Source organism: Dermacentor albipictus, chromosome 5, assembly GCF_038994185.2.
Source record: "Dermacentor albipictus isolate Rhodes 1998 colony chromosome 5, USDA_Dalb.pri_finalv2, whole genome shotgun sequence".
NCBI classification, from domain to species: domain Eukaryota; kingdom Metazoa; phylum Arthropoda; class Arachnida; order Ixodida; family Ixodidae; genus Dermacentor; species Dermacentor albipictus.
The window spans coordinates 147,793,011-147,853,958 of record NC_091825.1 but is presented as its reverse complement, the minus strand read 5'-3'; the positions used below and the strand labels follow the sequence as shown (position 1 = coordinate 147,853,958).

Sequence of the window (60,948 nt, the reverse complement as noted above, 5' to 3'; positions counted from 1 at the left end):
GTTCTAAATTGTTAGTACAGAAATTAATTAATCAGAAACTAGTTTGCAGAGCTATCAAAAATAACACGTTAGGACATTCTGAGGTTAAGGTCAAATAGGCGTCTACTTGGATTTTTAAAATAATTTAAGCCTAGCTTTTCCGCAATGCAGTTGGACAAACTAATGGCAGCATAACTGTTTTTACAAACAGTGGGAACAAGTAGTCTGCTTGCCCTATGACATGGAGAATCTAGACATGGCTCATGATAGAACCATGTGCAAAGGGCAAGCACCAGCATGTACACTTCAGTCTTCTTTAACCTTTAACCAGTTTCTTTGTGTATGACACAAAGAAACCGCACAAGGTAAACAGGAACTTAACCTTTAATCACTACTTTTAACCTTGTCTATCATAAAGAAACCACACAAAGTAAAGAGGAAGACAACATTTACTAGAATGAATTCTGATGTTTCACTTCAAAAGAAATGGGATGCGTGAAATAATAATAATAAAAGAAAGTGGGTTGAGTGGGAGGAGGCTGTTATAGAGCAGCTTGACAGCATGTTGGTTTTGTCATAACAATTTTATACAGTCCAAGCACCAGAGAAAATAAGAAATAAGTTACTACGACTACAATGTGCATGATAAATTAGGAAGCGAAACAGTCTCAGCGAAGATAGGCATACAGTGTCTGTCCATGCAGTGCCTTCACATCATCTGGGGTTATGTGCGCCAGCTTTGCAGATTTGTCTCGAGATCTGTAGATTTCCAACGACTTTCCTGAAGTGTTGAAAACTACTGAAACCTGAAAGTAAAAACAACAAAATGCTAGAATTAAGTACTGTATATTTAAAGTGCACAGTGCAGTACAGTACAGTACACTACAGTACAATAAAGTGAGTGAGGAGTGATGCAAGTGAGGACCCCTGTGAGAAAGGTCCCCAGTAAAACTAGGTGCCCAGTGGCACTAACCTTCCGTTGGGTACCTCTTTGAATGCACAGTCAACTACAAATGTTTACGGACCATGGAATCGCAGAAAATGTCGAATTTCCGAGCAACCTGTAATGGTGGCCAGTAAAACAGTACGTCACAATGTTGCGCATATATTAGTAGAAGAGGTTGAAAATGCAAATATAAGGCTGCATCGTGCAACTGTGGAGATATTCAGCCTTTTCTCAGATCCTGTGGTCCACAACATCTTGTGTTCGGCTGTACCTGTTAAGCAGTTTTACTTGTGACAAGCAAAAGAGGCTCTTATTTGACTTTTAAAATGACAAAGCAGGATGATTGGTAATTGACAGATTATTTAGCAACATGGATAAAACACTGAAGGAACACAAGTAGAGGGACCAAGGTTAGGTCCACAACAACAATGTGCGAGTCAGCGAGCTAAAAGCCTGAGAACCATTCGGACTGATGGCAGGAGCCGAAGAAGCTCCTTTTTTTCTTCTTGTCATCTCGCAGCACGAGGCACAAGACACATGCGCCGAAGTGCACCATACATAAAATTTAGCCGAGGAGGATGCTTAGAGGATAAGGAGGATGTGCCTGAGAAACAGCCTTTGATGCCGTGCGATCGGATAGATCCGTCGTTTCAGCGGAACAGTAGGTGGTGCGAAAAATTCACTGGGCAACCGCAGCATTGTGCCATAGACCAACTCCACGGCTGTGCAGTTGAGGTCTTCCTCAGCTGCACTTCAGCTGGGGGCATGTGCTACTCTTTCAAGAGGAATACACGCCTAGCAGGATGAGAAAGGTTTTCAGCTCAAGAAAAGTGAGCCTGGCGAGCTTTAAGTTGACGGTGAAAGCATTCAACCATTTCATTTGTTGGTGGGCGATACACAAAGTATGGATATGGCGGATGCCAAGCAGGCATGCGAGTTCGCAAAAGAGATCACATTTGAATTGTAAGCTGTGATTGGTCGTACTCGTACCAACACTGGAGCATCTGGAGCAAGAGATCCAGCTAGTGACAAACACAGAAGCCACTGTACAGTGCCGTTATGTCAGTGAGACAAAATGCTTCCGGTTAGCACATAGAACGGTCTACACAATTGAGTATGTAGTGAGCACCTTGGGATGGTGGCAGCGGGCCAACGATGTCTATGTGAATGTGAAGGTGGACGAAAGGAGTTAATTGGCGACTTAATGTGTCGTGTCGTCTTGGAGTGTTGACAGTGAAGGCATTCATGAGCCCAGCGGCGCACGTCAGAGTTCGCACTCGGCCACACAAAGCGGGAAGTAATTTAGACACGGTGACAGAAACTCCGGGATGACTTGCACCATGTAGCTTGTCAAATACTTGAAGGCGCAGTTGGAATAAAACGCATGGGCATGTTCAACCACTTGACACGTTGCAAGTGATAGTGCCTGAAGAAAATGGAAGGGGCACGTCAGACAGAGCTAATGTAGCAGAATGTGGTAGCCAAGGTGACCACCATATTGTGGGGCAGGCACCAAAAGAGCAGTTCACACAGCGGCAGTTTGTCTGTGTCCAGCCAACAGTCAATGAGGAGCCGCCGCATACAACACAGAAGTTCAAAAGTTCCAATGACGACAGTCGCCGAGCTCCTTTTCATTGAGAAGCTGCTGAAGGCATCTGCACATAGACACAGACTTGTAATGCAGCAGTGTCGTTTTGAAGTGGTCATACGGGGTGGTGTCATAGGATGCATCCACCAAGTCTCGAAACTCTTCAACCTCGTGCGCTGCGAAGTAATGCGCTGAAGGTCCAAGATGGCCTCCATCTATGTAAACCAGGCTGCAGGATTTTGTGGCCAAAAGGGTGGCCGGTTGAATCTGTACCGTGGCGAGGCCCTCTGCGCTGGTCATTGGTCTCTAGTTCGTGGCCTCACCCATGACATCGTGCTCGCCGTACAATCCCATCTGGGTCACCATATTGTAGCGACTGAGGTTAGGTCCACTACAACAATGTGTGAGTAAGCGAACAAAAGGCCTGAATACCATTCAGACCGATGGCAGGAGCTGAAGAAGCTTTTTTTTTCTTCTGACCTCGCAGCACAAGACACGTGCTGGAGCGTGCCATATATATATATAAGGCGTGCCAGGAGGATGGCGATGGCTGCTAGACAACAAACATTTCATAAATACTGCAGTCACTGTACAAACATGTCAATTCAAGTCTGGCAGACTAATGACAATGTGTGTCAGAAAAAGATGAGCAATCACTTTGCCAATTATGTTCAAGAGGGGGGGAACTTTGGGCCAGTTGGTCCGACATGTTTAAAAAGGAAAAGAACCACATATTCAGACGGGACGTAAGACGAAGGAGTGGACAGGATGAGCAGTAACTAGCAACTGGGGTTTATTACAATGAAACACCCATTACGCTCATTACTGCTCGTCCTGCCCACTCCTCCATCTTACGTCTCGTCTGAAGTCATGCTTCTTTTCCTCTTTAAAGTTGTCAATTATGCTAAAGGAGTTGAGCACTTTATTCGTGTCTCTTGAGGAAGAAAGGTACTGTATTTACTTGCATAATGAAGGCACTTCCCGAAAAATTTACACACGCATTAGGGGGTGCGTTCCTTATGCTGGGCAAAATTTTGAGTGTTTTATTTTTCCACAGCCATCTCTAATAAATAAGAGACATGGTATGATTCGGCATCTGATACGGCACCCGACGTGCCGGAATGACAGCCAGATGCATAGTGTTTAGCCATGCCATACTGCCAAATTGGACGCCTGGCGTGCACGCCTCGGATCCGGCTGCTATTCCGGCACAGACACTGAATCATACTGCATGCCTTCTACTTTTGTCGCACGGCAGGCCTCTGATCTGGTACTATGACACAGTAAAACGCCTCGTATCCAGCTGCTGCTTCAGTGCGATACGTGGTATCAGATGCCAAATCATACCGTGTGTCTCCTACTTCAGGGAAGCAAGTTCGGAGTGCAATCATGCGCAGAAAAGAACAATTATACTTTTTGATTGGAAAAAAGGGGGGGGGGGGAGGTGTTTATTATGCAACTAAATACAGCACTCGCAAGAGAGAACAGAGCACTGGACACAGGGCATAACCAATGTGCGGAAGGGCATCAGTGGTGGTCACTTGGGTAATCACTGTCCTACTCCAGCTGCGCATCGCAATTTACTAGTAGCACAGTTCTAAGCTGGTGTTCTCAGAAGCTCGTACGTAGGGCTACCGAGGATGCAGAGATAGCTAGGCGTAACAACCAGTGTCAATTTTCACTGGAAAAGAGATAATTATAGCTTAGATTGTGTCCTGGATAGAGTGGTTAGCACTCTAACATGACAGGATTAGAAAGCCATGTGCTCATGTTTGCCTGTGTTGTAATAGTTGTTTCTCATGAAAATCATGATTAACTTACTATACAAGCCTTACTTCTGCAATCAATTTTATTGAAACTTAGTGCTCTTGCTTGCTTTCTTCCTTCTGTGCATTTTGCCTGTGCTGTTGAACAATCACTCATGCAGATGTGCATGTGGCAACTGATTAAGCATGAACACAGGGTGAGAGCAGATGCATTTTCAGTGGGAACTCAGCATTGCGAGCAAGCCATCACCGTTCCTCCCTTTAGACCTTTGTTAAAATGACGGGCTTATCCCTCTTGCTGTAAGAATTGCAAATCTGTCATAAAGGAATTCTAGTTAAGTGAGACAATAAAAAGTATACGTGCAATCGAACCTCATTAGAACAAACTCACACAGGGCACGAAAGTACTACCTTTGTTACATGTAATATTTGTTATGCTCTGTCACCCAGAAAATAATTATATTTTCTTCATTATATCTGACAATTCTTTATCTCAAGGTTAGTAGTAGCAGGCTGCAATTCAAGCAAGTGTTAATTGTGCTTACCAGCTGTTCAAGTCTAGGCACATCAACCAAATTATGGCCAATGGGATTTTCCAACAACACTGTTGCCTTGAGTCCATTGGTCTGGCTGGCAGCACCACACAGTTCAACATTCACGTATCTGGAACATTATCAGAGTGTGCTTCCTTGCAAACTTTATATGTGCCAGACACTACTAATCCTTCAAAGCTCATTACACAGGAACTATTTCCCACTGTCATCCACAAATTTTACAGCATTATCGGCCATCGATAGGTGTATAGGTGTCACCGAAAACAGACAGAAGGCTAAGTTTGTTTCAAAATCTAACAAAAATCTTATAAAGTGCAACCTGTTATGCTTGAACCATTTAAGGTATTACTCTGGTTTTAAGGTTAATATTGATGCCATTTTTTTTAAATGCGTTGTGCTAAACAATAATACCAGACAAATTTGCTTTGATAAATGATAGAGATCCAGGCATGCTGTCATGGGGGAAGAAACGTGTCCCCTCAGAGCAATCATTGAATCGATAAATGTGGTCACAGCTATATATGTTGCCCAACTGTGGAGGAATTTTTCTGAAGAGTCTTCAGCACAACTGTTATTAACATCTAGTTTCCAGGTTCTAAACTTTCTAGGCCTCTGAATTTGGCAGTGCTAAGTAACAAATGCAAATGGCATCAGTTTTTTCAGAGTGATGTATCAATTTTCTACATCCATGCAGTTCACAGATGGCCTTATACATACTAACATCTTTCTATTAGTAGCAAAGCAATATTTTTGAAAGAGTAAGGCTTTATTGTAAGTCTACTAACCCTTTTAGGAGCATTTGTTTAGCTCAGCCCTAAATGGAGCCATAAGAGTATCCCCTATACATATAACATCCAAATTTTATATGACCCTTAGTCAAATGAGAAATGGTAAGGCAGCTGTTAGGGCATTAAAGTGATGTGCTTTGAGTACTTTGTTGAACTAACAGCAATGAATGTTGCGACACTGTTTGGTGAGGGATACCTTCAAAAAGAGCTAACTTCCTAAGGAGTTTCAATGTAGTGGATGCTGATTATACGAGGGTGAATGAGAAAGTCTTTGCCCCTATATTTTTTTAGCCAAGCTGCGGCTGTAAATGGGAAGCCAACATATCTATCTTTAGCAGTGGACCTTTCTTGAACCGGCCTAGCCTTATCTGCCGGTAGCTTCACAGCATGGCAGCTGTCAGTTGTTGATGATGAGTATGCTTCACATGTCCACGGAGTACAAGCAACGAAGTGTGGTTCATTTTCTATGGAGCAAGGGAAGAACACCTATCAAAATCCACACGGAAATGCAGCACACGCATGGGGAAAGGTGTCTTGCTTTCAGCAGTGTGAGGTGGTGGTGCTGTGGGTTCGCAAAAGGCCGTGAAGACTAGCATGACAGTGAGCATTCGGGGAGGCTGCATGCGTCGCTGACTGACGACAGGGGCATATCAAATTTAGTGCTGCAATAGGACAAATGTCTGAACCGGTGTGGGGACTACGTGGAAAATTAGTGCAAGGTACATAGAATAGTATGTATATTTGTAGTTACCTGTAAGTATCTCATTTTGGCTAATAAAAAATAAGGACAAAGACCTTCTGATTCGACCTAGTAACGCATATCATGAACGCTTTGCCTTTTTGTCACTGAGCTCAACTGACATACCGTATTTATATTCGAATCTAGACCGATAGTTTCTTTTCCAATAATCATATACCAAACTCTAGGGCCGGTTTAAATGTAAAGTTTTTAATTGAAATTGACAAAGATGGTGCGTAGCTAGAGCTATCTAGAAAAGTCAGTATGGTAGCTGCTACTCATCGCGCCAGTACACAACTGAAGTACACGAGCGACGTCGCCATTTTGACCTGTGTCGTATTGGAGCCTCCGAGCGGATTCTTTATTCTATGGTATCGGTGTGCGGCGTGGTGTTATCATAATGGCACCGAACAGGCGATGCCACTATAGTGCCACTTTCAAACGAAAAAGTTGTGCTAGCTGCAGAGACACCGTTAAATTTCAAACGTTCAAGTCAAACATTCAAGCTGGGTGGGACTTCCGCATCAATCAGAAAAACGTCCGTCATTGGAAGGGGCAATGGGAGATTATTTCTTCGTGAACCACAACGAGGATGGCTTTTACCGTTGGAAGATAGTGCACTATTTGAAGACGACAGCGATAAAGAAGATAGTGACGAAGCAAGCAGCGATGATGACGTAGAATGAGCTCGGCAAGTTCATTATTCAATAAATGTTTTCATTTTGTCGACGCTGTCCTCACTTTTTTCGTTCAGCCTACATTCGAGGAAAGTTTTTCTTCTTCTCTGGCTTCGGACTTTCAGGGGTCAGCTTATAATCGGGGCCAGTCTAGATTCAAGTAAATATGGTAGTATTAGCAAAAGTGCACTTTTATTTTGAAAATTGCATGAGCGTTCCTCCAACATGTGCCTCATGCAGCTCAGCCCTTTCTGCATGCAATGACTCAGCAAGCATGCATGAAAGCAGAGCTAGCACACAAAAACAAGACTGCATTTAGAATGTTTTAAACTATTGTCAGGGCTGACATCATCCCCCATGTCAGTCATATGATGGTGACAGCACACATTTCTCTGTAGGTTGACGAAGACAAACAGCTGCTTTCATTATGAAAGTTCACTCAAACCTTTCCAGTTTCTGATCATAAAAGGAAGGTGAAGGTTATCGTTATTTTATGAAGCTGGGGTGCATGCTAGATTTTTCATGCACATTATTTCTTTCGTTTGAACAGTCAGAATTCGAGCGCATGGTAGATCTGGAGGCATGCAGATTTGAAGGCACGTAAGAATCAGGTAAATATGGCACATCATTATCAGCCATACCACTTAACAACAATTGCTCCGATGCAAACTACAACATATAAGTAACAGGTGTAGTCTACAGGAAATTTACCTTAGTTTGTTCTCATGAACACTGAATCGTTAACCGTTTAACACATGTTGGCTTTATATGGTATAGCAGGAACACAAGAAAAGTGCTTACCTGCAGTAAGGAGTTTCACTCGAACCTGATGCTTTGTTGACATGTGCATCCACTTGCTTGCCTGTGGCTCTAGGCAGGGCATCTTTGCTCGCAGGTGATGTGCTGCCACTTGGCTTAGTGATCACTATCTTCATTTGGGAGCCCTTGAGCTAGATGAACAAGACAAAATAAGGGATGGGGACAATGCAATCATTGCAATCGTTACTGCTTTTGCATACTGGTTTGCATGACAGCTGAGCACCTGCATAGCTCTCTAAAGGCCTGTTGGTCAAACAAAGATGCCACTGATAACCACAACTGTGGATCAAACTTGCAGCAACTGTGCATCATGACGCCTCATTTAAGATGTTTTTCTTAAAAAACAATTCTGTAAGCATTTCTAACAATCACAACGAACAAGAGTCACTAGTAATATTTTTAGCGGAAAGTTTAACAGCATCGTAGCTTTCGCACCACTGCAAGCACATTTAGCACAGCCATGAACATACCACTAAAATCTGAATTTTGCACGTTTACCTAAAAACAAGCTGAATGTATAATTCATCGCTGCCACAAGGCTACATTTACAGACCATAGTGAGATATCAACAAAATATTTCTCCTTGGCAGAGATAGCCAGACCTGGACTTCATGCAAGCAGTAAAGTGCCACCAACCTCATGGTCTTCCTCAATGATGACTTGTTCACCGGCAGATGTGCTGCCCATCTTGAGGGGAACCTTTAATGTACCCTCTATTAGAGAATGGTGAGAGGTAATCACTGTGGCAATGGGGTGATGCACAGGTGATACTTCCAAGTACACAGCCACTTCATCAGTTGGCACCAGGTGGGCCTGGTAGTCACCACAGCGTGCATAGAATGAAAATAGACATCAGCACAAGCACATGCGACATTGCTGTATCCTTATCCTATGTCAAACTAGGTGTGACAGCATCATCTATTTACTTTCTGTATGGAGTGATGATCAACACTTTGCTTCAGTTAATAATTTAGTAGATTAGTGAAACTCATCTCTGATATTTTTACTTGGAAATGACACCTGCAGACAAGTAATGATGAACTGAAGAAACTCTTTGTTGGGCAAAGTTGTAACTGCCTGAGAAAAACAACCTCGGGACAGTGATGGCAACAGCACTGCCTTACAAGGTAAATTTACAGATATGTGTTATAATCAGCCCATTTACAATGCATGAGAAGGCATTCTAGGTCAGTCATGGCAGTTGTGATCACAATTCTGGAACTTGCTGCTCGCATCACTTAACAGTCTCATTAAGTAGCACTGTCTTTTCGGAAAGAGCTTGCTAATGCTTTCAACATAAAAAAAGAAAAACATGAACATACCTTGCACAAGAAAAAAAAAAAAAACCATAACACTGGATGACACTCAATAGACAAAAGTGCAAAGAATGGTAACAAGTGGTGGCAATGTTGGTGCCCTAAGACCGTTGCAATTAGTTTGGAGATGATGAGCTAGCTCCCTCAGGGCCTCATCAAAATATTGTCACGGCTAAAGGATAGCAAGAGAACAGAAGAAAAAGAATTGAGGGACACGAGCAGCAACCATGCTCCCTTTGAAGGAAGACAAAGTTGGCACATTTGTTCTTGTGGTCTGTGAGTACAGAGCTGGTTTTTGTTTCTAGCATCCTGGTCCTGTGTCCTGTTTTTTTGATGTCGTGACACTGGTGGAGGTGCTGCGTAGTAGGGCGGCGTTTTCACGGGCTCACAGAGCGGTTAACAACTTGTTCTAAGGACGAGGCAGGGATGACGAGCTGTGTGGCGCTGGGGTTGGATGATGGACGGCTGACGCGTGGTTTATAGACCGCTGGTCTGGTAGTGATTCGGGCATAGAAAACGCTTGCCTGATTTCCTGCCGTGCAACCTCTACGACAGAAGGCACCACAGGTTCTTGCAGAGTCACCACAAGACAGCCCAGTATCCAGCACCAGTATCCAGATTGCACATGACCCATCATAGGGGCACAGTGATATTTTAAACTAAGAACGCTATGCTTCTTGCACTCTCCATCACACCGTGCTACATTGTCACCACAAGACAGTGCCATGTATCCAAAACAAGATGATCTAAAGCAGAGTTCACATTTAATACATTTTTCTTCTCAGTGGTTCTTCAGTTACAAGCTCATACTAATGCAGCAAACAGGTGGAAAGCTGGGCTGTTGGAATTGATGCATTCTTTGTATCAGCGAGGGAAATGACGGCAACACAAAAAGGGAACAAAACACGATGAGTGCTGTCTAACAACTGAAGTTTATTAAGAAAAATGCAAAAAAAGGAAGACACCATCTGCGAGCGCATGTTATGAGGTCACATGGAATCAATCACCAAGAATTAGCGTCTAACAATCTAACAAAGAGATAGACGGCTCCGTCTATTTATAGGCTTTATAATGGTTGTGGTGAACAACAACTTATAAAAAAAAAGAAACAAGGCACCGTTCGATGCCTTTTGTCTGCACTTGTGGGCATGCAAGAAATTGCGAGCGGCAATGACAGTAGCACCCCGTTTACATCGATACGTTAAAAGTGTGCCCTATTCATACGCCGACACTTGCAACACAGCTAAGACATTCACCCACCCTTAGCAGAAATGTGCTGTATTAGGATTGCAGTGAAGACAAATGCCGTAGTTTTTGCATCATGCCCACCATGTGTTTCTATGTCACCGGTAGCTCAGTGCACCCATATCTGTTTTCGTCCCCTCAAAGTGGACATGGCTACATTATTGCTGCAAATTTGCTGATATTAACAATATTGTTCATTACTGACACGGAAGAAACTGTTTCAATGCACGTAATGTACTCACGAGAAGAAAAAGAAATTGCATTTGGCACGTTCGGCTTGCTCCACCAGCCGCTATTTTTGTTTTGATATCCCGCATTGTTACAGTGCTGTTTGCATACCTGTTGTCATCCCGCAGCAAACGCGAGGGAAAAAAAAATTTTTTTCTTTTCGTGGGAATTTTACTCCGCGAAATGATTATAACCCTAAACTTGCATCAATTTTTTTTAAAAAGAAAAAAGTGCATTCATTACACGAGTAAATTATGTAGGCACCTTCCTCTCAATCGCTGTGCAAGCCTTTTTAACATTTAACATGGCAGAAAAAAACATTTACATTAAAACTTTAGGCACTATATTTCTAAAGCCATGAGATCGTCTGTGGACATATGGCATGACTGCAGCTTTACTGCGCTTATTATTTTAGCCAATTATGTCAGTTTCTCTTGAGAGGAAAGTACGCAGGTTAACTACTGCTGGTTGCTCTATAAAGCATAGGAACCTTGTGCCACTGGTGTCGTGTTCAACAGTCCACTGTCTTGTGGTAAAGCCTACAGTGGGCAGACTGGCAATTGCATGAATGAGTACCCGCGTCGGCACAAAAATACTTATAAGGAAATGACTCCTCCTGTTTCTGCACTCTGTAAAGCAGGCGGTTGTAAGCCTTTCTTCGATAGAACTAAGATCATTGTCAGGCACAAAGACAAAAAATGCTTTAGAACTTGCAGAACGCTTTCACATACAAAAGATGCATGATGATTGTGTTTTGAAGCTGTCTATCTTTTTGTTAGATAGTGAGACACAAATGCTTGGCGATTCATTCCGCATGACCTAATGACATGCTTACGTGGATGGATTCTTTTTTTTTGTGTTTTTCTTAGTAAACTTCAATTGCTAGACAGCGCGCATCCTGTTCCCCCCCCCCCCCCCCTTTTTACATTGTTGTCATTTTCCGCACTAATGGTGCAGCAAAAAGTAAAAGAAGTGCTTACTGCCTCAGAAGTGAAGCATTTACAAGTTGTGGCCTTATTCTAGAGTTTTACTACAAGCATTAGCACATGAGAACACTTTATGGCAACATATGAGACATCAAATGCTGTGCTGCACAAAGGCAGGAAGCAGCTGACCTTTTTCCGCAGCTTCTGGACCCGATTTATGACCTCCCTGGCAAAGCCCTCATCCATCATCGACTGATCTGGTGAGATGTCCAACAAAATGAGAACCTAGAAGAAAAAAAATAGAAACCCAACAGCTTTTTTATTTAATATCAGGCTGCTCTAATTGGTTAAACTATTGGCTTCAAATAACAGTTCCTTACTTGTAGTTATGCAACATGCAAAGTGTAGCTTGAAGAAAATACTGCCCATGGTAATATGCAGCTCGCGCACACTTGCAAAAACTTTTAACTATGATCAGTGTGACCTCCTATGAAGTATACATGCTTGCTCAACTACAACTCCTTTACTTGCCATGTACAGTTTGTTAAATGCTACACTAGCAAACTGTGAGCAGTTAAAATCTGAGCAAAACAGATGTATCGCAGAAAGATGAAGATGAAGTAACTGGCAGAGAATGAATAAAGTAAGCCTCACCTAATGTTGAAACACTGGTTCCAAGCTAATCAATACAGTACAACTTTGTTCATTTGGATTTAATGACACACACACAAAAAAAAAGAAATATGGCCAATTTAACTGAATAAAGAATCATTGACGGTACGAAGACAATAAATAAGTGCTTGCTATGCCAATCTGGCTTTATTTACTGAATAAACTGGAAATCCTTGCTTCCATTTCTCACAATGTCAGTGCAGAAGCAGCAATTCTCGTCATCGCGTGACTGATTAGCGCTTGCAACGGCGGGCGACTTACGACTTCCTTTGTAGTGTAGCCTGTTTGGCCATGGCACTAGCCCTGTGCCTACATTTGAGCAGACAGACGTGTCACTACCAGTAAGCTCGTCGTAAGCTGGTCTACGTGTCAGTAAGCTGGTCAGCAACAGATCGTCTGTCCATCACGATATTGTAACGGGCTTGATGCCAGTGTGTGGGCAGCGGTAGAATCGGTCTTCATTCATTATGAACAACCCCACAGTGTTTCTGACATTGTGCACACATTGCACGGAGTCAAAATGGAACTACTACTCACCACAACCGCTGTATCGAAACTACGCTCGTTATTGACATGATCATGAATGGTGAGCGTGAAGTTCTGAACGGACATGCACCGAGTCAAAACAAAACTACTGTTTGCCGCAACCGCTGTGAAAAAAACCGTGATCGCTATCAATGTGATCATGGATGGTGACTGCAGTTCTGAAAGCACATGCGGCCACCGCATCGTCAGATGCTGCAATAAACGCACAAATGCACAATAGATACAAAGCGTTCGGCATTTCTGTCGTCCCTATGCAGTTTCTGCTGATGACTATGGCGATGTAGACTCTGCTGCTTCATTTCAATTGGCCGCTAGCACTGCTGTTGCTCTTTTGCGTTGCACATTTTAGCATTCTACACTCGCCATGCTTCAAGGGTTGTCAGAGTTAACTGGTGTACAGCTAAGCATGTCCAAATTAACAAGAATTTGATGCCATTAAATAATGCATACGCCTGCCGGGACCAAAGACATGTCCGAATTATCCGATTTTCTGAATTGATGAGGGTTGTACCAATGAGATTTTGTTGTATGAGCTCTTCTGAAGCACGCAGCATGCATTCATTGCTGAGCAGACTCCTGTACTTTCCAATGTCATTTGTTATTTGTGCACAGGGCTTCAAATGCAGAAGAGTGATGAAAGAAAATACAGAGTTGAGATAACAAAATTGACAACTTAATCAACATGCAAGAGTGCAAAAGGGAGAAGGGGAAATAGGAAGGGCCGAGACAAGATGCACTCACATCACCCTCAGCATGGGCTTCATACTGCTGAGACAGATCCTCAGCATGAGCTCCGGAGAAGCTGTACTGGACACGGATGTCACCAGCTTCTAGCCGGTGCCCACAGACGGTGGGCATTTCACCCTTGAGATATGCCTGGATGGTAGCATCCTTCAGAGCCTGTCATAAAGAAGACAAGGTGAGTCATTGAAATGTGCCCCATGCCAACAATTTCTCGTTGATGCTTTCACGCCCAGCATAATATACTGAAAACAATGCAGCAAAAGTTGCAGAAAAGTCCATGAGTGTTTTATAACCGTTGTCTGAGAGAAGTCTCTCATCAATCACTACAGTTCACAATTTTAAGTTGATGCTGGGGGAAGTACAGTTGAGTACTGCAATAATGAAATGTTACATCACTATGTGCATTCACACCCGTCTAGATGTTGTAAAATGTTTAACCTGACTTCATCGCAATCTGCCCCCTATATCTGAAGCATGTTTTGTTAACTATTGCCTTTAAGGCCGGGATACATGGAGCGTTTGTCTCGACGAATTTCGCACAGCAGAAAACGTTGCCGTGGCGTGACGCCCAACTTCCACGGGCTGGTGATACATGGAGCGAATAAGCGGCGGGTGCCGCCTCAATGTGGCCAGACAAGGCAAGTTGGCATAAGGTTGCATGACTTCTGGAAGCTCGTGCAACCATCATCTGCGGGAGGGCATTCCGCGCATCACTGCCTCACTCTGTGATGTCTCCAAGCGTAGCTTTCTTTAGACAACTCGTTCGATGGCCATATGGCTAGCTACCTTGCACTGAGCTTTTTCTTAAAAAAAAATAGATTGGTCTTGTTTTCATTTTGATAGAATTAGTTATGATCGTAACATGCCTGCAAATTTGAATGCGCCTTTTATTCAGGAAAGGTGCGCATAAGAATTGTGCAGATACCATATACAGTTGCTGACAGATTTTTTGGACTCTGAAAATTTGGACTTGATGGATATTCCCGACTTATAAATGCACCGTCAGAGTTCCCACTGAGATAATGCATTTGTGCGACCGATTTTTTGGACGAAATTAGGCCCTAAAGTTAGCACTGTCAGGATTCCTATAGAGAGAATGCATTTGTGCGACCAATCTTTTGGATGAAATTAGGCCCTAAAGTTACATTTTCCGGACTAAATTGCTCGTTCTGAACCACACTATCTGATGTTGGAGGCCACTATGTTGGATATTCTACTGGCTTTGCCGGGCTTGGCTTCCAGTGGCCCGCTTTATAGCCTCAGAGATTGGGAGGCATACATGTTATCTTCCAGTCTCAGAGGACATGCCTGCTCTTCCTTGGCTGACAAAATGCTCTTGAAGACGCCTTTTTCTTTCTTTCTTTTTTTTCTGTCAGCACTATCGTAATAATCACTTGGCGTGGAATATCTTTAGCTTTGGTCGCCATATTGCATGTGGTGTGTCCACAGAGCAAGTGTGCCTCGGAGACTTGGTCGCATCTTTGTGGCTCGTTTCTGCTATCTCCATGCCAACCTCCATTGGCGAAGATTGCCAACATAGTGGCTATATTGGCAACTGTATCCGAAGACCACGGAGACAACGTCACTGTAGTGAAAATCCAAGCAAATCTGATCGCCACGAAGCGTAGTACAAGGCAAGACATTATAAATTTTTTTTAGGCACTCTAAACCTAATACATTTTATTTTTTTAGCTGAACGACCTTTTCTAGCTATTTTCCTGTCCCCGCGAGGTCCGGAAGGTCGGTCGATGACGGTACAGCACATAGATGCCCTCTTAAAATAAATCATGTAATGACGCCATGCAACAGTGCAGCAGGCAGCATACCCGAATCTCTTGAGACACGGCCTTAGACTCGCCCCTGAGGCGCAATCCAAGAGCCTTGATGTCTGGCTCTGCTTTCATCAGGACGCCATATTTCTCCTTTTCCACTGTTACAGTCAACTTCCTGATGTTCAGCTCCTATAAGACAGCAACAAGAATGAGCAAGAACAAAAATGAGTGGGCAGGCTTCTATGCGGAGATAAAAGCTGCAGTTTTACACTGTAATAAACTTCAATCAAGCACATGCAACTTTGACTTCCTTCATTATTCGTATATGCATGCACATGCTTAAATAGCTCAAGAGTGGTAAGGAGTTCGACAGGTTTGTGCTTATTTCTTGTCAAGTCAGGTGCACTTTGAATGTTGCACGCCCACTGTATTTAAAGAGTGTTTTGATTAGGCTCAGAACAGATTCTGGAGAAAACGAGTAAACTACAATTCCTTGAGAAATAACTTCAAATTCATGTAGCTGTTGAACACACCATATTTTTGCTCGTATAACCTGCAACAAAAATTTTAAAAATTTAACAGTAATGCTGAGGTATGGATTATGTGAATTTTGCCTTGAGGTGTGGCTCCGCAGCAATGCGGTTCATGCTGCTATGAAGCCACAACTTAAGGCAAGGCTTTCCACTATTCAACGTTTCGTTATTTCCTAGAAAACACTACCCTCTCCCCCTTCATGCATGTTGAAGCTCGTTTCTGCACTCCTTTATGGTCGTGCATTTACCTTCTGTTTACAAGTCAACACTTTGTGTTAAGTAGCTAGCGAATAGTGCACGCGGCACTGCAAACTAGAACTTGGATCACAATAAGCTGCACTCAATGGCTATCCTTAGCAGCATAAGCTGAAGCTAAAGCTGTATGCACGTAAGGGAGCAAACTGCGATTTGAGCTTGCGGACTGCATATCATGTGATCGTAATACGTAACCCATTCCCACGGAGATCGCTCGGTCGACATGAAGCGGGATACGCCAGAGAGTGATATTACTATTGGGATTTTCGGCTCGGTTGCATTTGTTCTGTCACTGTTGCCCATGCAAAGGCTGCACCGCCTGCGCTGTCATCCTCTGTGTGAATGCTAGCTGCAAAGTGGTCCGATTCATGTTACATGACATGTCACCGATTTGTCTGTGATCACGTCGGTCACATGAATCCAGCTATCAGCAACGCCGAAGAGAAGGGAAACCTAGCTGTTGCCTGAAGATATGACATGGTCGAGTCGTGTATCCATGAATGGAGAGTGTTCTGCAAATAATTGTGTGTTGTTGTATGCAGTTGCCTCAGCATTTTTTCCCCGGCATGTTGCACTTGGGTGGGCAGGTAATGCACGGAAAAATACAACGGTTAAATTCCAGTGTACTTTGAGGCCACATTGTCCGACTAACCACTTTCAGGAGTATCGGCTGTTTTCAGCAGGCCACTTTCAATGATACCAGCTCGCACTGCTTCAACCGCTTGGCACACAAGTTCCTGCTTAATTATCCCAACCAGCAGGAGCCGATGTCTAGAAAATTCTGAACGGGGATGCTTGTTAGCATTATCTTTAATTGCACCTTTACCGAGTGCTTCCATAGGGAAAGCAATGAACCTGTAACACTAGCAAATTCATGGGTTCTCAAAGTGGGCACCGCAGGCCCCGCTTCGGGGTTCCGCAAGCCACTGATAAACTTTCCCTGGTTCCGCACCCGCCAAGCTGCTAAGACGGCGAACCAGAAGTGCGCTCGATCCAAGGAGCCTCCCATTACCCAAGCCCGAGTGTCAAAAAGCACATCAAAGTGCATAACAGAAACGCATGAGCTATGCAACAAATCGGCCAGCAGCTTGGAGCAATCCAGTCTCTGAAAACAGGCAGCCCGCCTAGGCATTTGCACTTGAGTCTCTGAGGCCGCAACTTACTTCCATGCGCATTTCTCCCGTTTGCAGATAGCGTGCGCCGCTAGCATGCATGCTGACATGTACGCCAGAGAATTAAAAAAAAAAAAAAGATGCCTGGAGCAGCGCAACAGTTCATTCTAGTACCGTAGCTTGCCAAGCGCTTAACGTCGCAATTGTGCGATGCAAAAGAGCAAAAACGGCCCTAGTGTCCAACCGAAACAAAGCTGCTGGGTCTGCATTGCCGTAGTCATCAACAGAAATTGTACGTGATACATGACTGACAGCAACGCCAGAACGTTTTGTGCCTAACTGTGCTTTAAAGCCTTTATTCTTGCATTTATCACCGCGCATAACACCACGTTGGTGGCTGGCCGCGTACCCTCATAACTGCTAGCCATGATCCATGATAGCGTCAATAGCCACCACGGATTTCGTCCACAGGGCTTGCGCCAAACAGTAGTTTCGATTTGACTCAGTGAGAAGCTGTCGAGGATGAAGAGCACCGCTACGTTGTGATATACGAACGAGTTGTTGGCAACCAACTCATTTGCGAAAAATATATTGCGATGAAAACTCGGTAGCGAAAAGCGCGTCGCAGATGAAGACCCACGATGCGGCTGCACTGTGAAGAAAGTTGCGAGGTTTATGCCGCTATGAGAGCTAATCAGTTACAAGATGACGAGAATTGCAGCATCTGCACCATTTTTGTGCAATATAGAAACAGGATTTGCCGATTCATTCAGTAAATGAAAGCTTGTTGATATAGTAAGCATCTGTTTTTTTTTTCTCTACGACATTCGATTAATTTGGACATGTTTTTCGGCCTCGTGAAATCTGAACTGACAAGGTTTTACTGTGCTGAAAGCAGAGTCAACACTAATTCAAGTTTTTCGGCCTCGTGAAATCTGAACTGACAAGGTTTTACTGTGCTGAAAGCAGAGTCAACACTAATTCAAGGAGCACTGAAATCTGTCATTCTTTCTCGGCATGCCTTGGGGAAGTTCCTTGGCACTTCATGGTGCCCAGCAGGGTCCCTGGGGCCAACATGCTTGACAACCCCTGGTCTAACTCACAGGATGATCACTGCTAAAATTTTCTTCGATTTTGTCAACACTGCAGCAAGCTGGCATATGCCAAACGAAACCAGCGTACCTCAAGAATATACTGCTTCAGAGACGCCACGTCGTCCAGATACTGTTGGTCTTTGTGGATGACCACCACCTCTCGTAGTGGGTACTGAAAAATAAAAAGACAAACGGAAGCGTGAGAACTGTTTGCATTGTGACCCCCTGCATTGTGAATAAAAAATGTGAGAAAAAATCTTTCCATTTGGGAAAATTTTACGTTAATCTTTTAACTGTTGAGCCCTTCTAGAAACACAAGAACCCTTAGCGTGGAAGCTTGGGCTTGTTGGCAATTCATTGGAAAAAAGACACAGTGCAATAAAAGACAAGAACACGGTGCTGCGTGCGTGTCGCTCTCTCGTGTCCTTGTCTTCTTTTTGCGCTGTGTCTTTTCTACAAGAGCCCTACAAGATTTGAGTCACACAGGGGATAAATAAAATTTATGTGCCTTACAGGGAGTTCTACACATCAGAATAATATGCAACTGTTGTGCTAACGTGTCCCAGTGGCTATGGCATGTTGCTGCTGATGGATCTTGCTACGGCCACAGGTTTGATTCTTAACAGTGGTGGCTGCATTCTGACAGTCGAAATATGAAAACATCCAAGCACTGTGCTTTGGGTGCATGCTATAGAGCCCCTGCTTACTCCATTCTGCTTTCTTGTTTGTTGCATTGTTACGGTGGTTTCCATCATACTGTCATATGTTTTGTTACTTCTAAAAGTGTGCCAGCTGCTAGTGAGCATCTGTGTTGTTCTCGGTCTTGTTTGTGTCTTTCTTGGTGCACTTTCAATTTACCAGGAACCATAAGTGCACATAATTGATCTGGAGCCCCTCACTACAATGCCTCTTATTGCCTACAGGTTGCTTTGAAGCATTAAATTGAATAATTCAATGAATCAATGAATCAATGAATCGATCAATCAATAAATCAACTAAGAAAAGACTAATTAACAATTGTACGCTGAAAGATCTGCAAGAGAGTGGAGCTTTGTTTTAAGTTGCCCTCAACATAGTGCTGCTGAGACTGCGACTAAAGCACAAAAACTTTAAAAAAGAAAAAGAAAGAATGAATGAAAGAGTCAGTCACCTTAAGAGGAAGTGTCTTGCGATCCCGGACAATGCGCCCTAGCTCAATCACAGTTTGCATCCGGCTGACACTTCGCTCCACAACCTCTTCTATGAGCTCATTCCTGCAGGTGTAAAAGCATAAACTAAATTGTGAATGGTGCCAGCATGTTGGTCCGGAATTGCAAAAGGCTAAAACATGTAGACTAAATGTAAAAAATAAATATGAATGAAGGAAAATAAAAGAAAAAGTTATCAGGAACATTAAATCCTTGCCTTGGCTCCGGCAACATGAGATAGTGTATGCTGCGTGCATCTTCTTTGCATGAGAGTTCAGAGAATAGGTGCCGCAAGTTCTGGTACATGAGCTCCGTCAGGAAAGGCGTGAAAGGGGCCTGCCAAGCAGAGAGGGAACACAGCACAAGCACCATGTAGGGATCGCATGACAGACCCATACACACACACGCAGACCATTAAAATGAACGGATGCGCAAGAACAGCAAGTCATTTTAAGGATGTTAGGTTATTCTTTCAGAACACTACATTTTTTGACGTAACAAATAAAAACAAGATGTTCTTTCTGGTAAACATAAGTAACCAGGACAAGTAATAGCTTTAGCTGACTGTCCATGCATGCCTAGTCTCACAAAACCCATTCGCATTTGGAAATGAGTTTCCAGGTAAACTGTCTTTGCTGACACACTATGTGAACTTACTCGAGCTGTCCTACATATACATGCCAGGCGATTCAGTAATGTGAGTGCCTGTCGGGTTCTGCATGCCAAAAGCCTCCTGGGGAATTAAATTTGGGTCTCGCTAGATTGTGAGAGGCAAGTCCTACGATAGCGAGACACAAGACTGAAATACGTTTCGAAAGCATACTCTAAATCTTGGGTGTGAAAGTGGTAACAACGCTGCTGACTAAAGTATAGGAAACTTACAGAGACACAAAAGCATGGTTTTCAATATTGCTCTCTCGCTAGTCTCTCGGTACCATTCTTTTGCTATAATGCTGCCGGCAGTTGATATGAGCATGGTAGCCTGTGGTGATTACCATTAGTCGGATCATGGTGTAGAGAACACTGCACAGAGTGTCGAGAGAATGCTTGCAGTCCTCCTTTCCCCCTTCACCCTGCAAAAACGGCAATAGGTTAGGTGTGCCTCACAAAAAACACTACACTGAAGTTTTAGTATAATATCTGTGTTTCGATGCAAGCAGTACCTGCTAACAAATAAATAAATGAGAAAGAAGACAACACTTCAGTAGTGGGATATTTTTTAATCACTCTTTTGCATCTGTTTTGGCAGAAACAAAACTAAGCAAAGCCTGTAGAACTTGGGGCAATCAGTAGTATACATAACCAACTGTTGCTTTTAACAACTCTTCAGCGGTGAGTTTTCCAATACTACAACCTGACAAGGTAGTATGCTGTCATGCTAGTGACTGTATTAAGAGGGACGAGGCACTTTAAAAAAACTTTTTTTTTATTTTTAAACAATTTGAAGCATGAAGTTTACAAATTAATAGCTCTGCATCAAGAACAGATATCGCGGTTCTGTAAACTGCGCCCATTAGATCATTCAAAGCAGACAAATTCGATAAGTCAATTTATATCTTACGTTAATTCGTTACGTTGTGTACAAGGGTTCTGCAAAATCTGTATTTCCATAGTGCTAGATTTCTTGAGATTCATGTGTAACATATCAATTTTATCCGCTTTATATGTACTATTAGATGCAATTCAAAGAATTGTGATATTATTTTACATTGCTGGGTTACCATAGTTGTAAACTTGACAGTTTCGTTTTCTCAAACTTTCTATTTTTGCGAATGTTTAATGAAAAATTGATGACTTAAATCAAGAATTTGAAACCAACAGTCACTACATTTTAAGCTTTTCCTTTAAATGCACCAAAACTCGCCAAATTTGGTGCAGCGGTTGCCGAGAAAAACGAATTCCCCTTTTACATGTATTTAGATAGGAGCACCCAAGCAAAAGCTTCCTCTTAACTGCTAGCTGGTTGTTTCAATTTTTCAACATCAACGTTGAGCTTTCAAACTGGAACAGGATGTTCATGGGGGCATGCAGGAATCGGCTCAGAAAAATCACCAAACAAATTTATTTTGGGAAACTACTCGTTTCACCATCTGCAATGCCTAATCTAACCTGTACCGAAACGATTCAGCTGAAAACAGTCCAAGCAGCCTAATAAAATAATTTTTTCAGCATGGACAACGAGAAATGACTTCTCAGTCTATAAACAAACCTCTATGCACAAATATTCCACTGCGCCAAGAAGCGAAAGCAGTTTTTGCTGCAGGACAAATTGGACGTATCGCACAAAATTGATGCAGGGAAAAAGCAAATCGATGTGCACAGACAGCGTGGCATTGCCCATTGACCGTTGCGACCATTTTGAAAGACCGAGACAAGATTATCAAGCTTCACTGGGAATCACAACTCGCTCCAGCGAGGAAACGGCTGCGACTGGGAAACTTTCAAAATGTGGACCAAGCTGTTCTCACGTGGTTCAAAGATGCCCGACTGCAAAACCTTCCCGTATATGGCCCAATGCTACAAGAAAAAGTCCACGAATTTGCTGACGCACTTGAAATAAGTGGGTTCGATGCAAGTGTGGGTTGGCTTTTTTGTTTCTGCCAGAGTTACGGAATAACTTGGCAGGTAGTATCAGGCGAGGAAAAGGCGGCTGAAAGAGAAGGCGCGGATTCCTGACGCAATGATAGTTTTCTAGAGGTGGCTGACTCATACTCTGAAGACGATATTTTCAACGCAGATGAGACTGCATGTTTTTATTAACTACTGTCAGACCGGACGATGTACTTCAAAGGGCAGCAGTGCAAAGGAGGGAAAAAATCACATCTTCGCGTGACAGTCCTGCTCTGCTGCAATGCAACAGGCTTGAAGAAAATTAAACCGCTCATCATCGGCAAGTACGTGAAGCCTCGCTGAATGAAAAACGTCATGTCGTTACCGTACGACTACCGCGCCAGCAAACGAGCCCTGGATGACCAGAGAACTCTCTTCTGAGTGGCTCATCAAATATGACAACCAAACGAGGAGGGATGACCGAAGAATTCTATTAGCTGTCGACAACTGCTCTGCTCACATAGTGAATGGTTTTTTTCCCCCCCCCTAAATACAAGGGTTAATGCCTTAGGGCATACAGGGGTATGGGATGCGGGCGAATAAGGATGATTAAATTAATGAAAAAATATTTGCGGATCTAATAAAATCCAGGAGGGATCAATAATGTGGTCCCTGTGCCCAAGCAGTGTAGTGGCTAGGATTATGCAGCGAAAGTCCCGCTGCTGCAAGGTGCCGAAGCCTCGTCAGTTTCAACGCAGCGCAAACCCACAGCAGGTGGTGAATGCTCGCTTGACACACGTTCGCTTGGAGTTTCTGCTGCCATACAATAAGTCCTTGCTGCAACCCCTAGATCCGGGCATTATAAAGAGTGTGAAAGCAGAATTTTGTAAGCACCTTGTGTAGCGGTTGATTATCAACCTTCGTATAAAGCAGCCGACTGCAATCAATATTCGTCAGGCAGCGGAAATGCTCACAGAGCTTAGTGGAACTTGAAGGCCTCCACCATAAGTAACTCCTGGCAAAAAGCAGGGCTTGCCAAAGTGCCTGTGCAGCTTGAAGATGACCTGAAGGTGACCGACAACAACCCAGGAGACCTGTGGACTGAGGCTGCGGAACTGCTGCCCACCGTCTCTTCCTTTGATGACTACATGGAGAGCGACAGCGCAGCACTAACGGCGGCGGACCTGATAACTGAAGAGATTGTTAACTGCACTCGCGACATGTCCAGTGACGATGACGACCCGAAGGAAGACGACCGTGGATGACCGTAAACAGAAGATGAGATCGTGTCGAGCATTGATGTTTTAGTGCACATGAACAAAGTCCGCACTTTCATCACTCGGTGCAATGACGTAACCAATGAGGTATAGCGCAAAGCGGAAGATGTAGACACAATCCTAATCGGCTGTGCATACTGCATGCACCAGAAGAAAATCATTGATTTCTTCAAGTAAAGCAGCTCTGAAGTGAGTGAAACATCTTTATTTAAGAGTATGCTTGTCTGCACACTCGTTTACTGCCAAGGTACATCGTTTTCATTCCTAGGTTTGTCCACTGACTTATAACTGCAAGTTTTTCATTACAATGACATTACAATATAACAACCAAATTTCGATAGCCCCGCATGACTCATTATATAAAGCTTTGACTGCAACTTAAACCAAGACATTGAGATACATCGGACAACTTTGACTTGAGTTTCGTGCTCTCGTGAAGAGGTGGTTTAACAAACATGAAATCAAAACTGAGCATAACTTAAAAAAATATGTAAATAACCACATCAAATAAAAACACAACACAGTTTCGAATACACAAAGGCAGAATACCAGCCAGAACATCCAAAACTGATTAAGAAGGAAAGAGCTGAAGATGTACCTTGAGCCGTTTACGATTCATCCGGACGTACCAGTTGGTCAAGTGGTCGACAAACTTGACCAGGCGCGGCACAACAGTGTAGAGGCGATACTCTAAAAAAAATTAGGGGAAAAAAAAATCAATAAAGGAAGAAAGAAACAAAGAAAGAAATGTGTTTACTTGTAGTCACAGTAGATTGAGCATATACCGCATTTATTCGAACCTAGGCAGAGTTTTTTTCAAATACTAATCATATGTCAAACTCTAGGGTCGGCTTTAATTTGAGGATTTTAAGAAACGTGCCAGGTCGTTATTTAATATGATAAATACAGTGCATAGCTGGCACCATCTAGATAATTCAGGATCACAGTCACTATTAGCCGTGCCAGTAGCCAACTGAAGTACATGAGCGACGTCGCTATTTTGACCCCTGTCGTATCGGCATGTGGCGTGGCCCATAGCGTGGCGTTATCATAATGGCACCAAACTGGCGATACCACTATAGTGCCGCTTTCAATTGAAAAGTTGTGCTAGCCGTAGAGGCATTGTCAAACGTTCAAGCCAGGCAGGACTTCAGCATCGATGAGAAAAATGCGTGTTGCTGGAGGGGGCAACGGGGGATGCTTTTTGCGCGTGCCACAACGCAGAGATGACAGCGATAAGGAAAATAAGCGCGCGATAACAGAGGAGCTGTTCCCTGAGATCGCGCCACGTTTCGATGCAGTGAGCCGTGCCGCACTGTCTGCGCATGCATGGGAGCGCGGAGGTGAGCTTGCACACATCCACAAGCATGCTTGTGGATGTGTGCAATAGGGTGACAATAGGGTGACAATAGGGGCTATAGGGTGACTAGGCTAGCAGTGATGATAATGTAGAGTGAGCTCGGCATGGTCATATTAAATAAATGCTGTGTTCATGCTGTGAGCGCTGTCCTCACCTTTTTGTTTGGCCTACATTCGAAGTAAGCTTTTTATTTTTATCTGGCTTCAGACATTCGGGGGTCAGCTTAGAATTGGGGCTGGCCTAGATTTAAGTAAGTACAGAAGTACCTAGCTTCGTACATAACTGTTCCATTGAATCAATTTAAAAAGAATAAAGAGAAATAATAGAACAGCTTGGGAAAACTGGGCAGTGGTCAATTCACTTGCCAAAGTATAAATTCCAGCTATCGCGACAAAGTGTTTATTCCCTAACTTGCAGCATGGAAATTGAAGGTTATGTTAATGTTAATGCTACAATTCTCTTGAAAAACGTTTAGGGTTAATAGATTCCCACTACCACCAAAAGCGAAAATCCCGAATACATGCAAAGGCTTTTCTAAATTATCACGGTATTACTTGTACATTAGGTTATTAATTGGCTTGCCTGCACACTTGTCATTGAAATATCAAACATTACAAAAAGAATGAAAGAAAAAACAGCTTGGACCTTCTTATGTCTAAACTACAGAGCTAAGAGTTGAGAGAAAAGTAGTGCAAATTCACATTGATAGACCCTTTCCCTAATTTGCAAATGTGCTTCTCTGTACTTCACATTTGCCAAACTACTGCCTCTTAGGAAAGACAACATTTATGAACAAGATGTATAGCTCACTGCATCTACCATTTCTTGTTGTGTGTTCATACCACACAGAAGCTCAGATTTTTTATAGCTTTTGCATAGCAAAAACATTTGGAAGCAGACATCCAAGTGACAACCTCAGACCAGATTGCGCATACTGGGTGCTTTCTTTTTATCATAGAGAATTTTCAAAGATAGTCCGATACAGATAGCATTGTGTAGCCACTGAGGTAGATTACTCAAATATGTGCACATTACTTGCACAGTGAATGAAATTGCACAATCAGCTAATTAATTTTTTTTTCTGATTAACTTAGTTGATAACCCTAAGGCACACATATTGCAATTTATAAATTGCAGCCGGTGAGTCAGCAAGGCGATGCAGTTGGAACAAATTTTCAATATGGCACCAGTTTTTAGGTATTCATTCCCAAAGTGTGTGACGAAATACACAGCATTCCAGTTACTCGTGGGCTTCAATGCATGAAACGGCAGTTTGCTAAAAACGAAAGTATACATATCGAATAACTTGTGCAATCCTCTGAATCCGTTCCAAGTGGATGTGCCTTGCAAGCTCACTGGCTGCAATTCATAAATTGCAATATGGGCTTCAATGAAATTAATTAAAAAGTTGATTAGTGAATTATCGTCCATTAGTTCATTATGCATTTTGATTTCTCATGCGGGTAATGTCCATCGCTTTGAGAAACCCAGCTCAAAGACCATTATTATGGCATCTGCCACAGGTGACATTTTTTTTATTATTTCCGCCTGATCTTTAAAAAAGAAAACCATCCTATAAAACAGGCCCCGAGTTAGCTAGCCCTGCAACATAAAGCAATCATAATGCTTTGGCAGGAACACAACTGATTTCAATCAGCACCAACCTTTCATTTCTGCCTTGACAAACAGTACCAAGCTCTGGGTGTATGAGAGAATCCAGCGGTCCATGTAGTTTGCAGAGCCTGCCTTCGATTCACTGTACACATACTTCTCTTCGTGTGCCTGCAAAGAATGCCACGGTCAGATGATAGCTATTTTGGCATACACTACAGCATCACAAAAAGGAAAGCACATCAATTATGCATCAATCCCACCATTTACAAATTATTGTCACCTGCAACTGTGTCAAGCACATGAATGGCTATCCTGGCACAAAATACAGCAACTGAAAATAAAGAATGCTGATAATGACATCTAAAAGTGCATCAAGTACATATATAAAAGATTTTCTTTCTTTTCGCTCTTTGTTTAGTACGATTATTAGCTTGAGAAAAAACCTGGACCATACTTTGATTATGAAGCGAGATCTTTACTTTTTTTTTTTATATCAATCTTGCAACATCAAAATGCAGTGAGCTCCACTACAAGGCAACTGAGTTTTGAAGAGAACTGAAATTAAATGCAAATTATAGGGCTTAATGCCCTGAAATTGTACAGTGGGTAATGAAGGACGCTCTAGTGGAGGGCTCCAGGCTAATTTTTACCACAGAAGTCTTTATTGTGCAGCCAACGAATGGCACGCGAGTGATTTTGCATTTGGTCCCTATTGAAATGCAACTACCGCGACTGGAAATGACACTCGCATTATCACACTCCGCAGCAGTATGCCACAGTCAGTGAGCTACTGTACTAGTAGGTAAGCTTTACGAAAGCTCAATCTCTCAATGTTCTAAGAACATTAAGAGATTGACATTTTCGTCACTTCACGACGGGAATGGTCACTGCAGTCACACTGTAGTCTCATTTGAACATAATGCACCTGCTGTGGTCACCCAGAGGCTGCATCGTTTCATGGTTGTGGTATTTGACGAGGAGCAGAATGCAAGAACGCTGGTGTATTGAGCATTGGGTGTAGGTTTAAGAAAACCAAGTGATAAAAATATCTCGAAGCTGTCCTCTGTGACATCTCTTAAAACCCCTATATTGCTTTGGGAAGTTAAATTTAATCAATCAATCAATCAATCAATCAATCAATCAATCAATCAATCAATCAATCAATCAATCAATCAATCAATCAATCAATCAATTTAGAATAGTGCAATCCAGATCCAGTTTTGTAATCTGTGTACACTCAGGCCCTGGACTATGGACAAGTGGGCATCCACAGGTTACGTGGCTGCATTGCACAGAGTCATGAAGTGGGTGCCATATTTGTAAATAATTTCTTTACAATGTCATACCCATCAGAAGCCTCCCCTTCTGTTATGCATGTGAAAAGATGGAGATTCTTCCATAAAAAGAACTGCAATGGCAACAAAGAAGTACAGCTCAGGCCTCAGGTAATGGAATGATCTGCTGGTATAAGACTAGGCAACAATTCCTTTCTCCCAACACATTTTGAACTAGCCCCATAGAGCAGCCAGAAAATCCCTGCGCACCTTCTCAAAAAGTACAATGTTCTGGACCAGGAATCGGTAGGCATTGTACCAAGGCAAGAACACATCCTTCAGTATGTCCCGAACGCCTTCCTCACGGAACCTCAGGTTTTCTGCCCTCACCACAGGAGAGTTTATCAGGTACAACCTAGAAGAAAACAATTATTAAACCATGTATTGACAGCATAATGAACTCCTTTTGAAGTGAACTTTCAGGCACCCTGGAAATCTGCTCATCCCGCCAGACCAAACCAGACAGCACAATAAGCCAAAGAGCACTCAACCTACAGAATATGAACAAGGTGCTGAAAATGTTAAACTCACGAAAGGATTTATGTCAACAGATTTCAGCTCAGAGGCAGTCTACTGCATTCACAAGAAAAAGGCCAGGTCATGGCCAACCATACATACATACCACCTAGCGATGGGCGAATAGTAATTTTTGACACTAAATCGAATAGTACCACAAGCAAATCGAAACAAATATTGAATGAACAGTCGTCATCACAATTCATATAAAACAATGTTCACATCTTAGTATAGTAAAACTTCGTTAATTCAACTCTCTTTAATTTGAAAAATCAGATCATTCGGACTCGTCCTTTGGTCCCCGCAGGCGTATGCATTATATAACGCAATAAAAGCCTCGTTGATTCGGACTGCACATCGGTTAATTCAGACAAGTCTCAGTTTACATCGGAATGGGCGACTACGTGGCGACAGTGGCAAAAAATAATCTGCATGTGCACTTGCTTGGTAATGAGAAGTGTGTCTCAGATGAATATGTGCGCCGTGGCCTTGCTGTGAAGGAAGTCACGAGGCTTGCGCTGTTGCAAGCACTAATCAGTCAAGAGATGACGAGAATTGCAGCTTCTGCACTGCTTTTGTGCAAAATAGAAACAGGATTTGCCAAGTCATTCAGTAAATAAAAGCGTTCGAAATAGTGTTCAAGGTAAGCTGAGGCACTTAAATGTGGCAAGTGATAGCACTGAGAGAGAATGTCAACACGTGTCTTTATCTTTTTTTTAAAATTCGTACCTCAGAGCATCTGCACCATACTTCTTTACGACATCCATTGGGTCAGGGTAGTTCTTCTTTCTTTTGCTCATCTTCTGGCCATCACTGAAATGCAAGGCACGACCAGAACAGCAGGAAGTCAATACAAAATGAACAACATGTACTGAAGCTAATTAAAACAAAGCATCTGACTTCAACCAGCCTATCAAAGGCAGCTAGTGAAACTTTCATGCAAATTTCTTTTTTTCTTTTGCCGTCATCCCAAATGATGTAAGTGGTAATGGGCTATTGAGTAAAACCTTTAGCCATCTAAAACTGTAACACTACTCATTTGCAAGAATGGCTCGGCACATGCGCACACAAAGGTTTGCAGTTACACATGCATGCATATTACCTAAGCACTGCTACACGTTAAAAGTAAAATGTGCCACTACACACTATTAATGCATAAGAACAATAACAATTCTCAGTAGAGTTCAGTTCCAATAAAACTGCGAGTGCATATTTATTTTTGCCAGTGGCCCCAGACTCAATATTATCTAAATTGCGGACAACTTGAAACAAAACCATGTTAGCTTGATGTTAATACCATGCTGCTTCATCATAGTTAACATGGATATGCAATGTTACCATGATACCAAGATGTAGCTCTTGCCAGTTTGTTGGCTCAGCACATGGAAGACATGCTGTTGGTAGTGCAGATGATATTACTCCAGTTCAGCTCACCTGGCAAGCACCATGCCGTTGGCAATGAGATTCTTGAATGGCGCCTTGCCAAAAAGGGCCGTTGAAAGGACCAGCAGCGTGTAGAACCTGCATACATTTTTTTTTACAAAGGATGACGATGCAGTGGCAAATGTAGCATGCACATTAAAAGAAAGAAAAAAAGTCATGCAAGCCAATTAAATTCCCTGGATAAAACAAGGTATACAATAACAAATTTGAAGTTCATTTATTTACGGTGGACAAAAGAATTCTAGCACATGGCTCTAGAGTTCAAAAGAATTTTTTTATCTACAGCTGTGATCACATTATGACAACCATATGTTCAGTGAAAAAGATAAAAAATTTAAAAGAATTTCCTTGAAAAATGTTGCGTTAGCATACAACCTGAAATTGAAGATTGCAGCTCATGTTTGGCATAGCAAACATCAAAGTGCATTCATCAGTTTACGTTGCCAGTATAAATCGCCAAAATTGTTTTGTTCGGTATAGAGTACCTTGGTATGCGTACTTTTGATGAAGGTTGCACAAGCAAAGAAATAAATACGAGTGAGACGCAGGTTGATGAGCAAAGACTTTTGAAAGACTAAGGTTACAGACAGCACAAGTAAAAAAGCCAGACAGACTTGATATAACTATTTATTATTCACATCAATGCTATATTTCTTTAGAGAAAAGAACACAAAGGTTCACTAATATCTCTGCTACTGATAAACCATAAACGAGAAGAAATGGGGTTAATCAAGGGGCCCAATATTTATTAATCATAGCATAACAAGCCAACAAACAAAGACACCAAGGACATCACGTACTCGTGACACCTGCGGCAGAAAGGATGTTCCACATCCGCCACCAAGGTTTGTGAGTGGTGGCGCTGGCTAACGCTCCCAGGGTTAGTTCTAGTAGTAAACATACCTAAATACCCCGTAAAGTGGATGGGAGAAATGCGCCGCGGTAGCTCAATTGGTAGAGCATCGCATACATAATGTGAGGACATGGGATCATTTCCCACCTGCGGCAAATTGTTTTTTTATCCACTTTCATTTCCATTAATTTTCCATTTCTTTAATTCAATTAGTAAGTACAAGTAATTTCCCCTGTGTTGTCCTTGGTGTCTGTTTGTTGGCTTCTTATGCTATGATAAACCACACACACACACAACACGCACGCACACGCACGCACGCACACGCACGCACACACACACACACACACACACACACACACACACACACGGAAATTTGTGCCTCACCAGCCGCGTGTTTGGTCAACACCTTCCGCAATGAAGTCTGCTGGGAAGCAGTTGTGAAACTCCTTGAAGTTCTCAAAAGGGTAATGAACTTGTGCATATGGCATGCTCCCACTTTCAAACCAGCAGTCAAACACTTCAGATATGCGCTTCAGGACACCCTTGCCATTTGCAGAAGGAATCACAAGCTTGTCTACCCTGAAAGAAGAAGTAAAATGAATGTGCACTTGCGGCCACTGTTCAAAGTCACACTCATGCTGTCTCATAACAAAATTGATTGGATGTAATAACAGGCTGGCATCAAGATGACACTCACGTCTCTCGGTGCAAGTCAGTGATCTGCTCGCCTGTCAGTTCTTCAAGTTCCTTGATAGAGCCCACACAGACAACCTGAAAGAAATCAAACAATAAGACAGATGCCACTGGTGGCCCGGTGGGATAAGGAAGCTTTCAAGTAAACACACGACTAGAAGAAATCACTAATGCCAAGAGTTCAGAATCTGGAAAGCTAGTTACAGTACCTGCATGGACACACATGCACACAAGCAAAGTCAGAGGACTAAATTCCTATAATGTGTACTACATGATTTTACAGAGGCACAGGTGAGCAATAATTTTTAGCTGGTAATACAGGTTTCCAACCACACTGCTCAATGCCTATGTTATAGCCAATCTGTAAATGCAAAGTAGTCATGCAGACATGTTCTCCTTTAAGAAGCATGGAATAAACTTGGTTCTACCAAAGGTTGGTTTCGCAAAGTATAATGAGAAATACCATTGCATCAACAATTACCATAATCACTTGATCATAATGCAAGTTTTGTTTTCAAAATTTTTATACCTTGAACTCGACCCTCATGTTACATTCAAATAATCGCAAAGTTGACCATTTTAAATCAAGTATTCGGCGGAGCTCGCATATCGCTTGCCACCAGTGAACCCTCTTTGCAGTTGTTATAGCAGTGCCATTCTTTAACGCTGACAGCCTTGGCTTGCTACACGCGAACGGAGTGCCCAGGAAGCGGTTAAACAAGTGGATGGAGGAAGGTGGTGGGGAGGGGCACTGGCCTCCTCACCATTATAGTTTTCTCACAACAGCTCTGCCATCCCCCTATTTTGATTTTTTTCATGCAAACCTGTTATAACAATGGAATTTTCGTGGCACTTGAATATTGTTATAAGTGGGTTCATCTGCAATAAATTCCCACAAGAGCTTCTCATGAAGGACAAAAAAGGCAGAATGATACCTACCTCCTCGCCGTCATCGCTGACCCATATGGGAATTGGTGTGCCCCAGTATCGATTCCTGGATATGGCCCAGTCGTGGGCATCTCTGAGCCAGTTGCCAAAACGCTTTTCCTTGATGAAATCAGGGACCCTGTCATGAACCGCAAACAACATTGAGTATGGACCACTGAAGACAAAAGAGATCAAACTCTAGTTACTCTGATTATTTTAACTAAATTACTGGTAGATGTGCAACCCAACTACTGAATACGTTTAAGAATCCCATGTGACCATATTTTCGGAAGGAAGCCCCAGTACTCCTGGAAGACCGTGAGCCAGCCTGCCCACCACTCCCTAGTGTCACTGGAAGAATTAAAAAAAGATTCTGGGCAACACTACGAGGCTACCGCTGCAATCTAAAGAGCAACAAATGCACCATTCATTTGCTGCACATTCATTCACAGATGCACCAGCAAGAGCACTATTCATTTGCTAGCAGGACATGCGAGGCATGCCTTACTGAGTACCATCCAATTCGTGACCAAAGCACGGCAGTGGGTATGTGCGACTCCTAGAGAGAAATCAACTCAAATACAGTAGTTCATTTATACTAAGCATTCTTGGAATGACAGTTTAACTGCACTTTGCAACCATGCCTAGACAGACCATGCCTAGCATGCTGCCAAGCTTGCTATCTGTGCAGAGTGCCAGGAACGCTCTCGGCCACATATTACAGTGCAAGCTGTTATGGGCACATTCCAATAACTGTTTCAGTTGGCAATGCTTTTTCACACAACCGCTGGTGTCCATCACAGCTATTGCCAGGAATGAGAAAAAAAAAGAACGGAGTTCTTGCCGGGACCAGGATCACCAGAAGTCAACTACAGCCGATGACTGATAATTAGGACTCCACAGGAACATAAAGAAGTCCTAACAATCAAATGTCGGAAAAAACAAATGTATTAAAGAAACATCATTTTTTTTTAAGTTTCAAGGCCCCTGTGCAAGGAATAAGTGACCAATTGCCTGCTGCACTCATTTTCGCTTACGTGCAACAAAGTGTGCCTGTATTTCTGCCAGTATTGTGCTGCACGCTGATGCAAGGACTGCAAGGGCTCGAGTCAGATTGCATTTGCAGTTAAATCTCCGAGTTGTAGTGGTGCTACCGAGGCAAGGCCTCAGAGATTACCATCTAACATGCAATCTCTGAGGCCATACTTGATGTCTAGTCGGGGTTGCCAGAGGCGGTAATGGCGGCGGAATCTGCATGCGCTACAGCCGTGAAGTCCGGATAATCGAATGCAGAGTTGGCAGCTGTTTAAAATATTGATCGTGTTCACATATTAAGTCTATAGGCCATTGGCGGTGCCGCGAAGCTGTCCAATTTACCGACCATGTCCAGATTATCGGTGTCTGATTTATCGGTCGTGCTGCACTCTACCACTGTGTCAAACGCCAGCACTTGCAGCTGTAGAAACATGCCCTACACACGCGTCCTAGCACGCAAGGAGTAACGCAATTTGAGATGCATGCCGTGTAGTGTCTATAAATGCACACTTTACATTTCAGTTGCATATTATACCACGAGGTGACATGCCATGTAGCAGTTGTATAGCTAGCAATACAAGGTAGACAGAGAAGTTTTGAGGAAGAAAAAGAAGATTAAGGAGATGTATACAAAAATGACAGAATGGAAAACACATAGAGAATACCTGATCAAATCAAGCAGGCTAGGTGACTATTTCTCACTGTCTCATTTCAAAGGGTATGCCAATAAATCACCATGATCACCACCACCACCAGCAGAGAAGCACTGTATCGTGCCACTTGTCACGAAATGCGAGATGCGCGCCATGTAGCATCGATACGTGCAAACTTTGCATTACAGTTGCGCTGTATTCCACCAGGTGTTATGACATACAGCAGTTGCATAGGTAGTGCTACAAGGTAATTCAGCTCGTTCTCGTGAAAACGACTCGGAGACTTTGCCATGAAAACCCTCTAGTGTGTGCTGCTGAAAATAGAGCTCCGATGAAGCCACTCCTACAGCATATGCTGCAACTGCACTGTGTGTGCCTAACAGGCCTGCAACTTTTTTTGACATGTATAATGCAGTCAAGTAAAATCTAAGTGCAGATGGCAACGACGACTCAGCACTTTTATTACGAAAGCTCATAAAAAAAAAAAACTTTTCTGTGAAGGTAAATTTGCATATAAATGCCTTTGCATACAATGCCTTTTCCTTGATCTACCATTTCCGTTGTCGCATTTGGTTTCTTTACCAGTGAGTTTTGTGTGAGTGTAAAACTAAATGCACAAAAATTGCAGATGTTTTCCCCTGACTAGCTGTTCTTATAACGCTGTTGCCTACTGTATACTAGTGCAGAGTGATAAATGCTCTTTTTGTTTTTGAATTCCCCTTTGTTGGAAGTTCTACTTATGTACTTGTTGCTCACTTCTGTGAGGATCTGCTAATGCTCAAAGTATGAATTACCATATAGAATAGTATGGGTTGCACTTTCTTTTCCCAATTTTGACGAGGTGCAGCCCTTACATGGGACCAAGCCTTTTGATCAAATGGTGCCGGTGCAGCCAGTGGCTTGTGCACACCCCGGATCCACAGATGTACACGTGCCACAGAAAGTAAACGGTGCACGAGAACGCTGGCCGATCTGCATCTCCTGGTGGTAGCAGCTGTATCACAAGCTACGTAGCATGCGCAAAGAAAATCTGCAGTACCTTTCAATGTGCTTTTAAATCCTGCTTAATTACCGGCTCAGGCGAAGGAACGCTAGTTCCAGCCGTCGACGCTAGGGGAACCTTTATGCACTTGCAGAAACCATTTATTTCCGTGCTGTTGACGGAAACACTATAGTTGCCGTGTCATAATTTGGTGATTCTTATTTAACTTCCGCACAAATAAGTAGAGATAAAATAAATAAAGTCCGCAAATCGACTGCCTTCGCGCCCTTTCTATGCAGTATGTGGGCTACCTGGCTGCAAAAGAGAAATAAATATAACGGCAATAACAGCGGACAGCGACAGGCGCCGTGCGTTTATCAAGCAAATGGTTCTGGCGTGAGCTGCTTGCCATTGAAGAATAGCTGTGCCAAACTCAGCCAACTCCCCTAGCGTCGACCATTGGAAGAAGCACTTCTTCGCTAGAGCCTCCGATGAAACAGCGGTCAAAAACATATTGCATGACCTCCGCGAATTACCTTTGTGCCATGCTATGTAGTATGCACTGCTGCCGCTAGTACACGGAGATGTGGTTCTGCCACCGCTCACATGCTTCATTTACTTTCTGGGGCACCAGTACCGTTGCATCAGAGGTCAATCTGCAGCTCCTTCTGACTACTAGTAGCACGCAGAAGTTTGCAGCGCGTGAAAATTCACTGATGTGCATGCGTGTTACCGGGGCACCAAACACGAGTGCTTCTCCAATGGAAAATTTTTTTTTTTCCAAATTCTGGGATGCCAAGTTGGGGGTGCAGCCCTTACACGAGTCCAAAGGGTAAGTAAAAAAAACATGCACACACAGTCCCCAGCACATCGCTTGGCACCAGTTGTCACTTATGCAAAATAAGCAAGACAGAAAAATTTTGGAATTTCTCAGTGCGCAACACAAGCATTATCTGCTTGCATGCATAAAGTAGCCATGACATAATGGTTAGAATTTTCAGCTCTAAAGCACAATGTCACTGGCAAGATCCCAGAATGGATATCATTTTTACATTATGTAGTGCCATGTATAAAGCAAAGTGAGATCAAAATTAACAGGACTTGCCTACTTAGCAGATAAATGCTATGCACAGCAAAATCACCAACCCGACTTATGCCGAGTAGTGCCGACAAGTTATCCCAACACAATAATTTGCCAAGATTAATCAAGGTGTGCTGTGCTCACCAGTATGTCTCGGAGTTGGCCTTGAGCAGATCCTCCTGCATGTGTTCGACTCTGACAAACCACGAAGGCACTGCACGGTAGATCAACGGTGTGTCTGAGCGCCAGCAGAACGGATAGCTGTGCTTGGATGTGCTGTGGTTTACCAGACGACCACGGTTCTTGAGGTTCTTGATGATCTCTTTGTCAGCATCCTACATGAGCAGACAGACACCAATGATTGTTTTCTTGACAAGAAAGCAAGACGAGAGCTTGCCAGGCATCGCAAGGTGTCCATAGTCAAACAAGTCTTGCTCATAGCACTGCTGGGATACATTACATGCTTACTTTATTGGCAAGTTTTCTCTGTTAATCAACAGAGAATAAGAGTGTAAGAAGATACCGAACGGCACTTACCTTGACGTATAGTCCGAGAAAGTCCTTCACAGGTGCAACAAACTTGCCACTTGCATCCACAGGACAGACAATTTCTTGTTCTTTTGTGATGGCCCCATGAGAGAGGCACACTCTGTAATCGTCCTAGTATGTGATGCAGAAAGAAAACAGTGGTAGTCATTGAGAAGTCGGCTATACATCATGAGATGTTGATCATATGTACGGTATAGTAACTACTAAGGGAACATCAAATCAGAAAACCCACACCGATTACTACTCAGATTTGGCAGCAAGCTGTCTGCCATTACCTTTTATCAATTTATCTATACCTAATGCATCATATCAGCTGCTGATTCCCTTGAAATGCAATGCAGACTTCCTGAAGTTATGTAAGACTGATGGCGTTCCCTTTTAGAATGGACCTTACTGTACGTAAGTCGCACAAAGTCCCCAGACCTACTATATATAGAGCCGTGGTTCTGTGTTATACTTCAGAGTGGTTTGGTTATATTTCTAGGTGCCCATCCTATGAATCAGTTGTATATGAACTAGTTGCATCAAGTCACAATTTAGCTGCTAAATCCCAATAATTGAGGCGAATGATCAGTAGAAAAAGGAAAGTAGTAAGGCATATGGTTTCACAATTATGTGGCCAACTTCAGAAACTTATTTAATAAATATCCTTGAAGTGGCTTCGAGAAGGGTACAGTGCTGACCAAAAGTAAGTGCAAAAGTTTCTATGCACGACTGGATCCTCACAATGCTAATGGAAAGCACAAACGAAATACAGTTACTAAAAAGTACGCCATCTCAAGCTTAGACTGGACAGTCTGAAGAGCAGAAGCAAAGCACCATATTTCTGCGCTTATAACCTGCCCCTGCACTTCCTACGCCCTGCATTTAAATCTGTGCAACTTCACAGCAATGTGCAGTAGAGTGGCATGAAGAAGAATCTGAAGGCTAATTCTGTGCACAGCCCACCTATACTTTTTTTTTAAATTTTAGCACCAATTGTACGCAAGAGGAGTATGTTAGCTAAACTATTAACAGCTGACCTTTGCTGTGTTATTCATGCTAGTGCTGCTGGAGCTGTGATCAAAGCGAGACAAATAAAGGGGGTGAAAAGGGTGTTGCAATCCGGATGAACCTACCTCTCCAAAATATGGTGCTTGGTGAACGACTCCTGTTCCGCTCTCAGCTGTGACGTAGTTGTCACAGAAAACTCTAAATGCACCTCTGGATTTGTACTGGAAGACACAAGATGAAAATGACAATTCACAGCATCCAAGAAAATTAAAGAAAGTAAGAAAAGGCACAACTCATAGTATATTACCTATATTGCAGTAGACATTAAATGCCTGACTGCTGTAATACACCATTAAACCTCGATATAACGAACTTCAATATAATGAAATTCTCGATATAGCAAGGTAACTGTTTATAAAAACAGAAACTTCCGCGCACGCAGATGGTCAAATGGTTTAATTACTCAGGGTGTTTACCAAGTTGAAATTTCCAAATGTCCTGAGTTTTACAAGCTTTGCATGAGTGAATTTGCAAAATTCTCTGAGTGACACAGAAATTCGTTTTATGTCAAGACGGGCTGACACCATGCCACCCGATGCTGTCACTCTCTAGTAAGCATGCTAAAATATAAAACGATGACTTAATTCAGTTTGAATAGTACGAAGTGTTGTTAATTTTATTCAAAAAGTAAACCAAAGGAAAATGTTAGTAAAATGCGCAACTAATAAAATATATTCGGAAAAGAAAGGGTAAAACCCATTCCAAATCGAGTCAAACATTTTCAAATATAAACAAAAAGAAGATGCATAAGAAAGCAAATATTTTCGAATGTGAGCAATTTCTATCAGCTGAGCAAGCTCATTGGTACGAGGCCTGAACTTTGTCACAAGTGAGATTCTCTCTTAGCAGCTGGTAAGTCAACCGCAACCGTCCTGACATACTCTCAACCCGTGCACGACGCCTCAATTTTCCTGCTTTCAAGTTTATTTTAGTTCGGATAAGGGATACCTGCATCTCAGCATGAGCCAACATTGTTCTTTGAGCTCAAGCTCCTTCAAAGAAGCAGCGGCAAGCTTCCTTTTCCATTCGTTCCTCCTTGCGTCAGTCCTTTCTGTTCTCGTCGTCCTTGTGCCATACTACATTCACCGCATGGATCATTTGAAGCATCCTCCTGGTCAGTTGTAACGTCAACGTCCGATTTTTCAGACCCCCTCAGGGCCACGAAAACGTCCGAAAAAATGATTGCATGCCTTTTACTGCCCCTAAGGGCTCAAATTGCCACACGCATGCCTGAAAAAGCTCTAAAGGCCTGCTAGTACACTTACTAGGCATATCGATGCTCGTACTGTGACAGGAGACGGCAGGTGCACGCATGTATAATTAAGGAACACGCATTGTGTCCCGTGACACTTGCCCCTGCCCATGCTTATGCTTCACTGCGTAACATTGCCATATCGAGACGAAGTGGACTTTCGGGAACTGGCATTATGCAACGCATTCTGCTTTCCGAGCTTTGAAGCCAATCATGAGGATCACAAAGGGGGGGCCATTGCTAACAGCGGCAAATTCTTTCAACGAAAAACACGGCACTGAACGGCAAGAAACTTAATAGCGAACATCAAAGCAGCTAGGACTAGCGTTGCTGCAGTGGTGGCTACGGCTGCCAGCAGATCTGCGTGCAGAAGCACCAGTTCGAGGCGGCGAGATAATAAAAATGCCGGTGATGGTGGCTTTGATTAATGTCATTTCAGCTCTGCGGGCACGGCAGAAGGTCCAGAAAATCGGACGGCGAATGGCTCTTGTGGCCGAAATTTCAGACGTTCTCATACATTGACTCTATGGGGTACGTAGTGGTGCCGTGAAGCCATCAGAATTATCAGGCGTCCTGGAAGTCGGTCATTGACTGTACGCTAGCAACTCCTCCAACCGATGACATGGCATCAAAGACGATTCGTTAGGATTCCTCTATTACTCGAGCCAACAATACTGCGACTTTTGTTCCCTTTTAATAAAATTACAACTAATTTTCCCGGATAAAAGCAATAATTCCCCAAGTTCTCCCTCAGTATTTCCAGACTATTCAAAATGCCTGAGAATACCCAGTCTTGCTCTTTGGTAAACACCCCAAAATGTACATGCAGCTGCTTGCGAACGCACCTCTCAAATTGCGCGCCGTACGACCCCTGAAGCAGAGCAGCGTAATGTTCCATATAAAGTCCTAGTAGGATAAGACCTTATCGCACCCTGCATGCTGTATGCTATCGGTGTGAGTGAAAACATGCAAGAGTGAGCCGAGAAGAACGGTGGTTAGATGAATGCAGACTTCCCGCACGGGCAAGGGGAAAGGGTAGCAAGCTCACAGAAATGCAATCGAGGGGGGGAGGGGCAGGCTGGCACGAGTCTCCTTTTTTTTTAGCGCGATCGTGGCAACTTAAAGGATATCAGCGCGGCTGAGCGCTGATGCGTCGTTTTATATGTAATCTGAGATGGCACAGCATCACATGCAGCATCTTTCCTCACATTTAGTACTGGAGATAGCGTAATTTTCTTTCAATAGATTAAGCGCCGAAAAGTGACAGCACACAAGAAGAAAAACAGACAGAACTGTCTGTCCTGTCTGTTTTTCTTCTTGTGTGCTGTCACTTTTCGGCGCTTATTCTATTGAAAGCTATGCACCAACTAGCCCCACAACGTGTTTTACTGCGATAGCGTAATCTTGAGTTTAGGAGGGTGAAGCAAGAGGCAGAACAAGCATTCACTCCCTGCTACCAGCACTTTTCATGATAGTGTCGTCCCAATGTGGAAGACACTATCAGCTGCGGGAGCAGAGAGAATGCAAAAGCAAAGTTAGCTTCGCTTTGTACCGCTGATGTGAAAACCATTTTTCACCGCCGACTTACATATTCAACAAAACTAATTCTCATTAAAATTTGCTTTTTCCGATTGCCCGATAATTCAGAAAATTATGCGGCCTCTACCACGTAAGAAAAAATACATAGGTGACTACTAATTTACATAAAGGGTGCATATAAATTTCAATATAAGAGTATTTCAATATAAAGAAGCAAATTTCTGATTCTATCAACTTTGTTATATCAAGGTTTAACCCTTTGAGGGTCAAAGACTTAAATATATGGCGCCACGAACAAGTCCCAAATGGTCGATACCGTATATTAACGGCACCGTCTGCTTGTTCTAGAAATGCGCCAATTATTCAAGTCTTTGCTGCCCAGCAAGTGCTGCCACTCCGTGTGGATGCAAGGAACTTTTTTTTCCCCCTTCCATAGTCTCAGTTTTCATTCCACAGTTTCTTTAGGGTGGCATTGCAGCGACTGCTCACATATCTGCACGTGCATAAGTGCATGGCAGTTTTTGGGTTTCGTCTCGCGGGCAGCTTCCACTCTCTGAACTAATAAAAACTGATCTCTATCTGGTTTCTAAGCTCTCAAAGGGTCACCACTAGATGCTCGCTTGTTTATTGTTCACATGAGTGTGATTACATCTATTCACAGGCCTGCCCTGGTGTATACAAATGATGTCACCATATACGAACGATCCTGACATGCCTGCATTTCTTTTCTCAAGATTTGCAAAGCTAACTGCTCCTCAGTGGCGATGGGACAAAGGATTACTGAAAGTTTCTAACTAGTTTCATTTTTCTGATGGGCAGACAACCATAGAGTTTTGCTGTGCGCGCTCACATACACAGTTTGATTATGCTATGGGTGTGTGCATTGGTTGCTGTGCTGCAAGGGTGTGCAGCGGCGATTCCTCCGATGCGGACTACTGCCAAAGTGCCAAATAAGAATTTATCCATTTCAGTGAATCTACATTTTTATTCTTACTAGAAATATTTATGCAAGCCCATTTGTATTTATGAGTAAACAATGCATATTCACCTAAGGAAAAAATTTTATTTTGTTACTTTATGGTCACTCTTAAATTGCAGTAAACATTTTTTGGAATAGGTCAGTCTGAAGATTTTAAATCTGCAATAAAATCATTTGACCCTGGGGGGTCACATTTGGCGAAAAAAGAAAAGGACTTCGAAGGGTCCACTGAATATTGCAAATCAGTTCTGCAGAATCAGTTCTGCGCAAGGTGGAGGAAGTGTCATGAAAGGGAAAATTGTCTTCATGCTACATTCCTCCACCTTGTGAGTTTCTGCAGAAGTGACTTGTCATAATCAGTGTCGCTGTGCTTTGAGCTCACAATTAATTAGCCCTCATGCTGCAATATGCTAGCCTCCTGATTAGCTCAGATGGTAGAGCAACCACGCCAGAAAGGCATCAGTCCCAGGTTCGAATCCAGGACGAGGACCAATTTTCCTCAACTGCGAAGCAACATAAGATGACGAGCACAATGAATGTTGCACTAAACTTTACTCCTAAGGGCGGTAATACTACATCGTAATTTCTACAAAGAAAACATCACAATGTGCTCTATTTATGGAGTATATTCTCTGTGCATCTATTGCAGAGTATTTCAAGAATGGGTACTTTCAGCATATCATTTCAGAACAAGGCTGCAAGACACCAACATTCCTTGGAGTAGCTAGCAATCCAACCTCGCATGTCTGACATGAATATCGGAGACCAATCTGACTGAATCAAGCACAACAGGCAGTACACCACACAAATCATTATTTTTAACGGCATCACTATGTTAAAATACACAAAAACCTTCACTGAAAACATACCTGTTGAAAGTATGGGAAGATTGGCTCATACTTCTTGCCAACAAGTGTGCAACCCTTGAACCTGCGTAGGTATAGGGAAATTAAAGATTATAAAGAGCGTTTATAACACACAAGTGTCAGCGTGATGTCATAAATATAAGCTTGCCTTTCTAAGATGGTGTACTCTTCTGGTTTCTTGTATAGGATGTCTAGCCGTGCTTCCATCATTATATAAACTTTGCCAGTGCTGTTGTCTGAGTAAAAGATAAATGCATTAGTCAAGAGTAGCAGTTAAACATCATGTCACTGCTTTTATGACCCATGTAATGCAACTTCTTAAAGAAAACTAACATAATTCCGTGAGATTTATAAAATTGTCTTACCCAACAAACTCGTAGAAGTTCAGGTTAAATTACAAGACTAATTTGCAAGCCAAATACGGTATTTACTCGCATAATGATCACACTTTTCTCTAAAAAAAAAATTGATGCAAATTCAGGGGTGCGATTATTATGCGGGTTAAATTTCCTGCGAGAAGAAAAAAAAAATTTCATCCCGCATTTGCTGCGGGATGACAACAGGCCAACAAATAGGCGGCTGCAGCTGTGTGTAGTGTGGAACACCAAAACAAAAATGGTGGCCGGCAGAGCAAGCCGAACGCGCCGAACCCAATTTTTTTTCTTCTCGTGAGTACATTTCGTGCATTGAAACAGTTTCTTCTGTATCAGCAATGAATAATATCGTTAATATCAGCAAGTTTGCGGCAATAACATAGCCACATCCACTTTGAGGGGACAGAAACAAATGGGCACGCTTAGCTGCCAGTGACATAGAAACACATGGCCGGCATGCTGCGGAAACTGCGGCATTAGTCTTCAATACTATCCTAATATCCTAATACGACACGTTTCCACTAAGGGTGGGCGAATATCTTAGGTGTGTTACAAGCGTCAGTGTATGAATTGGGTACACTTCTAACGTATCAGTGTAAACGTGGCTACTATCGTTGCTGCTCGCTAGTTGTTGCGTGTCCACGAGTGCAGATAAGAATTGAGAGGCACCTTTTTTGTTGTTGTTGATCACAACCATTATAAAGCCTACCCATAAGAAAGGCAAGCTTGGTTGTACCTCTTTTTGTCATGGAAGTGCGGAAAGTGATGAAAGTAATTAAATGGGGCATCTACTTTAGAATGTTTGGTGCATGCAGACCGCTTGGTTTGTCTTGAGTCGTTTGCGTACTATTTGACAGATGGCAAGCGCGATGATTATTAGCTAGAATTGGCACACGACATATCGCTGCGGCAAGTTTGGGGTGCGATCATTACGCGAGTAAATACGGTACAGCCCCAGCATTTTCCTAAGGACATTACCTGCACAGTCAAGCACACTGTTTCACTTATTAAAAAGGGTGTCAAAGACAATCCCCCAGCTAATTACGAGGCATTTAGGTGCTTCTCTTTTTTTTTTTTCTAGTTCTCTATTTTGAAGTTTAAATATTCATACACATCTTTCCAACTGTATGCACGCTACACTATTTGCGTCTGACAAGCTATGTTAGGGCATTGATGCTTGTGATGTTATATGCATATAAATTTCACATTATAATGTTTCACCATGATGTACTTTGCCTAGCTTCAGCAAATATTCCTGCCTAGTACCCAACACACTACGTAATGAGTCAAGACCTGCAGCTTAGTTCAGTTTAGTTTCTGTTCACCCCTTCAATGGTGTTTGATCTCTTGTTACTGCATTTACCATAGTTTCACGATTCTAAGCATCCGCCGCTATTTTCGAAAAAAAGAAATGGAAGAAAGTTTGCATGTGAATCTTAAGCGCTCCCTTTGTTGCGAGGAAGAGCACGTAGCCAAGGCTGCCAGCACTTGCTCACTCTGCCGTCGAGCCATGAGCCATCGGAGTCCTGAAATGGCCGTATCGGCGGTGCAATTTCTGGCTTCTTGCTCACATTCGCCCGGATCGGCACGTGCGACGGATGTTCCCTGCCACACACGCCAATCCAGGTGGCCATGTCTTGCATTGCTACGTTCCGACACTACAATACAGACGGTGGCATAGAACACCACAAACTAAGCCCCCCCCCCCCCCCCCCCCCCGAAAGAAAACAGGCCGAAAGCAACCCCAATAACTCTATCAATGTGTTTCCACATGAAGCTGGTATCGGCAGTGTTAGGCAAGTTTTGTGGGCATCACGGACACGCACTGCTTTGTATGGTGTCCGTATTTTCGACAGCCCCAAATGGAAGTTGGAATGAGTTTGAAGAGGGCTTCCTACAGCTTGAAGTTCAAACGAACTGTAATAGCATTTTTGCTGAAGATAATGGCAACCATAGTGCCGCAGCGGAATTCAGCATGGGCCAAGCCTGTGTCATCGAGTGGAGGAAGCAGCGGGCAGATTATCAAGGGCGCCGCAATGCGTAAAAAGTTTATGGAGCTGCACAAAGGACAACATCTGCAAATTGAAGTCTGCGAGTTTGTTTGCAGCGAATGATGCAGGGGCTTCGCTGTCATTGATACATAGGATCCCAGAAAGTGAGGGTGAAGACAACAGGGTACGAGAAGCAGCATGTCACAGTGATGCTGTGCATAACAGCTGACGACCGAAAGCTTTCACCATGCATCATCCTCAGAGAAAAAACATGTAAAAAAAATGAATGTTTTTTAAAGATGTTATCGTAAGATTCAAGGAAAAACGGTGGATGACAGCCGAGCTGATGTCAGATTGGATTCGAGTCGTGTGGCAGCAGCGCCTGGGACCATTGCTCGGCGGACCTGCAGGCATGCGGTCGATGCTTCTGTTGGACACGTTTCATGGCCATCCTACCCTTGAAGTAAAGACCAAGCTTTAGAAGAACCATTACAACTTGGTTGTGATTCCAGGTGACAGTGCTGCAACCTCTCGACATTTCAATCAACAAACTTTTTAAGGCTAATCTTCGACAGGAGTACGAAGAGTGGGTGTGGAACCCCGACCGGAAAAAGACGGCGACGGGAAATCTGCAGAGGGCATCCTTGTCAACCATCGCAAGGTGGATTTCGGATGCGTGGGAGTGGGTCCAAGTCGACGTCGTTGCCAAGCCATTTAAGAATTGTTCGATCACAAACTATTTCGATGAAACGGAAGATGACCTGCTGTGGGATAGTGAGAGCAGCAGCTCAAACAGTGTGATGGACTCAAGTGGCACTGAGAGTGACAGAGTAGTGATCATGGGTTCCTAGGTTCATTGTCTGAACCTAGGTATCTTTTTTTTGAATGTTTGCCAAATAAAATGTCATTTCTCGTGCCCGTCTCATCGAAACATCGCCCGAAAACAAAGGGGGGGGGGGGGGGGGTGCTTAGAGGGCAAGTATGAAAGTCAAGAACCTGTGCAAGGCCTGTTTGATAAGGTTAAGGTTAAGGGGAAAATCCCCATTTGACATAGCTTTAAGAGGCACCAGATATAGTAGACATCTGTTAATTTGACTCCAGTTAATCACATTTTTCAGTAATTTCGATCCTGACCCAAGTTCCCAGCTAGAGCTCATGCATTTCTATGGGCCCAAACTTATTTTGATCCTAAAATTGGTATTCAACAAATAACTTGAACTTGACCAGTCAGCATGCACGCATCTGACCTCTATGGTGACCCCAATAGCGACCCTGTTACTGGCAGTGTCCGTCTCGTCAGAACTTAGGAAACAGTGATTGCGCTGAACACACATCACCTCCCATCAAAAAGGCCCATTTTCAGCCAGCATAAAGAGGATTTCCCGCAATAACAGTAGCTCACAATGTCTGATTACGGCATTCCCCAAAACCTAACCCACATTTTTTTTTTCTCTGCGACATTGGGCCACAAGTTGCCTGCACGTTGCAATCAGACACGAAACTTAAAGCCACCTTTGCAAAATTCCTACACTTCACCACATAATATGCATATATTGTGATGAAGCTGACTTTAGGAAACTGGCCACCATTGTGCAACACAAGTTGGACACTCAGCCATTTTCTTGCTAAAAATTCAGGCGTGTGTTAGATTTCTTTGTTTAGGAACTTAAATCTCATTTCTATGGTAGTTTAAGTGGGTGCTCCTTTGCTTCAGAGGGGTGTTCTGGCATTTTTACAAAGCTTGCTCAATTCAACCTGCCGGATCATTCGATCAACTTCAATGGTCCCATCAGGGTTGAATTAATGGACGTGGACTGTATTTTTAGCCACAGGTTACTAACCTTTCAGCTTGACGTAGATCATTTCTGGGTTCACACACAAAGCCAGATTGCTGGGAAGTGTCCAGGGTGTTGTCGTCCACGCAATCATGGAGACATTGGGCTCATCATCGAGTGGAAAATTGACGATCACTAAAAAAGCACAGCGGGTAAGAAATAAACAAAACTCAAAAGATACTTTAATGGTCTGGCAATTGAGTGTCTGCAAATACTGCACAAACTGTTGCATTCACATAAAATTGAAACACCATGCCCAAGTCAAACAGTGCAGCAGTAAAAGCTTCGAAGTGCAACCCCATTTCAAATTACTGAGAAGACTGACTTGGGGTTTAACGCCCCAGAGTAGCACTGGGACTACACGAGATGCTGTAGTGGAGGACTACAGGTTATAATTTCAACCACCTGCATTAGTTATTGTGTACCAAATACTATAACAACAGAAGGGGATCCGAGCGGCTCGATTTTGCTTATCACCACATAAAGCCAACAGACAACGAAGCCAAGGAAAGCATGAGGGAAATGAGCTGTGGTTGAAATTGTAATGTAGAAAATAATGAAAAAAAGGGAAATGAAAGTGGACGAAAAGATAAACTTGTCACCAATGAAAGCCAAACCCACAACCTCCACATTACATGTACGCTGCACTCCTAGGGCTAGATCTAGTAAACATAAATACCCAAGTTAGTGGACGAATTGATAGCCATCGCCGTAGCACAATTTGTAGTGCAATGCATGCATAATGCGGAGGTTGCAGGTTTCGCTCCCACTGGCAACAAGTCATCTTTTCGTCCGTTGTCATTTCCCTTTTCTTCAACTTTTTCTACATTGCAATTTCAACCACTGTTAATTTCCCCAATACTTTCCTTGGCTTCGCTGTCAGTTGGCTTTATGTGGTTATAAGTAAACAAGTGCTTGCATTTTGCCCCCATGAAAATGCAGTAACCACGACTGGCATTTGAACCTGTGACTTGATACTCAATAGTAGAATGCCAGAGCAACTGCGCATTTCATAGTTTCTTTTTTTTTCAGCTCTTCTTTTGAATCTTTGATCCGATTCTCTACCCCTATACAGAGTAGCATGCCAGTAGTTGTATACGCGCCAGCAAAAATTTGCTTTTCTAATAAAGAGCCTCCCTCTCTCTCTCTGCAAGCTGTTGCTCAAAAAAATATAACCACACAAAACAGTTCAAGCATACCTGCAGGATCCACAACTTCTTTGTAGTTCTGGCCCGACTCAAAGTTGGATAGGGGTGTGTTGCAGGCTGTCGAGTAAGGCATCACCTGGTATTGGCAAATAGACAAAAAATTAGGGCAGAACTCCAAACAAAACTAAGACAACATCATAATTATGCACATGATCCCTACCCTTCATCACAGCAAAAGCCAGTGGCTAGTAGACAAGTGAAGAAAAAAAGAAAAAGTGAGATAAATGTTATGTTACACTGGCTTGTCAATTTATTTTCCTCTGGCTGTTGTGCCTAGAGCACCATCATAACAAATTGCACCAGTACTCCTCCAATGCTTCTACAGCAGAGCCGCCATCAAGTTTTACCAAATTATTAGTTGCTGCAAACCAATGATGTAACTTAGTGCATGATCACAAAAATTTTCAATTTTCTATTATCAAATCTATCAAGTGCCCCATAAAACACAAAGATAATAATAATAGTGACAACAGAAAATGTAACTGGATTTCGTAACACAGAAGTTGAGATTTGCAGCTCTAAGCCCCTATTCAAGAATGAATTGCTGGGCCAGTTGGTTCGTGTTTAAAGTGAAAACCAAGACACAGGACCAGGAGACACACACACAGCCGGTGGCAGCTGTATGTGTGTGTGCCTCCTAGTTCTGTGCCTTGATCTCCCCCTCCCCCCCTTTTTTTTCATGAACCTGCAGGTTACAGAGGGAAGTAAAATCTAACAGAAAAACATGACGTGGAGGGGTCTATCTCTCTTAGTACCATAATTGGGAGTTCACAGCCCTAAAGTTTGGGAGCAACAGACTTAACTTCACCCTGATCCACAGTAATTTCTGTTAATGCCATGACAGTCCTTGCTACTTTGACATGTCTAGGTATAAGGAAGCTATGCACTCAATGCTGAAGCCAGCCAGTGGATTTTATCAGTAGTAATTTTTACCAGTGTTCTAAATGTACACGTAATGTAAGGAGCACATTGGAATGCTTACTCCAGTCTGTTGTTTGCATTCAAATTTACATCAGCAACTTGTCAAATGAAGCATAATGAATCACAGCTGCAAGAAACAAATTTGAATTGCTTTTGGCTCAGCAGCAGCATGGAAAATGTATGTCTAATCTCACATGTATTAGTGGCTTCAATCAATGAAAGTGTGACAGATGTGCCAGAAGAAGACAAGCTTCTCGCTTCAATCTAGCCCTTTGCATCGAGGAACGTCTGATATCTTAAAGCAGCTCAGTATGACAATGCTAGCGAGAAAGATCGCCACTAAATTGCAGTAAAATTCACCTCCTCTAGACAATTTGATTTGGAAGCTCACACAGCAGCTGCCAGGCACATCATTAGCAGTTCACTGAGCATGAATAATAGAGTAGGCTTGCCTTGACTCCCTTATAGACAAGGCCCTTGTTGTACAGCTGCTTGAAGATAAACCATACAGACTCCATAAACCAAGGGTACATTGTCTTGTAGTCATTTTTGAAGTCTATCCAACGTCCCATTCTTGTGACAATGGTCTGAAAAGTACAGAAGCAGTTGCAGTGACCACTCAGCTTTCTGCCACATAACACAGTGCAATTCCTTGTACCATGAGTGTTACAACAGTCAATCACAACTAAAAAAATTGCAAGGAACAAAACAGCTATGTTCCTACTATTGTTACAAGTGGCCATTATTGTTAACAAGGTCAAACACATGACATCACTTTGCTATCCTCTGTACTACATCATCATCATCATCATTCTGGCTACGCCGACTGCAGGGCAAAGGCCTCTCCCATACTTCTCCAACTACCCCGGTCATGTGCTAATTGTGACCATGCTGTCCCTGCAAACATCTTAATTTCATCCGCCCACCTAACTTTCTGCCGCCCCCTGCTATGCTCCCCTTCTCTTGAATACAGTCCGTAACCCTTAATGACCATCGGTTATCTTCCCCTCTCACTACATGTCCTGCCCATGCCCATTTCTTTTTCTTGATTTCAACTAACATGTCATTAACTCGCATTTGTTCCCTCATTCAATATGCTCTTTTCTTATCCCTTAATGTTACACCCATCATTCTTCTTTCCATAGCTCGTTGCACCATCCTCAATTTAAGTACAACCCTTTTCGTAGGCCTCCAGGTTTCTGCCCCGTAGGTGAGTACTGGCAAAACACAGCTGTTATACACTTTTCTTTCGAGGGATAATGGCAACCTGCTGTTCATGATCTGAGAATGCCCGCCAAACGCACCCCAGCCCATTATTCTTTTGATTATTTCAGTCTCATGATCTGGATCCACGGTCACTGCCTGCCTTAAGTAGATGTATTCCCTTACCACTTCCAGTGCCTTGCTGTTCTCTTCCAAGACTGTTAAACATTACTTTAGTTTTTTGCAGATTAATTTTCAGACCCACCCATCTGCTTTGCCTCTCCAGGTCAGTGAGCATGCATTGCAATTGGTCCTCCGAGTTACTAAGCAAGGCAATAACATCAGTGAATCGCAAGTTACTAAGGTATTCTCCATTAACTCTTATCCCCAATTCTGCCTAATCCACGTCTCAGAATACCTCCTGTAAACACGCTGTTAATAGCATTGAAGAGATCGTATTTCCCTGCCTGATGCCCTGCATATGCAACCCTAAAGCCCGTGATATAAGTGGGATGACTGTTTCGTATGGAGTGGGCCTTGACACTAAATAAAGCTGAATGACGCTCGGCTTTTACTTCCGAAAACCACACTTCAGTCACATGGAAATTCTTTTATGGTAGACTCAGGATTAATTTCAGCTGCTTGGAGCTCTTTGAACTTTTTCAAAATCTTAGCATGAGAGCACCTTTTGAGTTCCCGTGGCCTTGTTCTTGTAACCCTTCCCTCGGCATTGAATGGCATAGACACTGCGGCATGGCTAAGGAGGAATTATAAAGCTATCTTTATTTGCAGTGCAGTCAATCGATATATAAAGCTAAATAATTTGGCTTGGCCTTCAAAATTAGGTTTGTGGCTAGAAAGCGATGTGCCGTGCTTCCCTTTGGAAATAGAACCGTATCTGAAGGAAATAGTTGCACAAAGATTCTTGAATAAAGTAATGGATGTGTACGTGCAAAGTGCATATGAAGCAACAACCATACACCACATAGCACAGCAATGCTGTTCAGCTGGAGCTCACTTGTACAACAAACTACTGCAGCAAACTATATGCATCCCCATATGAAATACAGAATTGACTGATGTTCAGCTGGTCAACAATCATACACTCACATAATAGTCTGAGCAGTACAATAAAAAAAGATAACGATAGATTACTGCCCGGTTTCAAGCGGGCCACATCAAGAAGTAATGCTAAATGATCCATGGCTTTTACATCCCAAAACTACTTTGGTCCCATGGAGCACTGTAGTTATGGGCTCTGCATTGACTTCAACCACCCCTTACAGAACATTGAAATCCTTAAAAACAGTTCATTTTTATTTTTTTGTGTGAATGGCTGTGAACCTACCTGTATTCTGGCACATAGCTGCATTACAACTTGCAAACTGTTTGCTAAAACTTGCCCTTAAGTGCTTTTTGTATCGCTATGGCTTAATTCTTTGCAAAGTATTTTTATTTCTATCATGCACATAGGAACAGAGGCGTAGTTGGCACCTCTGAAAGGCACATTCTCCCTATATACATCTAATTAAAAAGAAAGGGAAAGAAAGACGGTTTATTAACAAAAGAGACATGGCTAGTAGCAGCAAGTTGAATGAATGATGTGATTGAAGGAGAGATCGCTTTAGGTCAACTGGCTCCAGCAAGCTGCGAGAGTACAAGGTTATTAAGATGGCACCCTATGGCAAAGCAAACTACCATAACATAAAAGCAATGCTTACCTCCCATTCTTCTGAATACCGCATGACAATCTTTCGGCACTCAGCATTGTAGTTCTCAATCCCCAGCTTTTTTACATCGTCGGGACCTTTGATACCAAGGGCTTTGTCAATCTCGTATTCCTAAAGTACAAAAATGATTAAGTAAATTACCTGGAATGCGAATATGACATTATTCTTGCTGCAAAACCAGGCAGAGACAACCCTCATATGATCCTCTAATCAATAGCAACTAACGAGAGCTTGTAAAAAATCATGCCAGTAGGGCACTCATTTGCTTACAAAGATTTAGCAAAGTGTATTCACAGACCTGCAATCATAAATTTAGGCACGATAAAAACTTTAGCATATGAAACAAACAGTGATGCACAAGACACTTAGCATTTGCTACTGCCTGTAGTACATACAAGCCAGTGCGTTAATGTTCAAAGATGAAACAAAAGTAAGGGAATACAAAACTTACCACAGGCAGCCCATGACAGTCCCAACCAAAACGGCGTTCAACATAAAAGCCAGACTGGTGTGCAAATCTTGTCACAATGTCCTTAATAGTGCCTGCTAATATGTGCCCATAATGTGGTAATCCAGTTGCAAATGGTGGGCCATCAAAAAATGAGTACCTAGAAAAACAGAAATACAAATAAGCTTAGAGGATCACCTGAATCACTTTAATCTAGCTGCTGGTACCAGAAAGCAAGGCGAAATGACTCTGAGGTATCACAAGAACAATCCTAAACTTTTGTAATACAGGTGTCACACGGCGCCCTTTCGATCGCGATTGAGCCCGATCGGTATCAAATGTTTCGGTAACAACTGCCTCCTTTGCGCAAGCTGCGGGAGGGAGCCAATCGCGGTCGAGAATTCCGATCCTGACGTGACACCGGTATAATTCGGTATGTCCATATTGGTCGGTTCCAAATCACAATTCACAAAATGAAAACTTTTGAAAAAGGTTTATCAGTGGTAGAATTATAATCATAACCGAGTGCTCAACACCAATTTTTGTTATTGTTCTGTAACACGGACATTGTCTAGCGTACCTGAGTCTATGGTGACCGAACTGAATGCATATTCGGCAAAGCATGCCCGTCTCCACCCTTCACTTCGATTCAGCTATACTCGCACTTCCCGTTTCGATCACGGTCCATATGTTAAATGCTAGTAACCATCAATGAGGATCAAAATTGTCCGTGTGGTAGGGAATATACGGCCCGAAATGTTCAACTTTAATCCACAGAATAACACAGCTTATCAATTCCACAATGGATACATACAGCGTGCTAACGACGGCAAATTATATTCTTCGTGTCTAACCTTAATCACAGAAAACTTACACAAAAGCCCCCAAGCTGCGTAATATAGGCGGTTCATGTTTCTTTGTATGACAGGTCAGGAAGTCCGCTTACTGCGCAGCAGTTTCAAGGCTCGCTCACAAACGTGCCACGGAGGCTGAAGCGTGATGCGACGGACGACCACATACCTTGGCCGGGATTTGGAAAGTTTCAGACTCGTCTGAAACGCGTCAATCTCCTTCCAAAGCTTGAGGATAGTCTCTTCCTCAGCCGAGAAGTTGACGTTTTCTGGAACTTGCTGCATCCCTGTCCTCGCTCGGAAGGGATCTGGAAAACGGACGGCATAGGGAAAAGCGAGTGATGCAACTTCGCCAGCGTAGTAATCACCGAAAACTGGTGTCTACAGCTCGTGAAAGCGGGGAATCACGGCGCGCGCACTGCACGGACCGCTTCGCGTGGCATTTCGCGTAGTGGGCGCTGGCGGACAATCGACAGCGATTATCTCACGGCCGCTCTCAACACATGTCATAACGGCCACGCTATGTGACCCAGTCGCGGTCCTCGTGCACCTTCAGTTAAAGACAAGAGAGAATTGAAAGGCTAACCGCAACACCGGTTTTAGGCACGCGCATGGAATTGTCAATGCTAAGAGTGACCACTGTGATAGTGGTCAATCGCAGACTTACTTGAGCGCAGACGATAACCCAATGAATGAAAAACACACTATCGCAGCAAACACGTCCCGGCCGCGCCGGTGTCAGCAGGAGTCAGAGCCTACACACAAAAGCCGAAGACCGAGCCAGCCGAGCCGAGTCGTACCGCGCATGTACTACATGTACCACGTTGCGTTGGTCGCGTAGTTACGCACCATTACGTCGTAAATTCCAGTTTTATAATTTACGAAGTTATAGCTTAAACTTTGCCGTTTAAATTTTTTATGTAAATATTTATATTGATGGAATTTGTTTGAGTGCGGTGGTTCGCACTTGGCAGGTCAGATTCGTGTTTGGAAAGCCCGCCAACTTTAAACCAGTTCTAACAGTGAGCGGACGGACGTACGGACGGAAAAACTTTAATATTACAGTAAAGGACCTGCGAGGGCTCAGACCACCCGGACAGTGAGCAAAATTTCACTACCGTGTAACGTACTTAGACATGAAGAATAGTGGAAAGAGACAAGTCGAACATACTGATAAGAAATACACAAATCGGCAATAGGACAACAGCCAACCACTTCAACACAAGAAGACTGCTGAAACTGCGAGTACATAAGAGACATAATACCCGGGAAGAAGTGGCGGAGGCTCACAAGACGAACCAAATCGAAAGACTAAAGCTTATTACTGCCGGTAGAGCTCTTCTCAGAAGACTTTTGGATACAGTGGCGTAGCTAGGTCATCTGGCACCCAGGCCCATAGGTCTTGTCACCCGCCCCACCCCCCCTCCACGTGTGTAGCCGGCAGAAAGAGGGGTGTCTTCAGACGTATATGACACCCCCCTACTGGCACCATGCACCGAGAGCCCACGGCCCCCTGTTGCTACGCCACTGCTTGGATACCCTGTCGAAGAACATAACAGTCCACAACGTGTACCCGCGACCCTGAGAGCAAATACAGTGTCCTGAATATTTGGCTGCGTGAAAAAAAAATATTTTGCACTCACCGCTGCACTGTTCTTGCTCAAACTTTGCAGAACGATCGCATTTTGTTGTCTGCTTCGTTTAGTATTACACTTGGCACGATTATCGAAATGCCCAACAGTCCACTTCGTGACTTGTGCGGGTGCAATGGCACAAACGAGCACCTTCTTTGTCAGTGCTCTCGTTTCAACCCGCAATGAGCAGTTCTCTCAGCCACCCTAGTCAAACTGGACAAGCGCCCAATGACAGAAAACAAGATCCTTGGAAACTGGCCTACGCGAACATAAGCGCAATCGGCTGTGAAGGCGCTGCTGCGGTATTTTCTGACAGATTGCGACTTCACTGTGTGACGCAGGATTGTACGGCGACACAGTACAACACTAGGGAAGCCTTTGCGGGCTGCGCAAGTGCCCACCGAAACAGTTGGTATGTGCATAGTTTCGTTTTTAAATCCTTCTCTCACCTATCGCATCCCATTGCCCCTCCCCCAGTACAGGGTAGCCAACCGGAAATGTTCTCTGGTTAACCTTCCTCTTTCCTTTCCCTTTGTCTCTTGGCACCATTAGTCGCCTGTTTTCCAAGACAAAATTGAGAAACTGTTTTCGTCTATGGGAAAAATGGCGTGTGAAAAGCCGGCCCTGGCAGACTTGTGCCGCCGCCTGCAGCAGGAAGCTGCTGCTTCGCAGAAGAAACGGCATCTTGAAATCGGCTGTTCACGCGGCCGATTTGAGCTCGTATGTACGTACATGGAAACTGGGCGTGCGCTTAAGAGACAGGACGTGGTACCAACCTAGCCATTTAAGAGTTTCATAGTTAGCAAGCCGCACTCAAGCAGGGGACGCAAACAATATGGTGCACAAAAGAACCCAATGCGAGTACAAAAACGCACGAGTACTTCTTTATCTTCACAAATTTGTGTTTCATGCTTGAGTCAGAGCAAACTAGCTTTGATCATTTTGATACGTGTTTAGAACTGAACTGGACATCCACACAAATATTGTAATTATCGTTAGACCAATGCAAGCCATTTTTCAGCTTAGTCAAAAACTACACCAAGTGCACAAAAGGAACAAATTTATTTCACACACACACACAAAAAAAAGCACACACATACAGATGACGGTGTGAGCTATGTACATGTGACAAAGCTAGTAAGAGGCACAAAGCAAGGCCAGCTCAGTCAACCTCCTCCATGCGAGATGCGTCTTCATCATCACCTTCCAATGGTGGCATCTCGTCCACCGTGGGTCCCGCCGTCGTGTTGTCTCCGGCCCCAGCTACTTCATCCTCGTCAATTCCCAGGCCAAGCTTAATCATGCGATAGATGCGGTCTGCGTGAAGCTGAGGGTCTTCGAGTGCAAAGCCTGAGCAGAGCAGCGCAGTTTCGAAAAGTAGCATGACAAGGTCCTTAACCGCCTTGTCGTTGCGGTCGGCATCGGCCTTCTGACGGAGGTTCTCCATGACGGGGTGGTCGGGGTTTACCTCGAGGTGCTTCTTGGCCGCCATGTAGCCCATGGTGCTGGAGTCGCGCAGAGCCTGCGCCTTCATGATCCGCTCCATGTTGGCAGTCCAGCCGTACTGAGACGTCACAATGCAGCACGGAGACTTTACTAGCCGGTTGGACACGATCACCTTCTCAACCTTTTTGTCCAGGATGTCCTTCATGACCTTGCACAAGTTCTCGAACTTCGCTTTGTTCTCTTCCTGGCGCTTCTTCTCTGCCTCGTCCTCGGGCAGCTCGAGACCTTCTTTGGTGACCGAGACCAGAGTCTTGCCGTCGTACTCCTTCAGCTGCTGCACGCAGTATTCGTCGATGGGTTCGATCATGTAGATGACCTCTAGGCCACGCTCGCGTACCCGCTCAACGAAGGCAGAGTTGGCCACCTGGTCCTTGGACTCGCCAGTGATGAAATAGATGTGCTTCTGGTTCTCCTTCATGCGCGATGTGTAATCCTTCAGAGAGCACATCTCATCCCCAGAAGCGGAAGTGTAGTAGCGAAGGAACTCGGCCAGCTTCTTGCGGTTCTGAGAGTCCTCATGGATGCCAAGCTGCAGCAAGAATTAAAGTAAGAGGGTTAAAGATCTGCATCCAAGTAACTGTTGCAAGTATTGTGCTAGATATGAGCTATGTGCGACATATGCAAAAACAGCAATGGGGATGTTTCTTTTTAAGTGCATTTTACAGTTCAGGCCTACATTACCTGCAATAAGAAAATACATGCGGAATAGGCCTGCTAATGATGTTAGCACGTACAAAAGACCGCGCCAATCGGCTTAGAGAGGCCCTGACGGATCCAAGCCATACTCATTTATGTGCTTACATATGCACCACCATGCACATCAGGGTGCAGACACCAGAACCTAGAAGTTCAGCATCTGCGCTGATGTGCAGCGCGTTATGAGTAGAAAGATCGCGGGGGGGGGGAGGGGGGGACAAAAAAAAAAAAAGAATGGCGAGTGGCCTACCTTCATGTTCTTGCTGAATTGTTCGTAGAACTTCTTGAACATGTCCCGGTCCTCGGCGATGCTGTCGATGAGCTCGAGACATTTCTTGACAAGGTTCTTTCTGATCACCTTGAGGATCTTGTTCTGTTGGAGCATCTCCCGAGAAATGTTGAGCGGCAGGTCCTCGGAGTCGACGACACCCTTGACGAAGTTCAGGTACTCCGGGATGAGGTCCTCGCAGTTGTCCATGATGAAGACCCGGCGCACGTACAGCTTAATGTTGTTCTTCTGCTTACGGTTCTCGAACAAGTCGAAAGGCGCGCGCTTGGGCACGAAGAGCAGCGCGCGGAATTCGAGCTGGCCTTCCACCGAGAAGTGCTTCACAGCCAAGTGGTCCTCCCAGTCGTTGGTCAGAGACTTGTAGAACTCTCCGTACTCCTCCTGCGAGATGTCGTCGGGGTTGCGCATCCAGATCGGCTTCGTCTTGTTCAGTTCCTCATCCTCGGAGTACTTCTCCTTGATCTTTTTCTTCTTTTTCTTGTCCTTGTCGGCCGACTCGTCGTCATCCTCGACGTCCTCGATTTTGGGCTTGCCCTCCTCGTCGGGCTTCTCGTCCTCGGTCTTTTCCTCTTTCTCCTTTTCTTCCTCTTCGTCGTCGGAGACTTCCTTCTCGCGTTCCTTCTGCACCAACAGGCGGATCGGGTAGCCGATGAACTGCGAGTGTTTCTTGACGACGTCCTTAATACGCCTCTCCTCCAGGTACTCCATCTGGTCCTCCTTCAGGTGGAGCACGATCTTGGTCCCGCGTCCGAGGGGCTCGCTGTTGTCGGTGCGAATGGTGAACGAACCGCCGGCCGACGACTCCCACGTGTACTGCTCGTCGTCGTTGTGCTTAGAGGTGACGGTCACCTTGTCGGCGACGAGATAGGCCGAGTAGAAGCCTACGCCGAACTGGCCGATCATGCTGATGTCGGCGCCGGCCTGCAGCGCCTCCATGAACGCCTTTGTGCCAGACTTGGCGATGGTACCCAGGTTGTTGATCAGGTCCGCCTTAGTCATGCCGATGCCGGTGTCGATAATCGTCAGGGTGCGGTCATCACGGTTGGGGACAATCTTGATGAAAAGCTCCTTCTGGGCATCGAGCTTACTCGGGTCCGTAAGCGACTCGTAGCGGATCTTGTCCAGAGCATCCGAAGAGTTGGATATCAATTCACGCACGAAGATCTCTTTGTTCGAGTAGAAGGTGTTGATGATCAGGCTCATCAACTGGGCGATCTCCGCCTGGAAGGCGAAGGTCTCCACCTCCCCGGAGTCATCTATGCGTGTTTCCTCGGGCATCTGCACAGATGAACAAAATCGATTACGAGCACTGCAGAGTTCGCGTTCGTCATACAGATTTCAAAGTACGCTCAAAAAAAGAACGAGAATGAATGCGCGCTACTAAGGGTAAAAATAAATAAAAAAATCGATGAAAGCGATATCGTCGCCAAATACGTCACGTTATGGCGTTTGCAAAGCATTAGGGGCGTTAGCAAAATATTACGGCACGTTAATGAAGCCACAGTGCAGAAAACACATTCGTGAAGGATTTTACAGTTGCAGCTAACAAACGCGAAGGAAATATATGCACTACGTCGCGTATTCAGACACGTTGAATTGCAACTGTACTTACTTTGACGAGAATGCGTCACTGAAACCGCCGCTTGGCTCCGAAACAAAGCAAGGCTGACACTACCTCGATCAATGACGAACAAACGTGCACGCCGCCGTCAACCGGCTTTTTGAGGACGAGAGAATGTTCTAGGCCGCTGCCTTCTTACCGTAGTGCTCCGCACTTCCGGTGCAGATGCCTACGGTTCAGAATAAATTTTACAAAAGTCTTTTTACCCAGTGTTAATGTCAAGTTATGCGTGTTAATTTACTCGGAACTAATACTTTGTTTAGTTTATCTCTATGAATAAAATACGCGCACTTCATTAGTGGGAACTATTTACCGGAAACAGTATTATGCAGAAACGTCTCGAATTTTCTAGAAGCTTCGAGAAAACTGTTCGCGAAAAGTAGTCCATGTTCCGGCGGAAGTTGATATAAATGGTGACGTCATATACCTTTGTCGTTCTTCTTTAGCGGGAAAGTTTGTTGGATCAAAATAAAGGTAACAATTAAACATATATTTTCATTCCCAGTGAACACGCGAGCGTGCGGCTTTGCCAAAGAAGACCTATAATACATGGTTTCGCTTCGAGGAGTGCTACTGCACCTGCTGCAGCCACCATGGCCACGAATGAAAGCAAGCTCGCGCAAGCAAATCCTCCGAGATATAAAGCGCCTGCGTGCGTAATCTCAGAGGCCATAGCGCGGCGTGGCTTCGTGTCGTCTGCTAGCCACCGCAGTCTGCTGTCCGCACGCGCCAGACTCGTGTTGCGGTGCAGCGAACTTCACTCTCAAGATCATACGTTTGCCTCTTCAAGGCAGTCATTGCATCTACACGGTCGATGAATCCTCGCTCCCCCCCCCCCCCCCCCCCACCTAGTCAAAAGAGCTGCATCGATACCAGCAAACTGTGCCCTTTGACGGAGAAGGGTTTGGCTTTTCGGTTAATTGATGGTGATAGCAATAGAAGGCAAAGAGCTTTTACACTACATAAATATTTACTGACGTCGATGCAGTTCATTGGGATGTAAATGGCGAAACCGACTGCGTTTGACAAACGCGAAGCTGGCTTCCACTCGGCGGTAACATTCTGCTCAAAGCGAAGTTTAATTCACGGCAACGCCCGCTTGGCGCGCTCGAGCATTGTAGCAGACGGGAAGGGATGCGGAGCGAGGAGAAAATTGATATCAAAAAGGGAGTGAGGGAGGGGGTGCCTTTGATTCCCACTGCTGTTTATGATGTACATGGTGAGGGTGGAGAGGGCGCTAGCAGGAAGTAATATCGGGTTTAATCTCTCATACAAACAGGCGGGTACAGTAGGAGAGCAGCAGCTTCCAAGTTTATTTTATGCCGACGACATTGTGTTGCTAGCTAACAAGCAAAGTGATTTGCAATGTGTGGCTAATATCTGTGGACAGAAAGGCGAGAATTTAGGTTTGAAATTTAGCGTTAGACAATCAGGTGTTATGGCATTCAATGAAAACAGTGAACAGACAGTGGCAATACAGGACCAGGAAATACCTTGGGTAAAATAATATAAATATCTTGGTATATGGATAAACGAAGGCAATAGATATATGGAAACACAGCAAAAAACAATAACAGTAAAGGGGAAGAGAAATGTAGCCGTAATGAGGCACAGAGCGCTATGGGGATACAATAGGTACCTGATGCTCCGGGGTATGTGGAAAGGTATAATGGTTCCAGGACTTGCTTTTGAAAATGCGGTTGTTTGCTCGAAATCAGGGGTACAATCAGGACCCGATGGGAACCAAAGGTCAGTGGGAATTCTCGCATTGGATGCTCACAGGAAGATGACAAATGAAGCTGTGCAGTTTTGAAGTGAGGGAAGCTCACAGTAAAATTAATTAGAAACAACGACTGAGGAAGATGGAAGAATGTAAATTGGCTGGTAGAGTGTCGAGGTATTTGTACAGAAAAAAAACATTGATTCACAGTGGACAAAAAGAACTAGGAAGCTTACCAGCAAGTATGTGGCCTGTAAGGTGTGCAACATAGCAACAAAGAACGTTCTGCAAGCGGAACGTCGGAGAGGTTGAAATAATCTCATGGGCGGCAGCAATGGCAAAGAAACTTGCCATGAGTAACTACTTAAGAGGAAAAAACGAAATCAGGAAAAAAAAACAATTTATGATAACTCAAAGGGAAGCTCATTACTTTTCGAAGCCAGATCAGGATGCCTTAGAACACGCACCTATAAAGCGAGCTATAAGAAGGAAGAAGAAGTATGTGCTTGCTGCGGTAAAGCTGGGAAAACGATAGAGCAGGTTTTATTAAAATGTGAAGATATCTGCTCAGCGGTCGCACCATTGGACTCCTTAAAGCCCTTGGGTTCAGCGAGAGCTAGGAGCAAAGTAAACATGTCCGCAATAGAGATTAGTAAGAGGCGATTGGAAGATTGGTAGAAGAAAAGTAGGGAAACGACGAAAAACGGACACGTAAAAAAACAGAGTTCACAATAGGGGGTCAGAAAATTTGGTTATGAGAATTCATCGTGCGTTTTTTTTTGTTTTTGTTATCTATAGGTAGGGCATTAGGCAGTATAACAGCAAGAGCTTGGTGGCGCAACCGGCCTCCCCGTTCCAAAGGGGACGCCCATAACATCC

At 43.7% G+C, this 60,948-nt stretch overlaps 2 protein-coding genes across 4 annotated transcripts; both read right to left on the bottom strand.

Annotated features, from left to right (window-relative positions):
- Positions 1-410: 410 nt before the first annotated feature.
- IleRS (Isoleucyl-tRNA synthetase) lies at positions 411-54,446 on the bottom strand. Of its 3 annotated transcripts, none has more exons than XM_065437516.2 (31): positions 54,247-54,446; positions 52,773-52,911; positions 51,756-51,912; positions 51,296-51,415; positions 48,824-48,958; positions 47,442-47,526; positions 46,249-46,377; positions 42,191-42,278; positions 42,046-42,106; positions 37,472-37,567; positions 36,342-36,464; positions 35,949-36,139; positions 32,066-32,192; positions 31,131-31,204; positions 30,818-31,012; positions 29,572-29,658; positions 28,867-28,950; positions 27,832-27,976; positions 26,338-26,455; positions 23,912-24,003; positions 20,482-20,559; positions 19,704-19,822; positions 19,450-19,552; positions 18,388-18,471; positions 15,360-15,494; positions 13,531-13,689; positions 11,761-11,856; positions 8,493-8,669; positions 7,839-7,987; positions 4,825-4,942; positions 411-785 (listed from the first exon to the last, which is right to left on the bottom strand). In XM_065437516.2, exons 2-31 carry the CDS (start codon positions 52,886-52,888, stop codon positions 648-650), a joined length of 3,579 nt encoding a protein of 1,192 aa, XP_065293588.1. In that variant the 5' UTR covers positions 52,889-52,911; positions 54,247-54,446; the 3' UTR covers positions 411-647. The 3 variants fall into 3 exon arrangements, with proteins under 3 accessions (XP_065293588.1, XP_065293587.1, XP_065293586.1); XM_065437515.2 differs by lacking the exon at positions 54,247-54,446 and adding an exon at positions 53,869-54,003; XM_065437514.1 differs by lacking the exon at positions 54,247-54,446 and adding an exon at positions 53,271-53,407.
- Positions 54,447-55,280: 834 nt separating this feature from the next.
- LOC135906228 (heat shock protein HSP 90-alpha-like) lies at positions 55,281-58,500 on the bottom strand. Its single transcript, XM_065437517.2, has 3 exons — positions 58,341-58,500; positions 56,690-58,006; positions 55,281-56,272 (listed from the first exon to the last, which is right to left on the bottom strand). Exons 2-3 carry the CDS (start codon positions 58,004-58,006, stop codon positions 55,400-55,402), a joined length of 2,190 nt encoding a protein of 729 aa, XP_065293589.1. The 5' UTR covers positions 58,341-58,500; the 3' UTR covers positions 55,281-55,399.
- Positions 58,501-60,948: the final 2,448 nt, after the last annotated feature.

Coding starts and splice junctions, on each gene's coding strand:
- LOC135906228 (XM_065437517.2), bottom strand. CDS start 58,006: ATGCCCGAGGAAACACGCATAGATGACTCCGGGGAGGTGGAGACCTTC. Junction 56,273..56,689: donor AATTCAGCAAGAACATGAAG/GTAGGCCACTCG, acceptor TTCTTGCTGCAG/CTTGGCATCCATGAGGACTC.
- IleRS (XM_065437516.2), bottom strand. CDS start 52,888: ATGCAGCAAGTTCCAGAAAACGTCAACTTCTCGGCTGAGGAAGAGACT. Junction 46,378..47,441: donor AGAAGTTGTGGATCCTGCAG/GTATGCTTGAAC, acceptor GTGCTTTTTTAG/TGATCGTCAATTTTCCACTC. Junction 36,140..36,341: donor TTCTCGGACTATACGTCAAG/GTAAGTGCCGTT, acceptor CTGCTCATGTAG/GATGCTGACAAAGAGATCAT.